This window comes from Gossypium hirsutum, chromosome D07 (assembly GCF_007990345.1).
Source record: "Gossypium hirsutum isolate 1008001.06 chromosome D07, Gossypium_hirsutum_v2.1, whole genome shotgun sequence".
In the NCBI taxonomy this organism is placed as follows: domain Eukaryota; kingdom Viridiplantae; phylum Streptophyta; class Magnoliopsida; order Malvales; family Malvaceae; genus Gossypium; species Gossypium hirsutum.
In genome coordinates, this window is record NC_053443.1 from 21,678,461 (window position 1) to 21,748,873 (window position 70,413).

Sequence of the window (70,413 nt, forward strand, 5' to 3'; positions counted from 1 at the left end):
GTGAAAAATTACTAAGGATAAATACAAACAATATTAATGTGAATAATGAAAATTTATTAAACCAATCTATCCAAAAAATTACAAGTACAAATGATGAATAAACTACACTTAATGTACTAGATGTAACACTTTGTTCTTAGAGGAGGATTAAGACAGATTTTTTATCTCCCTATATTTTCATTTTGTGTCACAAGGTGTTATCTTGTGATTTATTGCAAGCCAAGGGGCAATCGTTGATCCATAGGGTAAAAGTCAGTAAGAAGAGTATCCCATAGTTACATTTTCTTTCAAGCTAATATTGAAAAATGCAATGTTGTGAAATCAATTTTAGAGAAGTATTCTAATATTTCGAGATAGGTCATTAATCTTATGAAGTCTAATCTAAAGGTTAGTCCCAACAGTCACTCAATGTTCATGAAGAAATTCAAAAACATCATGAAAGCCAAAGTTTCTAAGGAGCTGGGAACCTATTTGGGATTTCATATGGAACATCTGGGGACTAGAAGAAAATTCTTTCAATGGATAAGATTCGTGGAAAGTTAGAAAGCTGGAAAGCAAAGCTTTTATCTCCATTTATCTCCTGGTGGTAAACTCACTTTGATCAAATAAACTCTATTCCGTCTTCCTATTTTCCTCATGCTGTGTTTTAACTTTTAAGGCGCCACAAAGTGTTTGTGATGTTCTTGATAAGTCAATGAGGGGACAGTAATGCAAGAAAAATTCACTTTATTGGATGGGAAAGGCTTTGTGGGCCCAAGATTCAAAGAAGATTGGAAGTGAGGAAAGTAAACTATTCACGCAAGCTTTGCGGGTTTTGAATAACAAGAGTCCTTTTATTAGTAATACCACTGTTGAGAAGTATTGGAAATCTTCCCACATGTTCTATGTTAAACTCAAAGCATCAGACACTTGGGTTCGGAAGAGCAGTTTGCATGGATGGCCTTATCAAAGGAATTGATTGGCAAATTAAGGATGGCAATCGCTAATTCCTTCAGAATAGACAAACTGTTCCTGACTTTGGAGTTCAAATTGATGAAGCTTTCGAGAGCATGTTTTGTCCTTGCAAAAGAGAGTGGATTATGAATTGCTCGTCTATGGGTGGTAATCATTCTATCCATCAAACAATTGGGTCCAAGGGATTTTCCACGTTGGGAGGTGAAGATAAAATAATCTGGAAATTCAATCCTTGGGGAGAATATTCAGTAAGCTCATGCTATAAACTCAATGCTATTCTTCAGGCAAGCAAGCTGATCCGGCACAAACATTATGCGAAGTTAAAATTGTGGACTCTTCATGGTTGCATAGGTTTGAGAGGGAGGAAAATCTGAAGGGGCAAGTGGGCTAGTCCTCGGGTTTCTCATAGGAAAGCTTGGAGCATGGTTCATCTTGCGTTGTTAAAGGGAACTGTAGGCTTTGGTATATGTTTCCTGATGGTGGATGACACTAACTACAGCTTCCAAGTTTAATGTTCAGCAAGGAAGAAACATCCATTACATATCCGAGCCAAATAAAATGATTTATAATTATACTTGAAAAAACTCATATTTATTTATAGGGTAATCTACAAAAATAGTCACTTTTGTTTGCTTCAAGTTACATTTTAGTCACTTATGTTTGAAATGTTACGTTTTAGTTACTTATGTTATTATTTTGTTACGAAGTGATCACTCTACCGTTAAGTTCCGTTATCTCTCTAACGGTAATCCTATGTGGTAGTCCAACTAGATTTTAAGTGCCACCTTGGATTTCTAAATGGGATGAAAATAGATTTTAAATTAAATAAATTTAATTAATTAAAATTTTTAAACCTAAGCCTTAACTGAAAAAACTGTTCATCTCCTCTTTTTTAATTTTTCTTCGTCTCTTCTTTTTTTAGGTTTTTTTTTTCGTTTGACTGGAAAAACTATTATTAAGATCAAAATAGTTGAAATCAAATTGACTACTTCATAAAGATGGATTCAATGGAGACTCCAGGTATGTCTTCTTTGCATTCCTCTGTCTCTTTTATTCAATACTGAAAAACAAAAGATTGAATTTTTTATTGTTTAATAAAAACCCTAAATTAAAATTCTTGATATTTTCTTCAACTTTTTGAAATTGTTATTGTTCCTAATCATTATATTTTCTAGTTTTTTTTCACAGTTCTTGAAAAATTGGTTGCTCAATCAAATTTTTCTAATCTGAATCAACTTGTATGTTCACAATCTCTTTGTGGGTATTCCATATTATTCTTTCTTACTGCTGATTTTGACTTGAATTACCTTGCTATACGAACAAATCCTCTTCGTGACTTAAGGAATGCAACCTATAAGTCCAGAAATAAACCCATAATTTTTTAGTTGCCAACATAAAGAGATAAAGAAGATGATCAAGATCTAATAATAAAACCCATTATAAGTTTTGGGCGTTTGAGAAAACAGGGTGTGATAAATAGGTTATGTCAGAAGGGCTTCACACAACCTAATTAGCAAAGAAGAAAAATAAGAATACAGGAGTGGTAGAAGAATGAAACCTCAGAATCATGCTGTATGAGAAATGTCTCTTGCACTCCACCAGACACTACGATACAACTATAACCAGCTTCCAGCAAGGAACAAAAGTTCTTCCTTGTGGCTGGTGAGGCACCCAACCATGTCCACATATGCCTCAAGAATGGAGTGTAGAATACCTATTCATTCACCAAAACCAAGTAAAGCGGCTGAAACAAATTTGAGTTATGGGTTATGGAATGTGAAGGAGATGAGAATTTGAGGAGGTCAATTGGGCTTACAGGGCTGGTGGTAAGGCATTTCAGTTTGGGAAGAGGCATGAAACCTTTACGTTCAGCCAACGTAACAACTCGGATCGGCAACACCGAATGTGGGGCATAACCGAGAACTGCAACATTTACATGCTAACATCTATTATTTGCCCCAACTGGCAACCACTAAATAACTTAGATAGCCCAAGCATAAACATATGCTCTCAATATATTTTTAGTGGAAAGAAGAAATGGTAAACAGTAAGGGAGTATTTTTGTTTCTTCGACCTGTCTACTGAACAAAACCTAAAATAATTGTAAATCTATCAAATAAGAATGAAGTAAAATTTCACTTAATAAACCAAAAACAATTGTAAATCTATCAAATAAGAACAAAAAATAATTATGTTGTTGTCTCCCAAAACATATACTTTAATTTTAACTCAAGTGTAGTATATGTTCAGTTTTTCATTTTAACTCAGGTGTCAAGATGTGAATAATGATTACTGTTTTCATGTTTTAGATTATGTATTTTAATGTTGTCCAAATGTGAATATTGACTGTTGTCCGAATGTCCTAAAATGTTCATAAATTCATTACTGATGTTGTTTCAAATTAAACTGAATTTAAGATAATGTTTTTTCAGGTTTGAATTGTGCAATTTGTTGATACTAATATAATGTTTTATTTTTCTTTTTTGGTTTAGGGTTTGAAGTTGAACAAAATACTTTAGGGGGAGATTTTGGAGGAGAAGCGTCTGACTTAGATGATAGTTCATATAAAGCTTATGAGTTAGGTACTTCTTATTCTGATTCTTTTGAGTCTGATGGTGATAGGGTAGATGAACCAGAGGTTGAACTAGTAGGTGAAATGATACAGAATGAGTTAGACCACTTACTGGATTCAAGTTTTTAGAGTTTAGAAGATGATTTTGATAGTAGCAGTGATGATGATTTGAATAATGACTTGGATTATGATAAATATGGGAATAAAAAGTACCCTCTATTCAATCCTCAAACTGATATGAGGAACCCTATATTGATAAAAGGTTTAGTTTTCCCTAGTAGAGACATTTTAAAAGATGCAGTTAAACAGTATGAGAGGATAAATAGGGTAGTAACCAAACTAACTAGGAATGACAAGCTTAGGGTGAAAGCAGTCTGTGCACTTAGTTGTCCATGGACGTTATGGGCATCCAAGTTAAATCCCAAGGATCCAATGGATGGGAGTTGGCAAATTAAGACCATAGTCAACCACCATAAGTGTAGCAAGGTAATGAAAAATAAGAATATTACTTCAAAGTGGATGGCTAGACATTATTTACACAAATTTCAAGTTGATCCCAATTATTCCTTAACATCCTTACAAAAAGATATTAGGGTGGATTTTGGAATAATAGTGTATCGGACTAAATGCATGAGGGCTAAGATTAGGGCTCTAGAACTAGTTCAAGGGAATCACAAAGCTCGATATGCCAATATATATGATTATTTACTTGAGTTCAGGAGAAGAAACCCTGGTACAACAACCATCTGTAAGTTAGACTGTAGGCTATTTCAGAGGCTTTATATATGCCTTGAAGCATGTAAATCAGGTTGGTTAACTGGTTGTAGGAGAATTATAGGGTTAGATGGGTGTTGGCTGAAGGGATATTATGGTGGACATTTGCTTGCTGTTGTTGGGGTTGATGCCAATGATTGTATATATCCAGTGGCTTTTGCTCTAGTTGAGAGTGAAAACAAACAATCATGGTTTTGGTTCCTCGAGTTGTTACAGAGAGATTTGGAGATCGACAACTCCTACAATATATGTTTCATGTCTGACAAACAAAAGGTACTATAAAGTCATGGTATATGCTAAATTGTTTATATAAAAATGATTGCTTAGCATGTTGTTTTAATTGTTTTGCAGGGCTTAATAGAAGCGATTTCTTTGTTATTCCCTAATGTTGAAGCAAGACATTGTGCCAGACATCTTTACAATAATTTTAAAAATATAGAAGGATTTAGAGGCCAAGTTATGCGCTTTACTTACTGGAAAGCTGCTAAAGCAACTTTTCCAAGACAATTTAAAGAAGCAATGTCTGAAATGAGGTCACTGTCAGAATCTGCTGAGGCTTGGTTGCGTGACAAGGATCCAAGAACTTGGTCAAGAGCCCACTTCTCAACCAGATGCAAGTCTGATCTATTACTGAACAACAACAGTGAATGTTTCAACAAGGTTAAAAATTATTTTTTAAATTTGACTATTTATCACTTCATGTTGTATAATTGTTGTTTGAGTTATTTAAAGACTTACTCTCATTACAGATCATTTTAGAAGCTAGAGATAAACCTATCCTAACGATGTTGGAAATAATTAGAAGAAAAGTCATTACTAGGTTGGTTTCTATGAGAGAGGCTGCTGAGAAGTATCCTGGACCTTTATGTCCAAGGATACAGAAAAAATTGTCTAAAATTGCTAGTCAGTCCAATAAGTAAGTTTTGCTAACTCTTTTTTACTTGGCTTGAATTCTGTTGCTTGGATGGAAAAGTTTTTAACTTTAAAATGTTACTTTGTTTATAGTATATGGCCGATATATGCTGGAAATGAGAAGTATGAGGTAGACTGTGGATTAGGCAACAAGCATGTGGTTGACCTCCTCAACTCCTCCTGTTCATGTAGAAAATGGGATTTGTCAGGAATCCCATGTAAGCATGTTGTTTCTTGCATGCAATTACTTGCTGTGAGCCCTGAAACTTATGTAAATACATGTTATACTGTCACGACCTAGTTGAATATTTACAGCCACTTGATTAACCCTGTAAAATGTAATAGCCTTAAAAACCTAAAACTTTATGAAATATTACTTATTTATAAAATGTGTTTGACATCTTTAAATTTTTGTGTATAGGTCCTATGCAATGGGAACATGTAAGGGACATGGAACCCATTATTCCTCCCATAATTAGAATGCCCCCGGGAAGACCCAAACAAACAAGGAGGAAGGAAATAGATGAAGTAAGAAAGAGTGGATCAAAATTAAGCAAGACAGGACAGTAAGCTAATTGCAGCAAATGTGGCAAACCAGGCCATAATACAAGGACTTGCAAAGGGATTGTTGGGGATAACCAAATGGCAAGCCAATCATCGAGCCTGTAAAATTTGAACCAAGCCACTTCAATGGATAACACATCAAGCCAACCACCCTTAACCCAACAAAGCTCAAACCTGAGAGCAAATTTTAGGGCCAAATTACCTTTCAAAAGGAAATATATTTTGTGAACAAAGAATATATCCTTTTAGAAGGGTTGTTGAATCATGTTAACAATACATTTTATCTTAATTGAGGGTTTGAAACAATTTTTTTTTTGAAATGTTAAACTATTGAACAATTACTTGAGAAATGGCTATTGGACATGTTATATATTCACCTATTGGACAATTACTTTGAAGCCTGTTGTTTTAGTTGCTGGATTGCAGGTAAGCATCTGTTTACTTGCCCTCGCAACCATGTGGAGTTTTAATTGTTGAAACATAGAACCTGAATCTGTGCGTGTATTTGGCATTTACAAGATAGTTGCAGGGGCATTATTATTAAAATAATAATCATTTGAAGAGGGGACCATACTCCATGATCAGGTCTATCCTTATTTCTTGTACGTTTTTCATGCTTCTTACTTCCAGAACCTGAACCATGCAGTGCCTTTTTTATGAACTTGCCATTTGAAACACTTTTTGTATCAAAATCACATTCCAAAGCAGCAATATCATTAGAGACACAACCTAGGATACATTTTATGGAAGAATGAATTGACCCCCAAAACTTCCCCCTCGAGGCACTGGCAAGCTACACGGTCCAGCTTTGACAGCAGCAGCAGAGTAAGCATCAATACCACTGTCTACCCACTCTGATCAATGTTTCCGCAAGAATTTGAGAAGTATTGTTGGCGGCACATTCTACAAAAAGAATGGAAGTATCGGTTTATAAAAATAAAATTTTGTTTGACACACGAGTAAAAGCTGAGAAAGCTATAAGATGGTTCATTATACCACAAATTTAATATCGAGGTCATCGTCACAACATTAGGAAGAAAAAATAGTTTTTCATTGTTTAGTATTTGTAAATCTTCTGATGTAATTCATATGCTTGTAACACATCTAGAAGCTGACCTGCAATAACATGGATGCTTTGGCACATAGAACCGCATTTCCCATTGAAGGAAATCCATTACTATAAGAAAAATTTATGTCCATCATCTTTCCAGGAGACGAGTTCACAAGAAGGGTAACGTCATCAATGCCGTCAGTTTCCAGCATCGACCATCCTTCATCAGTAAACCCATTAACAAACTCATTAAATCCCCTGGAGAATATAATATGTTACTACCATCGGTCAAGAATCTACCTACACTGACATAGATGGTGAATTACTGAAAAGAAGAATGAACATACTTGCTCAATTTGTGACTAAGTGCACGCAGAGCTGCAGGTCTTCTCCCCCAACCAGTAACATTCGGCTAAGATATTTCCTGAGAAATCTGTCTCAAATGATGCAAAGCCTGCGCTAACGCCAAGGTTATACCATAAGACATTTAGTGTCTTGGTTTAGCTCCTAGCTCTACATTCAAAGAATAGATGCAAGGAATAGTCTTACCGCCATTGTTGTCTTCTGAGCAAGCAAAGCTGAGCAAGCAAAGTATAGATTCAAAGTATAGCTTTACATGTTTCTGGTTGCATTTTATGGGATGTCTACCGACACAAAAAAAAATACATGTTCACAAACAATTTCAAAACAGTCTGACATGCAGCATGTACAGAAAATAAGCCGTTAATTGACTATAATTGTACATCAAAAAATCTGTTCACCTGATTGTAAAGCTCCTCTGCTCTAGCCGAAATATACATTCTTTGACGGACTTTCAAGAACAATACTGCACACCCTATAAGCTATAAAGCTAAATATCATTAACAACTTTCAAAATTTTGATACTATAACTAAAGCATTCAAAGAATAGCTTTTAGAAGGGACTACCTCGGCACAAATAGGCATGATAATAAGAGAATGCTTGGAGACCAATTCATGAAAACGACAGGTCAAAGGTTTGTAATGCTCTGCCAGAGCATCTGGACATTTGAATTCCTGTAACCTGTAAAAACAAAACAAGAGAAATGTAAATTAAATATCTTGAAATGCCGAAACATAAAAATAGACGTTGATAAACATACCCATGTAGATTTGTTCTTGTCTCCAATAATTTAGCTATTGTCTCCATTGCCCTTCTTTTCATATACACATATGTGGTATGGTCTGAACCAACATTTTGCATCAAGTTGTGTCTGTCTAAATCATTCCAAATATCATTTTCTTGAACCTGAAACATATACATATTTAGAACAATAGACATCAGTAATGTACAGTTTCTAGGATACGTAATTTCCTGTATTATACATGTGATATTATATGAAATTGAATATCATGAGATACCCAAACATTGATTGACACATTATGAGCAAAAAAACTTGAAAATCTCAAGTTACCCACAAATTCATATCAACCAACAAACCGAATAAAAAGCTCCCATAGCTAAAACTACAAACAAAACCCAAATTAAACAAACAGAATGAATACAAAATCATAATAAAAGATGCCCAGAAAGCAAAGTTAAACAAAAACAAATAAATACCCAGAAAAGAATGGGGGATAAAAGAATTATACCTGAGAATGAATCGATGGGGTCTAAGTTACTATCACAAAAGGGTTTAGAGGTGGAGGTAAAGAAGGTAAGGAAGTAATTACAGGAGAGAGCTACAGCGGATGCGATTGCAAGTACGGTAATGAGATGCAAGAACTCGCCTTTTGAAGGGAATAAGCTTTGGGGTGGTTCGAGTATGGAGTTCAGTGAAGAATTTTTTGAATATGAATTATGCTTGGATTTTGGACGCTTTTTGGGTGTTGAAGGCATTTTCTTTTTTTCTTTTTCTGAAGGTTAGATCAATACCAAATGATGTTAATTTTTCCTTTGAAATTTTTCACTTCTAATTTTGGTTAAATTACACCCAATATCTCTAATTTTTTGTTAAAATCTATTTTCATCCCATTTAGAAACATTTAGAAATCCAAGGTGGCACTTAAAATCTAATTGGACTGCCACATAGGATTAACGGTAGAGTGATCACTTCGTAACAAAATAATAACATAAGTGACTAAAACGTAACATTTCAAACATAAGTGACTAAAATGTAACTTGAGGCAAACAAAAGTGACTATTTTTGTAAATTACCTTATTTATATAACTTTGACACTTGTGTGGCGGGCATGACAACATTTAGAATTTATCCACAACTTTTCTACTTCCCTCCTTTCATAGTATTTTTTTTCCTAAAAACCTTTAAAGAGTAAGTCCACCGTTTTATGTTTTTCCCCTTTTTAAGTCCCTCTCTTTTTCTTCCCAAATTCGAACGTCAAAAAGCTTTTCGGGGAGTTGATTGTAAAAATGTTTGAGGGAGAAGCTGAATATATGGAATTTGTTTGTTTGGAGAATGAGAATCATCATTTTGGGGGCTGTTTTTGTTTGTTGTATGGAAAAAGATTGAATTGCAATTGAGTAAGAAGGTAAATAACGATGAGAAGCAACCCAATGGCTGAAAAAGCATGCCATCCGGAATATAGAAACAGGTGGAGGGAGGTTTAAATTTGGAAAACAAGGAGAGCTATTTTTAAACTAAAAAAAAGGGTTTGAAATGTAGGTTGAAAAAAGGGAAAAATTCAGGTGGACATTGGTTAAACGAGTTTTTCACCTGCTTTGTCTCTCTTCAATCCTCTAAATGTCTTTAAATTAGCAGTATTAGGAAGCCAAATGGCGGTAGGGGTGGATTCAAAAATTAATTGCAGGAAATCCTTTCAATTGCAGCCCATATGCCGTGCTTCACGGCAACTCCACCCCACATCTTCACTGTCTTCCTCCTCTTCTTTTGTATCTGGGCACCGATAACGCAGTCAGTGCCAGATGATTCGGGATTTCTACGATTACCCTCCGATGGGTTCATCAATGTCGATGAGAGTGAAGGAGTCTGTGCAAGATTCACCAAGCCCGCGTCATGCCCAGTCAATTGCTTCCGAACGGAGCCAGTTTGCGGTGTTAATGGCGTCACGTACTGGTGCAGCTGCGCCGATGCCTTCTGCGCCGGTACTCGTGTGGCCAAATTAGGATTTTGTGAAGTTGGGAGTGGAGGTAGCACTTCGTTTTCGGGCCAAGTACTGCTTTTGGTTCACATTGTCTGGCTGATCTTGCTGGGATTTTCTGTATTGTGTGGTCTTTTCTAGTTCTTCAAAGGAGACAGATTTTTTTTCCTTATTTCTCATTCTTAACCCTTGTAAATGAGATTCTTTGGATTCATATAAACAATTCCATTCATTTTTTAAGGCATAAATCCAATTTTGTACTTCTTGTTTTATTCATGTGACAAAAAACTCCAATGTAATTCTAAGCTTGTACTTGAAAGACAACCTTTCTATTCATAAGAAAAGAAAGAGAAAAAGAAAAACTTCAATCCAAACTTACAACAATTCCATGAAACAGAATCTTCCCATTGCCTGAACTATTACCATATCCTTTCGGTTCCCTTTCTTTAGGAATCATCCCCGTTGTTGTTATTAGTGCACACGATTGATGCCTTTTGCAGCCTCAGTTTGTCGATTTCCTTTCCAAGATTATCCAAAATGGTATCCGTAACATGGTTCGGAGAACATCCTGCATCCAACATCATTTTTAAATATCTGTATGCATCCTTTAATTGACCAGCCTTGGTATGAACTTCGATAAGTGTATTGTAAGTGATGACGTCGGGGTTTATCCCACTAGACCTCATCTGTTCGAAAAGTTTGCTCGCTTCATTTATGTAACCAGCCTTTCCCAGGGCATTGATCAGGGTGTTATACATAACTAAGTCAAGATAACCACCCTGCTTCATTAATTTCTCCAGAACTGAACTTGCAATGTCTGCTCTGCCCACCTTCCCCAGGCCTTGAATTATCAGATTGTAGGTTGCTACATCTGTTGGGCACACTTCCTCATCCATTTCATTCAGGACACCCCATGCCTCATTGATATACCCCTTCTTCACAAATGAACTCATAATCGAGTTGTATGTGTAGCTAACAGGATCTACACCCATATCAGTGAATACTTCGAACAACTTGCAGGCTAAGCTCAGTTTTCCCTTGGCCAAAAATATAGATAAGAAAGTGTTCACCATATCAACATCAAAAGAACCGATCCCCTTTTCTTTAACTCTTTGCCCCCTCCTCAGCGAAAACAACCGTGAAGAATGTTCAGATGACTTTACTTGATTAGCTAATTGATCCATATATGGTGATGATGACCACTGATCAGTTTCAATGAATGGCATCTCCTGATCCTTCTCATCACAATCTTCAGAATCAACATTATTGCCCATTGCTTGGCCAGCAAAACTCCTTATCTCAATAAAATCTCCTCTGGATGGGAATAGAGGAGTGTAATCCTTTCTATTTTTAGGTGGATTTTTCATTAAAGCCTCCATATTTGCCTTCCACTTGAGAACATTGGGTACTAGATTGCCACCACGAATGTGCTTCATCAACCTCTCCGTCCAATCCCACCTACCTTGTTTATAAAATCCTACCAAGAGTGATGTTATAGTAACTAAATCAACAAGAAAACCTCTGTCTTCCATCTCTTCCACCAATTGTAGTGCCTCTTCAAGCTGACCTTCTCTACAAAGTTGCAACACAACTATGCTGTAAGCGACACCATCCACAAATTGCCCCTTCTTCTTCAAATCACAAAACAGAGTGTAAGCAGCTTCAGCCCTGCCATTCCTAAACAACCCATCTATCATAATATTGTAAGTCCAACACGAGGCCCTTACACCATCCTGAACCATTTTCTCAAATAACTGACATGCTTCTATCAACTTCCTGGCCTTGAACAATCCATTCAGAAGAGAATTATACACAACGGTGTCTGGAGCAAACCCATTATACTGCATCTCACTAAATATTTTCATTGCATCATTAATTTTGTATGATTTCGAGCACCCTTGAGTAAGAATTCTATATGTAAACACATCAGGCTCATGGCCAGACACTTTTAACTCCTCCCACACAATTAAAGCATCTTTCACCTTGCCAACCGAGCAAAGTATGTGTATGAGACTGTTATAGGTACACAAATCAGGACCGAACGAACAGGAACTGGAACTCTTTTCCTTTTGTTTCATCTCTTTAAAGAGGCTCAAAGAAGCACCCAGATCACCCCAACACCCAAAGGTATGAATGCATATATTATAACCACATGTATCTAATTCAAAATCCTTTTTTTCTCTCAATTTATCAAAAATTTGTTTGAATTCTGCTCTCATATCAGCTTTTTTGAGAGCAACAAGCAACTCGTTGATTGCAACGGATCCAGGAAGCGAACTAACAACAGAATTCCCATTATCATTGCCATTACAAGCTTCTAAAAGCTTACAGAACATAGATAAAGCCAAACCCACTTGGCCTTTTCTAGCTAAAGCCACGAGAACCGAATCATAAACACTAGCATTCAAGCAAGCACCCGATTCTTCCATATAATCAAGAATTTCAAGGGCAGTATCAAACTTACCGGACCGAATAAAAGCATCAAGCAATAACTTAAAGGTACTAGAATCAACAAGAACACCATCTTCCTTCATCAAAAACAGCAAATTAGGGACTTCCTCGACGAACCCAGATCGACAAAGGGTCCGGAATATGTGGGAGTAAGTGACGGCCGAGTGTTTGAAGTTTGGTTTAAAAGAGCGACACCAGTTAAAGAAGTCGAGCTTCTTAGAAGGCTCGAGGGAATTTTTGCGGAGGATTTGGAGGACCAGTGGCTCGGAAAGGGGGATGGAGTTCGGATCGAGGTTTCGGGTTCCAGATTCCAATAGGGTTTTGGTGAGAGAGGCGATAAGGAGGATGTTGCCCAATTGGATTGATGGGTTTTTGAGGAGAGGAGAAGAGAACGAAGAAATGGGGGTTCTTCCATGGCGCATGGCATAGCGAGAGATTGAAATTGCGGTATCGGACTGAGTAAACAATTATAATGACAAAATAAGGAATGCCTGAAACGGGAGATTAGTTGGGTCTAATTCTTGTTTTAGGGGCTAGTTTGAATGAGTGGTGTCTTTTTACCTCTCTAATGATGTTAAAAATAGCGGTGGTGGTGAGATTAGTTACGTTGGCGGTGAGATTGGGTACTATAGCGGTGATATTAGAAACAATGGTAGAGTGTGTGGTTGGATTCAAATGCAGCTGTAGCGGTGAGGTGAGAATGAAAAATGACTATTAAGGACATCAGATTAGAATTGATATATAATAGAAGTTATTTAAATTATTTTACTTTTTTAAAATTATTAAAATATGCAAATTCATTTAATAAAATATTAAAATGTATCTTCTAATATTTTATTGAATTATATAATTAATTTAAATTATTTATTAGATAAAATGATAATTTTTTTAATTTTTTTATAGTTAAATATTTTTTTATAACAATAATAAATATTATTTTCACAAATAGTAACATTATACTTGGATCAAATTTTGAAGTATCTAAACGGATGATTTTTAATAAAAAAAATATAGTAACATAAGACATAACAAGTTTCATTATTACTAGAAATTAGGTTATGATACAAAATGTGTTTACAAATATAGATTCATTAAACTAGTTGTAATGGTTTCCCTTAACATCGTGATTTCAAAGTCACTTTCTCTGTTAGAAGAACTCGATTCACCTCTGTCAAACTGGCTTGAAGAGACTGGCATGTTCGGTATATTCTCAAATTCTCGAAAATCCTCATCATTTGACCAAGCATGTCTTCGAATGTAATTATGCAAAATCATTGTTGCAATAACTATTAAAACTTGCTTGTCGAATGAATAACTTGGAATATCTCTTAATATTGGCCATTTTTTTTTCCACACTCTAAATGTTCGTTCAATCACAGAGCGTAACGAAGAATGGGCATGATTAAAGATTTCTTTTTTTCCAGATACTTGATGATTACCTCGACGAAAATCAGGTAAATGATATCGTTCCCCCTATATGGACCTAGAAAACCTGCCATTTGTGGATATCCTGAATCCACAAGATAATATTTTCCTACAAAAAAGTAAAACATAATATCAAGTTTAAAAATAAATTTAATATTTTAATATTTTTTTATGTAAAAAAGTAATTAAAAAATTAAAGTTCAACCTGGTGGAGGGTGTGGAAACTTCAACTCTTGTTTTCTGAGTGCTTGCAAAAAAATTCTACTATCATGTGGTGTTCCTTCCCAACTAGGAAATGCAAAAATAAAGCACATGTTGAAGTCACAAACTGCCATAATATTTTGAGTTGGTTCACCTTTCCGTCCGATATAAGGTATTTGACAAGAAGGCGAAATGCATGCTTTTATATGTGTTCCATCTATGGCCCCAATACAGTCCTTTAAAATAAATACAAGTAATAAGATAAAAGTTAGAAATAATTTATATTTTAAAAATATAAAGATTGTGTAAATATTACCTTAAAGTGAGGCCAATATCTTGTATCATGTCGAATATGGTTCGGTACTTTCTCGAATTGACCGTCAGTGGGTTTAATCGTGTCTATTCCCATTCGAGCAAATATATGCAACATATCAGTAAAAATTTGACTAACAGTTTCCCCAGATCGTTGAAATCACTCTGTTGCATTTGAATTTGATTCTCTATTTCCAAGAATGTACAATGATAATGCTAACTTCTCCATTGCCGATACTTTCCCATTCTTTAAGCCATAATTTGTTTGCAAATCATGCAACAAGCTGTGAAATATATCTTTTGACATCCTAAAACTATTCATGCAACGATCATCGTGCCCATTTAATACTTCATCCACCCACATTTGACCTGTATAATTTGAATCCATACGCGGTTGCATAGTGAAATAAGTTTCATGGTGTACCAATACACTGCTTAACACACATTCTTCCTCTTCATGATAGTTGTTGTTCTCAACTTGGGTAACAATTGTGACTATTCTTCGTTGAGCTTCTTCACTTAATTCAGGGGTATCATAATTTATATCAAAACTATTATACATATTGTTAAATTCATCCATAACCTGAAAAAGTAATCAAATGAAAATAAATCCTTTAAAATCTCGTGACATTCTATACAACACAGAAACTTGATTAAAAGCATAGCATAAAAATACCAAACATAAAAAGTATCATACATTAGTTTTACATATAAAAAAAAGTAGTATAGTTATATTACAATAATAATTCTAAGGAGCTTATGGTGGAGGTGGTTGATGGTATGGTTGGAAGGGAAATGAGGATGTTGCTACCAAGGATGGAAATGATGCAATTGGATTTTGTTCAGCATACTCACGTCGAAGCCACCAAACCCTATCATCTGGATCTAAGTTCAAAAACACTTCTCGTTTCACCGGTATTTGGAACATTTTGGTGGCAAAATAATACAGGTTATCTTTTTTTGGAATTTCATCTCCTAAAGCACGCAAAGCATCCATTGCATTTGAAATAGTATATTGAGAGTGAGGAAAAATAATTTCATTCACTGACTTCCTTGGACTAGCCATACTCTCACACAATTTCTCAATCTGAGTAGTTAATGTATTTCTTGATGATTTTCTACTTGAACTTGATTTTTTTCCTTTACCGTGTACAACCCCAAGTGTTTGCTTTCTTCGATTAGGAATTTCATGAGAAGGGTTTGATGGTACCTCATCAGGAGGAATACATTCATTCTCATTACTATGTTCATCTGAATCACCAAATCCCTCATTAGGTGCATCATCTCCCATAAGAACCCCACTTGGAAGAACACCAGACGAAGGTGCCCATGCGTTCTCTCCGGTGGCTACAATGCCACCAAACATTTGCCACATTAACTCATTCAATCGTGGTTCAATTCCTTTCTTCTTAAATCCTTTAAAATCAGGATTTTCCTACATAACATGTTAAATGTTATACTAAGATTTTTATAATTGTAAATTATTAATTTCAATAAACTTTATGCATTAAAATAATGATAAAGTAAACACTAACCTGTATTTTTGCAGCCCACCATTCTTTGGTAGCATCGACCGTCTTTTTAGATGGACACCATCCAATACCTGTAGATTCCTTAAGCAACTCCCTCCATAACCTCCATTCATTTTTTAATGTATCCCACTTATTTTTCAATTGAGGTTTTCCGTAATTTTTTTGTGTTTTTGCTTGAAAAAGAGCAATGACATTTTCCCATCCTTTTGAGTTTAGATGAGTTGCCGGTCTATTACCAGCATTGACTTCATTCACACAAAGTTCACAAAATATCAATGTCAGCTCATCATCCCAAACAGCTTTTGTTGCTAAGCTACTATCTCCCTCCACAAAATTCCGCGTCTTTACAATCTATTGTCATTGATATAATTCAGTCAATGTGCTAGCATTCACCAAGAAGCATAGAGCAAATATATAGTCTATAAGTTATATTAGACGTCTCCCAATACTAATCTTTATCTAGCCACACCGAAAAAAAACTGGCGCCTTAATTGGAAGCTTCAACTTAATGGAAAAAGGAAAAGAAAATAATAAAGAAAGAAAGAAAGAAAACGAAAATCTACCAATCAAAACAACCAACAAACTAGTGAAGGCAAAGCTTCGCTTGTTTAGTTATAATTTTGTTGAGCGACGAAGCTTAGAAAATCTTTGGTTTGTGCTTATGATGCGTCGCTCTGCTTATGCATCCAAAAAAACGGGTCAACCCAATTCAACCAACCCAATTTCCTGTTCTCCCTCCGATCTCTTTCGCACCAGTACTTCCCTCTTTCTCTTCTTTCTTTAATTCTAAATTTTGTTGGACTTGGATTCGGCTTTTGATTTCTTTTTTCCTTTGTCTTTTTTTTTGTTTGTTTCAAACATTTTTCACTGTTTGTTAGATTGTTAAATTTTATTTTTTCTTTTATTTCTCTGGTTGATTTCTGTAAAGCGATTCAATTTTGCATAAGTTAAAATCGTGTTTGTAGAAGAAAGAAAGTTAACTTGTTATATAGAAGAGAGAGTGAGAGAGAGAGTATAGATATACATATAGAAAGCCCCTACTTACTTTCTCGAATTTACTGCTGCAGAGGAGAGACAAAAGAGTATAGATATAGAAAGCATATGTCAATTGTTGGATCTTGTTTTAGGATCCCAATTCCGTGCACAGGTTGACTATTTTATTGAGTATTTGAAGGTGAGTTGTGACAATTATTGAATTTGACCTCTGGGATTGCATCTGTTTATACTTTATTTTCTTCATTTCCTTTATGATGTTGTTTATAAAGGCACAACTTTATCTGTTATTTTGGGGGATGAGTTCATTTCAGTTTTAGCTTCTAGGATTATATAAATTTATATGGATATGTTAGAAAATCTTTTAAGTCTGTTATCAGATTGGGGAACATTGTTACAGATGGACTCTTCAAAAGTTTCTTCAGAAAATAGGATTAATCCTCTAATTTAAATGTTTAATCTTTTAGATCAAAAGGTGTAGAAATGAATCTAAAAACTCTATAAACTAGATTACAGAGTAAGTTGCCTGTTGTTATTGTGATGCTGTAATTCTGAACTTACCCTTCTATCCTAACCTCAAAAAGAGGAAGAGAAAATATGCCTCATACCATGCTTGTTTTCTTAATGTAGATTCAGAGCGATTATAAGGTCATAAACTTGGATCAATGGATGGGCTTTTTTTGATTCTGCAATGAGGTACGTCACAGTTTATCCTTGTTATGGAACTTTTTATTGTGCTCCCCATGTTTAGATGCTCTACCATAAAAAAATAGGGTCAGCAAATAATTCTTTAAATGCCATGTTAGGCTTAGACAGATATCACTTTAATTAAAAAAATAAGAATTTTTCCTGGAATAAACTTGTTGAATTATACTAAAATCTTTTAGATAACGTTTTTAGTTATATGAAGACATAATGTCAATTGGTAGTGTGTGGCAGAATCCCCTTGGCATACTTATAGACTAATATAAGAGAGAAGACCAAAGAGGGTTCCCTCTCATCCTGCAGGTTGTGGCTAAAATTAAATCCTTTCTCATGAGAGTTTTATTTATCACTCTTTCGTTCTTTTCATTTTCTTTCATCCATTTTTTGTAATTATTCTTCATTTATTGATAAAAGTACATATATTTTGGGCTGGAACTGATTTCTAAACTGCTTGGTTTACTTTTTCTTACAAACATGGAAATCAATACAGAGAATAACTCTCTTTGGCATAAAAATTGAGACAAAATAAATGGTAGGAAACTATTGATCTTTACAGTTCAATGTTATAAATGACGGGTTGTTGCAAATTGTAGTTCAATTATACATGCATGCTTTGAAATATTATTTTGTTAGTTCTTGGTTGGTTGTTTACTTGATTGAATCAGTTTGAACTTTTAACAGCTTCCTAGAATAGCCCTAAATTTTGAAATATGAGCAATGGTCCTTAGTGATCTCAGATTATGAAAGAAAGCCAAAAAGTAATCTAAAACTAAGTTCGTATTGAATATTTTTGACTAGCTGAAAGAAGTTTGGTCTGAAGCCATTTTATTTTGCATTCAACATGTCAGCAACTGAATCTGCATCCATTCTTCTTGCTGCAAGTAGTGGGTAAATAGCTATCCATGTGTCCAATGCATGTGAGAGGCAGGACACGTTGTAACCTGTACTGTCACCTTGCCCTATGTGTTTACCTCACAACTCAAATAGAATAAAATTCAGCCTATACAACTGCATGAGAGCACTTATGACTAAAAAGAAATGCATGGCTCGACCAATAGCTTAAGTTTAGGCTAAGCCTTTCTCTAGAATATTGGGAACCTTAGAACCTTTCTATACAAGCTTTTGTTGTTTCGTTTGTTTAGTTGTGCTTTGTTTTATTTTTGATAGTTTTAGTTTTTGAGGGTTTGAGACATGAATACAGCATTGCAGGAGATGTTTTCTTATTTGTTTTCTTATTTTATCAGGTCTCTTTCATTAGATAATAATGTTTTAATTATGTTGATTTATATAGGTTAGAAGGGAGAAAATCAGTGAAAGAATGAAGTATCTGCAAGATTTTTACCAGGGTGTAACAAAATCACAGGCAAAGTTGGTATGCTTGATGAAATCATCAATTATGTTCAATCTCTTCAATGGCAAGTAGAGGTAAAAAAATAATGGAGAAAGAACATATGGATTTGTGTATGAACACAAAAATTCTTTTTCATTTCTAGTAATTACTTAACTGCTTTAAGATTTTGTCCTCCATGTGAGGACATATTTATTTGTTGTTATTTTCTTAGCTAATAACAAGATGAGAACAAGATGAGAAAGAAAAACAGAAACTACTTTGATACAATTCAAACACATAAATAGAGTAGAAAAAGAAGGGTTTTGACTTACCAGATCAAAGTTGAGAACAAGATTGATAGGATGAGTCGAGAATATGAGCTTCTTTGAGTCTGCTGTGAGTGTCAATTGAAGGAGTTGAACAGCAGGGTTTTCTGCAGATTGGGAAAGAAATTAATTTAATTTTCAAGGCTAAAATGGTAAAATAATAAGTAAAAGTAAGGGTGTTTTTGTCTGTTACAGTGCCAACAACTCAGTAAATTCATCCACTACTGTTGATTTCTCCAGCTGAAAATCAGCTGACCAGTGTGGTTGAAAAGAAACCTCACTGTACTGACTGTTTAAACCAAACAACTGCTGCAGTGAGTTTGGCACTGTAACGCACCTCATTGGCTGTAAACTTGAAACTAAAGGAAGCCTTAGTCCTTATGCTATACTTAAATTTCAGACTTCATTCCGTTTGCCTTAATTTAATGTTATTTGGCATATAATTTTTAGTAGAGTAAACTTTTTTCTATAATAACATTTAAGTTTTTATATATAATCTATTTTTTATGTTTTATTTTAATCATCTGTAACATATTTTTATTTATAACAATAACCATAGTTGTAAAATATATTATTTATTAAATTAATTTTCTATAACAACATATTATCTAAAATTATAGGTATTTCATATAAGTAAGTCCATTGATTTTAATTTATTAAATAAAAAATAATTTTAGTTAAAATATTATTTAAATAAAATAATTAAATTCCAAATAAAAAAATAAATTTTTATTAAATGAAAATAATTTTAAATCAGTAAAATTTAAGATATCAATTCAATAAATTATTAAATTCCTTAATTAAGTATTTTACTATGAATTTGAAACATCATAAACGCTTATAAATCGATTACTTGAATTTAATAACTCATAGTGATTAATAGAACTTGTTAGATCTTTAACTTCATAATTAATCATATGAATGAATGTAAAATAAAATATCCATAAATGTGCACTTACATGTCTTTTAATTTTGTTGACTTATTTATCTTTTTCTTTCTTTTTTGAACATAATTCATACTTTCTTTATTTTATGCATATTCACGATATGGAGTTTATGGTAGGTTTACACAAATTATCTTTCTATAACAACATATATAAGTGTATAACAATCACCTCTTTTTAACAGGCATCGTCTTGACAGATAAATGAGACTGTTATAGAGAGGGTTGACTATATAATCACATGTGTACCCATCTGTTTTACGGTTCAAGCCCAATTTTGTTCAAATCGAGTAGTATTTAGATAAAGCTCTTCTAAACATGTTCATTTCTATTTCTTCCGATCATTTATTGGTTAAGCATGTAAAATTAGTAGAATATATTTGATTAAATTTTATATTCCAAAATTAGAAATATAAATAAATTATATATTACTATTTAAATTTTAGTGCTATTTATTTTTAACATAAAAAAGTTATAGTTTAAATATTTTATTGTGCTATGATTTGAACTATAATATAATGTATAATATATTAATAATATTGTAATATTTATTGGTTACATTAATAAATTTTAGCAACAATTTTAAAATATAAGAGAATATTTTAAATTTTATTTTAAAATATTTTAATTAAATAAAAATAACCCATGCTGCTATGCATCTCAGAGTAGCAAACTAATTTTAATATTGAAATTATAATGATACTAATTTAAAGGACACTCACGTGAATTTATTAAAATTCATATAAAAGTTAATTGATATTTTAATTATATAGTAAAATTAATTGTTTATTATGCATTGGGTTAAGTGTTAAATCTCATTATTATTAAATTTGTTTTGAATTATTATATGATAAAAAACACTTTCATCAAAATTATAATAAGAGTCACATTGTATTTTGTAATTGAATTAGCTTTAATAATTAACTTTGTATTTTGTAGATATAGGATAAAAGTGTCATAGATATGGAATAAAATAAGTAGATATAGGATAATTGTAACAAGACTCAGATTACATTTTATTTTTCTATTAAAAAACGACATATGATGTGTTATGTGTACACTAACATCAAATTTTAACAATAAAAATTAATAATATTTAAAAAAAAACTATTTTACTTTTTAACCTCACTAATGATAAAATGCAATAAACAGAGTGCCTCCATAATAAATATAATAAAGTTTTTCTCGTCAAATAAAAATTCGGACCTGCTCTCGTCTCTCTTCACACATCCCTGCCGCCATTTGAAACCCTAAATTAACTTACTCGTGAGGTTGAGTTGTCTGCTCTCTGCCTCTTCATCACTCTGCTATATTTGATTCTGTTTTGGATCCTACCGCTAGTTGAAACCCTAGGCGAAGCCATTAGAATGGGCGGAAAAAGAAAGACGAACGAAAACGAAGGGATGGAAGGAGAGGAGGATAGCAAACACAACATTAAAAAGATGGAGAAGGAGAAGAGTGAGATACTTCCTTCCTCCATTAAAAACAAGGAGAAGAGATCTGCTGTACACGCCAAACTCAAGCACCAAAAGAAGCTCGACAAACGCAAGAAGCTTAAAGCTCGCGACGCCGCCGCTAAACGCGCTCTCGAGCTCGGAGAAGAGGTCTTCCCCCTACTTTCCTCTTTTTTTTCAACGGAGCAACAACAAACTGTTCTCAAATCTTTTCATATTATTATTATTGCAGCCTCCACCGAAGCAAATTCCTCGCACTATTGAAAATACGAGAGAGGCTGACGAGACAGTTTGCATGCCTGATGATGAAGAGGTTAATTTTTTGGTTTTATTTTCTCGGAAAATTCTTTATTATATGTATAATGTTTAAATCTGACAAGTAAATTTGTAATCTTTTTTTTCCTCCAGCTGTTTGCTGGTAATGACGCTGATGAGTTCAGTGCGGTTCTAAAGCAAGATCGTACCCCGAAGATATTAATCACAACTTGCCGTTTCAATTCCACTGTATGCTCTTTTTTCTTACTTATTTCTCATTAATGATTGAACTATGCATCAATACAAAGCTTATTTTAGATGAATTTTCTTGCTAATTAGTCTGATGCGTGGATAACTTTGTCTTCAGAGGGGACCGGCTTTTATCACAGAATTGCTTTCGGTGATCCCAAATTCTCATTACCATAAAAGAGGAACATATGACTTGAAAAAGGTGATTCTTATGATAATTTTCTTGAACTATTCTTTTATAAGATTACATTGGAAAATCAGATTTGTAAGTAGCATTTAGAGTATCATTTTGAAGCTATGTATTCATCTTCCTGCAGATTGTGGAATATGCAAATAACAAAGAATTCACTTCTATTATAGTAGTTCACACCAACAGAAGAGAACCAGGTTTACCATAAGAATTTATCCATAACTAACTTTTCTTTGATTGTGGCCTTGTACATTATTTGATGTGGTGGCTCTAACTTTGTAATCTTCATGAGAATTATAGCTGACTAATTGGTTTAAATATCATTTAGACGCTCTTCTAATTATTGGATTGCCTGATGGCCCTACTGCACACTTCAAGCTTTCCAGTTTGGTTTTGAGGAAGGACATTAAGGTAGCACATTGATCTTTTTACGTGAATTTTCACGCCTTAAATGTTGGATTCCTTAGAATGGATTTGTTTGTATAGTCATTGAATTGCCTCCATTTTGCTCTTGTAGAATCATGGAAATCCTACCAGTCATGAGCCTGAGCTAGTATTAAATAACTTCACAACACGCCTGGGCCATCGCATTGGCAGGTTGCATACTGTTCTTTTTTATAGTTTATTACTAAATCAAATTTTTAAATTTCGCTTAGCAAAATACAAATATATTCTTCTGTAAAAACAGTGTTGTAAAGGTGTGCACCTAGGTGAGCCCGCGCCTTAGCATTATTCAACAAAAACACTGCAAACCCTTCCAAGCAAGGCCCTTTTGACTAGGCACAGACCTGGTGTGCCTGGGCACGCTTTTATGTAAGGCGATAGGCATAATATAAGCCTGCCTGATTGAATTTCCCTTTATTTTCTTTTTTCACAGTTCTCATTTGATATACCTTTACTGGTAAGGAAGGGATCATGTCAAAACTATATTCTTCTCAATATTTGTGTATTCAAAAACAGACATTGACTATAAAGCAATCATACATATTGATCAATAAATAAATTGCATGTTTGTAGATAAACTGGACCATACTTCAAAGTTTACTATATATCTTAAGCTTTATATATTATACACACACACAGACTTGCAAAAATTCTTTTATGTACATATTGTGCTTTACTTCACTCAGGCTAGCACTTTTTTTGCACCTTGCACCTTGCACCTGAGGCAATATAAGGGTTCTAGCGCAGCATGCGCCCTTGACAACACTGTAAAATATGTGCCTTCTCTTTCCAATCTTATATTCTCCCTCATTAGGCTTTTCGGTCTGAGAATTTTAATTTTGTTGTCGATCTGTACACTCTAGGCTGATTCAGTCACTTTTTCCCCAATCTCCTAATTTTCGAGGTCGGCGAGTTGTAACCTTCCACAATCAACGAGATTTTATATTCTTCCGACATCATAGGTGTGCCTCCCTAGCCTCTGAATCTATTGCATGTTGACTAAATGATGATTGTGGAGATTTCTTCCTGATACATTCTGGATTAATGCAATCAGGTATATATTTGAAACCAAGGAGATCAAACAGAGTGAGTCAAAAGGTAAAAAGGCAAAGGATACCAAGGGTGAGAGCATTAGTAAAGAAAAAGTAATAGCTCGTCTTCAGGTCAGTTTCCTTCCCTGTTTCTGTTATCACAATTGTATTTAGAGATTCTAAAATGATTTTGCTGGCTCTGGTTTATGGAAATCCTTTTACCCTTTTTCTAAGGATTATCATAAATCATTTTAACTTCTCTTCTTGAAATGTCTTTGCTGCCCATTTCGATAATCTGGCATTTACAACCGTCTATTTGGCCCGGAATATGTGTTGTGGTTAACAAGTGTGTGAACTTGCAGGAGTGTGGTCCTCGGTTTACACTAAAGTTGGTAAGTCTACAGCATGGAACATTCGATACAAAAGGCGGAGAATTTGAGTGGGTTCACAAGGTAACTTTTCTCTATGATAACGTTGGTTGGATTCTTTGTTTTTTCCTCTTACAAAACCATCTGTCTGTATAATTGGTGATATTAATTGTTTCCCACCTTTGAATGCCAGCCTGAAATGGACACTAGCCGAAGGAGGTTTTTCTTGTAATCTCGATTCTTGCATTCATTGTGTGGAATGCAACAATTTTCCATTGAAGAGGGAGGGTATCCGCAGTAAGGAAATGAAATCAATATTGAAACATTCTTCCTTTGCTTTATATATATGATCAGTTTTGGCACTCATAATCACGGTGATCTTATCCTTGTTCCCAATGCCCGTTTTATGCTTCACTAAGTTATGTTTGTTTGCGTTCCATCACAAATAACGGATAATTGATCAAATTGAATCGAATTTTATTTTTTTATTTAATTTATCATTATAGATATATAATTAGTAAAAATCATTCTAATATAGTATATTATAATAATCCTTTTAAGCAAATTGTACGCATTGATGATTTTGAATTGATTCAAGCTGGTATATTTCGATTTGGTTTGGTTGTATTTCCCATTTGTTTTGTTTTGTTTTTTTTTTTTGAGTTTACAAGGACATATTTTTACTTCGTAAGTATAACACAATTACATCTTTTAGCTAATATGAAGTAGAATTAAATTTAACAAAAAAAAAGAGGAAAAATTGGATTTCATAAATACTCACCCACGCTTCAACCTCATGATGCTCTCGTCACGGGTTTTTGGGTCAAGATTGGTTCACCTAAGCTGCCTCACTCATTAGGGTGTTCAGTGTGAACAATCCATGTCTCTGATGTCACTTGACATAGAGTTGTTACTCTCTCCCCTCCCTAAAAGATTTGTATGATAGGATATGTAGTGCAGTCGATAATTATGAAGGGGGAGACTTGAATTTGAATTTGTCAAAACTTAAAGTTTGTCTTTACTAATAATGTCAAAATTTTATTTTTTTGTTCATTTAAAAGAAATTATAAAAATAACAAAACAAGCAAAGAATTTATATATGATTAGATTTCTTTTATGCATGATGAATTGGAGATCTATATATGATAAATGGGTATCAAGGACTTGCTGCTTCAGCCTTATGCTTTTTTCTTTATTTTCTTGTGTTCCATGTGACCTTCGGGATTTGGTATAGCCTCAATCACAACATGATTTCCGTAGTCGTGGCAAGATTCATGACCCCCCATGTGGAAGGTCGAAATCTTTTTGAGTACTGTGTGATCAGCCCTTCGGAACACATGCTTTTGCGATGTGGTTGGATTAGGGATATATGGTTCTACTTTTGATTTCTGGTTGTTGAGAAAATTTAATTGCATCCCAGTTTTAAAAGGAGATGTTTAGCGACAATTGGAGAAAATCAAATACCATCTTCTTTGCTTCGCATCCTCGACAAACACAATATCGATGAGCATCAGAGTGATAGAGCATATCATTATTATTGTACGTTACTCCAAGTATAGTGTAAGCAAAATCTAATAAAAAGGTGGTGTTCTTTTATTTTTTTTATAAAAAATTAATTGTTAATTATCAGGGTAGAAAATTTTTTTAGGGGTCAAAATTAAATTATAATTTTTACATTAGTAAAAATGTAATTTTATCATTTTAATAGCCTATATCTTTATAATTTTTAAAAGATTAAATCAAATTTTTCTCATTTTTAGAGGGGCAAAGTGTAGTTTTATCTTTACTAATTTTAAAAGGTATAAATGGAAAATTTTTCATTTTAGGAGGGGTCAGAGCCTTGTCAGCCCCTTAGTTACGCCCTTGTTAATTATATTTGAATATTTTTATAAAATTAATCAAAATTTAAAATTTAATCTATTTCATGAAATTAAATTTTAATTTATTTCATATAATGATGAAATAGTGATTTTATCAAAAACATGGTTATTTAAAAATGATATAACTATTTAAATTTTCATATTTTTTATATCATTAATCTATAATATAATATATTTTATTAGTTATTTAAAATTTTGATTTTGCATTATCGTTATATAATTTTGGTGCTAATTAACAAATGAAAAAATATTAAAATATCATATTACATGTTGAGGCATTTTTCAAGGAGTGCCTAAACTGTATTTGAGTTGGCAAATTTTAACAATAAATTTCTTTGGATTGCGTTTCTTTTAGTACTTGAGATATTTGTCAGCCTATCCTTGATATCTAAACTTCACTTAGTAACATGTCTTGGGGACTTGTTTGGATTTGGATTGAGGCAATCAACTTCCCATAAATTGTGGACTAGATCAAATTGAGCTAAAGTTGGTAGTATATTTTGAAGATTTCAAGACTTATCCTATGTTGTTTTGAAGATATTATTTGTTTTAATTATCTTGTTGATTCGAAAGGAGATTGATTGTGAAAGATATAATATGTTAGGAAGTCTCATTCACTTATATATTGTAGGGACTTGTATAGGTTTTGTATTGATTTTGAGAATAATTTATTTCTATTCATTGTGGAACATTTTTGTGAGTGCATTAAGATGTAATAATGAAGTGTGTGTGACTTAGTTAAAGTCTTTAGTTTCAGGGGGAAAACTTAGAGAGGAGATGTTTAAATATTAGGTACAAAAGTGAGAAGTCTAAACTGATGAGTGTTGAATTTTGAAAATACTTGTTGTACGACGTGATAAGATAGTGAACATTCTTTATGGGCAAGACCCTTGCAGATGTAGGAAAATCAAACTATGTAAACATCTTGTGTTATTTATTTTTCTACACTTGCATTTCAAATGGTTGAAGCAATTGGAACTACGCTAAGCACTTCTTGTGGTGTCGTTTGATTCTATATTCAAATATCAATTTGGACTCAGTAATTGGTATCAGAGCCTCCCACTAAACACATCTAGTGGACTTTCTGGTATTGACATTTGTCAGAAATGAAAGGTGCATCGGTATCTCATCCCCCTATGCTTGATGATGCTAATTATGCCTACTAGAAGGTTAGGATGACTACCTTTATTAAAGTCATTGATGAAAGACCGTGAAGATTAGTTGTGAATGGTTGGGAATATCCTTTTACTAAAGAAGCAGGTATTAAGACTCCACAACTTGAGGTGCAATAGATTACAAAAGAAGAGAGGCTTGAAAGTGCTAATTCAAAAGCTCTCAATGGAATCTTTTGTGGTGTGGATAGATAAGAGTTCAAACATATTTTTAAAAGCGAGAGTGCCAAAGAAGCTTAAGATATTTTTCAAACTACTCATGAAGGTACATACATTGTCAAACGATCAAAACTTATGCTTATTACTAAATTTGAAAAAAAATATATGGGAATGCAAGGGAGAAAAACTATTGGTGAATTCTATGCCAAACATTGTGACCTATCCAATTAGGCTTTACCCTTGGAGATGAATACACAAATTCAAAGCTGGTTAGGAAAGTTCTTCAATCATTGCTTGAAAGGTTCAACATCAAGGAAACTACCATTAAGGAAGCAAAGGACATTGATGCCTTCCATATTGAGGAGTTGATTGGATCTCTTCAAACCTTTGAGATTAATTTAGATGAAGAAAAGAAGAACAGAACCACAAGAGAATAGAGTATTGTCTTACAAGTGACAAAAACAATTCTCATTGATTAAAGCACTACTATAGATGCTTTGCAAGAGCAAATAGCGTTATCGGATCAAAACTTCAACCAGGCATTCAAGTTCAAAGCTAATCGAAGTTAGAGATTTGAAAGGGAAATCCAAAGGAGTTGTAATCAATAAGGAAACTACTAGAGAAAAAAAGAAAATGATTCAGTGCCATGAATGTCATGGTTATGGATACATTCAGGTAAAGTGTAAAAACACCTTGAAGAAAAGAACTCTCTATGTGTTACTTGGAGTGATAAAGACTCCACTAACAGTTTAAATTCTAATAAGGAACGCCTAAGTAATTATGTGATTTTTACCTTCAAGTTGAATTTAGAAGAAGCACAGTATGTATCTAATTACTGCATGATTCTAATAGTTGTTGCAAGATTCATGGCTCTCTTATGTGAAGGTTGAACCTTTTGAAACATCCAATGTCCATGTTACATGAATTTTTTTAAGTAATATTTACATATAATAATTCTTATATTTATAGCTCCACATCAACTTGGTTAACTTACTTAAAATTCTAAACCACAAAGGAATTATAAATAAATATTTTTAATTTTAAATAAATAAATATTAAAAAATAATTACCCATTTAAAAGTTAACTAAATTTTAATAACTAAATTTTAATAATAAACTAACTACTCTTTTAAAAATTATTTATATATTTAAAAATTTAAATTATTTTTAAAATAATATAAAATTTCATTTGCGTGATACATTCTATTTTCTTAATATTTTATATTGACTTTTATACTCGCTCGAACATGTATTTATAATTGTATTTATACTTATAAACTTTATTAAAAAAATTACTATAAGCTAACTGAAAAAATGTTACACAATTGATAAGGGAAAAGGTTAAAATATGTTATTATTCTCTATAATTTGACAAAATTTGAGATTTAGTCCTTATACTTAAAAAGTTAAAAATTATGTCTTCTTTCTTTTCTGATTTAAAAATCTCAGTCTAAGCACTAACATTGTTAGTATTTCCTGTCAAAATTTATCAAATTGGCATGCTGATTGGGTTGTCTTCATATTATGTGGCATATGATTGGCAAAAAATAAGTATGTTAACAAATTTTGGTAGAGACCACCAACAACAATGATGGTTGGGCTAGGGTTTTAAAATTGAAAAAGTAAGAGGATTAACTTTTAAAAAAACTTTTTAAGTATAGAGACTAAATCTCAAATTCAATAAGTACAATGACTAATAACGTATTTTAACCTAGGAAAAAGCAAGTATGAAAAACTATAGAAATATATAAATCGTTTTATCTAAGTGTCGTACTAAAGTGCTGGGAGTTCCTTTTAAAGATAAATATGACATAAAAAAATGAAGCTCTCATTTAGAGGTAAATTTAAGGTTTTACTAATGCAATTGGCATGGGTTTAAATCCCTTTTAATGCATATTTTTGCATATTACAAGTTTTCTCTAGATGATGGGCACAAGGATCAATAGGATAACGAAGAAGGTGTGACAAAATGAGGATGATTCTATTGATATGGGTGATTCAATTAGTGAACCTGATGAGGGTAACCAGACGTCGTTTAAAGATATTTTCTTTAGAGAAGATAGTACGAGGGAAAAGGCTCATGAAAAAGATGATGTGAAGCTACAGGACGGTGAGGTAATTACGAAAACCATAGATGGTATTCTGCCTACTTGCTTCTCAGAAAGGGTGCATTCTCTAGTTGAGAAAAGTAGATGCCTTACAGAGATTGTCAATTTGATGGGAAGGAGGGTGCAAGTTAATGCTCTCTTGAGTAAGGTATATGCTATTTGGAAACCGAAATAAAAAATTCAACTCATGGATTTAGAGAATGGCTAATATATTGTTAGCTTTAAGGATAAAGAATATTACATTAAAGCTTTGATTGTAGTGCCTTGGATTGCCTATGGTGAATAATTGATCCATGGTCATCGATGTTTTCTACGAGCCAAAGTTTACCTCGAAGGATAATTGTTTAGATTTGTTTACCAGGTCTCTCTAGAGCGCTTTACAAAAAAAAAACATTTTAACTACTATTGGAAATACTATTCGCTGGGTGGTTGAGATTGACTAGAACATTAATAATGGGTCCATAGGTCATTTTGCGCGAATAGCAGTAGTTGCGGATTTGGAGAAACCATTAATCTTAAAGATTTGGATTGATGGAATGTTACAACAAGTGGAATACAAATGCCTTCCTAAGTTTGATACATGCCCTATCAGATATGGGAATTCTGATGCTCATGAGTCAAATAATAAGGAAGTGTCATTGACGTTAGTTGTGGATCAGAGAGTAGAGTTGAAAAACTTCGATGACTGGATGATTGTGGGTAAGAAACAAAGAAGGAAAATAATAAATTATATCAAGAAAAATGATAGGAATAACGAGAATCTTGATGGATCACACTTTACGATTTTATCGAATAATTGTGAGCTAATAGGGGGATCATACAATAGATTATTAAAAAAACTAATGTTAATTCTTTGTCTGCTGGTATCAAATTTAATGCTAAAAAAGATGGTAAACGTAAGGACACATGGACAAAGCGAAAGGAAAGAGAATAGTTGTTTTTAAGGGACCTAAGGTTGTTGTAACAACCCATTTTTAATGATACCCAAAATGGTGGTTTCGGAGCCTCATTTTTCGATGATCGAGTCATTAAATATTATTTATTAATATTTACTAGTCTATTATAAAGTTATATTAAATTTTGGTCCAATAAATTTTTTGATTGAATGGTTAATTAAGGTACGATGACTAAATCGTAAAAACCACAAAAGTTAATTGCTATTAATTTTTATTAGTTAAGATAATTAATAAATGTTTGAGGTTTTAAGTGGTAAATTAACCACTTTAAAGGTTTAGTGGACGGTTAGTGCATTCTCCCATTGATTTTATATGTTAAATTTATGATTTAATAATTATAATTATATGTTAAAATAAGAAAAACAAAGGTCATCATCTCCATTTTTTCCCTCCATTGAAAAATCAAACAAAACACCATTTTTGGAAGTCTTGAGGTTCGACCAACTTTAGTTCTTTGCACGATAAGCTAAACCAAATTCGTTTCATGTTTTTGAGATCATTGTAGTTTAATCTAATTAGCCCGGGTACTAAATCGTAAAATTGTTAGAGTTTTGAAATCTTCCATTAATGTTTTTTGATGTTTTTGTTTTCATATAGCTTGGTTATAAGCTTAGATTTGATTATGGACTAATTTATAAATTGAAATTGCTTCGTTTTGAGTTTAGGAACTAAAATGAAAATATTTTGATTTGGCATGAAATTTCTATAATTATTTATTGTAAAGGGCTGTATAAGGATATATTTGAAATCAGATTGTGGAATTAGACTTAATTATGAAAGATATGATGGTTTCGATTTTAAGGACTAAATTGAATAAAATGTGAAATTTTAGGGAAACTATGAAAAGTGATAATAGGATATCATATGCATTAAAAAAATTGTTATAAGGTAATTGACACTGATATTTTGAAATGAATTACTGTATAGATCAAGAATTGAATCAACCAGTATATAATCGAGAAAAAAGGAAAATTACATATTAGTCCCTGACACTTATATTGTTGTTTGTACTTGGTAATTTCATATGATGTAGTTATGTTTATAAATGTATTGAATATGCTTAAATCATATGATGTAGTTATGTTTATAAATGTAGTTATGTAGTTATGTATTGAATATATTGTAACAACCCATTTTTAATGATACCCAAAATGGTGGTTTCGGAGCCTCATTTTTCGATGATCGAGTCATTAAATATTATTTATTAATATTTACTAGTCTATTATAAAGTTATATTAAATTTTGGTCCAATAAATTTTTTGATTGAATGGTTAATTAAGGTACGATGACTAAATCGTAAAAACCACAAAAGTTAATTGCTATTAATTTTTATTAGTTAAGATAATTAATAAATGTTTGAGGTTTTAAGTGGTAAATTAACCACTTTAAAGGTTTAGTGGACGGTTAGTGCATTCTCCCATTGATTTTATATGTTAAATTTATGATTTAATAATTATAATTATATGTTAAAATAAGAAAAACAAAGGTCATCATCTCCATTTTTTCCCTCCATTGAAAAATCAAACACAACACCATTTTTGGAAGTCTTGAGGTTCGACCAACTTTAGTTTTTTGCACGGTAAGCTAAACCAAATTCGTTTCATGTTTTTGAGATCATTGTAGTTTAATCTAATTAGCCTGGGTACTAAATCGTAAAATTGTTAGAGTTTTGAAATCTTCCATTAATGTTTTTTGATGTTTTTGTTTTCATATAGCTTGGTTATAAGCTTAGATTTGATTATGGACTAATTTATAAATTGAAATTGCTTCGTTTTGAGTTTAGGAACTAAAATGAAAATATTTTGATTTGGCATGAAATTTCTATAATTATTTATTGTAAAGGTCTGTATAAGGATATATTTGAAATCAGATTGTGGAATTAGGCTTAATTATGAAAGATATGATGGTTTCGATTTTAAGGACTAAATTGAATAAAATGTGAAATTTTAGGGAAACTATGAAAAGTGATAATAGGATATCATATGCATTAAAAAAATTGTTATAAGGTAATTGACACTGATATTTTGAAATGAATTACTGTATAGATCAAGAATTGAATCAACCAGTATATAATCGAGAAAAAAGGAAAATTACATATTAGTCCCTGACACTTATATTGTTGTTTGTACTTGGTAAGTTCATATGATGTAGTTATGTTTATAAATGTATTGAATATGCTTAAATCATGAGTTGTTATTATATAAATTGTATTTTGAAATGTATTCAAAATGGTACAAAAGGGTGAGAATGACTGAAATGTAAAGAATTGTTCTAATATGTGTTTTAAGCTTAGAAGAACATAGGATAGGATACAATTGACTTGAAAATAGGGTTAGCTACGCACTAGTATGAAATATGCACTACGGTGCCTACTGGTGTGGTTTAGTTACCCTCTTATCTGTATTTGTTATTATATTTCATCGAGTTAATGATTTAAGAAGGAAGTGTATTGTCTAATTCGGTATAGTGATTGGAAACGAATGTGTTCATATGTTTTGATTGGGCAAATGATGTATTTCGTTTGCTAATTTAGATGAAACAATACTGAATTGATTTGTACTAGTGAATGGATGGATTATACAATTGTATATGAAATACTCACCTTCGGTTATGATATGTTGTGACAGGAAACATAGTTAAATTTGTTGTTTTGAATTGTGTAATTATGAAATAAGGTAAGTTTACTGTTTTAACACCTATGAGCTTACTGAGTACATATATATGCTTACCCTGTTGTTTTTTCCTGTCTTGTTTTCTCTTTATGAAAAGTGAAAGCCGAATCAACTCAGAGCTAATAAGAAGTTACGGAAAGCAAAAGTTCCTGAAAAAATAAAAATTCATTGTTGGCATCTTTTTCATGACTCTCTTCCAACCATGAAGGACTTGGGTAAGAGGAGATTAACTAATTAGGTGGAATGCAAGCGAAAAGGGTCACAACCTAAAATGACCTTCCATGCATGTAGGGATTGTGAGCATGTTTGCGCTATTTGGGCCTGGGCTTTAATTAGGGGTTGACCGATGGGATTTTGTTGCAAGAATGGTTATCCTCATGGCTTAGTTCTTTTGATGAGAAATATTTTAAAGTGGGCTTAATTTGTCATTGCCATGCTTAGTTCAATCGAAATAAAAATTTACATAAGGGTGTTGTAGCATTTGTGGAGGAATAATGTAGGTTCATTTTGGCTTATCAAGTAGCATACTCTAGTGCTTAGATTTCCATGGTGCTGAAACAAAGCTTTGGTATGGTTTGTTGGTCTCTATAGGTTAATCTTTAAGTGAAGCTAAACTTTGATGAAGTTCTTTTACAAGAAGCGAAGCGAGGTGCTGTTGACTTTGTGGTGAGAAATCCCCACGAAAAGATTATGGGTTCTTGTGTCATGGGGCTAGATCTTTCATCTCACGATCCGTGCGGCCTTAGGTGATTCGTCTGTCAAAACTCGCCTAAGTCAGCCTTTACTCAAGTGAGGATTCCCTAAGAACTCCTCCAAGGCACCAAGTTGAAGAGCGGAAGCGATTTATGCAAAAAGAAGCTATAAAGAACAATAGAAAGATCACACATAAAATGTTTGAGTAAATGCTTTCAATATTCTCTTATTCACAAAGAATAATGAAACAATGAATGGATTGAGTACAAATGAGGGGGAGACTCTCTATTTATAGTTGAGTTCCCCCAAAATCGATGGTCAAGATACATTTACATCGACAGACGAGATTAACCATATCCCTTGATTTTAGGGATTTACAAGATATGCCATATCAAATCTCATCTAATCTTTACAAGATATGATTTCCTCAATCTTTTAAGATTAATTACCAAATTAGCCTAAGTTGTCATATCTTTATTATCAGGCCAACCAGGCTTGAATCTGACAGGCTTCTCCAATAGCTTCTTGAATCGGGCCAGTTCTTGCGGGCCAAATGATCCCCATCTAAACAATAGACCTCCATTGGTTGCATTTGGTGCGATGGTCACGGGCTTTGAACAACGGCTGTGACACTTGCATGGTCTTTCTCTCTTGTGTGTTTGATTTGGAAATGTTAAGGCTTTTGCATGTTTTAATGCCGTTAAATTTGCTGGAGACCTTAGTTTAAGAAAAGTGATACTAAAAGAAGATGCAATGAATTTGATCAGGAGTTTCGAGAATGGGGGAATTGATGTTTTCAAAATGGGTGTAGTGCTTAAGAATTGCAAAATGGAGGAGAAGCGTTTGATTGCTTGTCTTTATTGTCTTGTATCTTGATATGGTAATCAAGTGGCTCACCAACTTGCTAAATTTGCCCTTGGTATCAATGAGTTATTGTTTTGGGTAAATGAAGTGCCATGGAAAGTCATGCCTATTGTAAATATTAATTGTCCTTCTTATTGGTATTAATAGAAATTTACAATATTCTTTTAGAAAATAATTTATCTTAAAATAGGTACTTGACACTTGGAATTACCTAGCTTAATCATTTTCCTTTTAATATTGCTTAACTAAAATGGTAACTAATGAGTAAAAGGATATCTTCTTTTTCCCAAACAACAATCAATAAAAAGAAAAAGGTAAAATGGTAATTGATGAGTAAAAAGAACAACAATTAATAAAAAAAATAAAAAAAGTTGATATATAGAGTTTTGATATGTTGGTAATTCATATTATGTAAATTTTAAATATCTGTATATTCTTGAAGGAATTTACAAATACATTATAGTATTATTTGGAACTAATATTCCAAAGATAGATTTAGTGCTTCGGAATTGCAAAATGGAGATAAAAGCTTTTGATTTCTTGCCTGTTCTATCATGTATCTAGAGATGGTAATCAAATGGCCACCCAACTTGCTAAATCCACCCTTGGTATTAACCAGCCACTATTTTGGATAGATGATGCCTATTGTAAATATTGATTGTAATTAATGTTAATATTAATAGAAATTTGCAATTTTCATTTAAAAATAATAATTTATCTTTAGATAAATGCTTAACACTTTATTTTCTTTTAACATTGTTTAATTAAAATGGTAATTAATGAGTAAAAGGATATTCTTTTTTTCCCAAATAACAATTAATAAAAAAAGAAGAAGATAAAATGGTAATTCATGAGTAAAAATATATTTCTTTTTACCAAAAAAATCACAATTAATAAAATAAATAAAATAAAGCTACAATATAATGTTATGATATGTTAATAATTCATATTATATAAAATTATAAATATTGGTATAATTTATTATTTTGAAAGAATTTACAAATACGGGTATTTTGGAGATAAGTGTAGCACTTAAGAATAGCAAAATGGAGGAGAACCATTTGATTTCTTGCCTCTATTGTGAGATGTTAATCAAGTGGCCAACCAACTTGTTAAATCCACCATTGATATTAACGAGCCACTATTTTAGCTAGTTGAAGTCATGTCTATTGTAAATATTGATTCTACTTATTGATATTGACAGAAATTTGTCGGGTTCATTCAAAAATATTGATATTGTTGATTATTTTATTCTATTTTATGGGTTATTGTATAGTGTACTTTTTTATTTCCACAAGCATAGTTAAAGAATTGTCATGTGTTATGAAGAGTCTTAAAAATTTTTTTAGGCCGTTTGCTTTTATCTTTTGTTTTACTTAGCAGCGGTGTCAACCTTCGGGTTGGTTATCGCCCGTCTTTTTCCTCACCAATTAACCTTTTTTTTTCTTTCTTCTTCTCATTCATTATACATGTCTTTTCTCTTTTCGATTTGCAAATCTATTTTGTGGATATATTTGTTGTCTTCACAAGTTATGATGGACAGATGATAGTGCATATCGTTCACTAAAACTCCACCGACCACTAGTAGTTTTTCTTGAAAAGTGAGTGGCTCTTCGTCAACTTCTTAATCTGTTTCTGTTTTGAGAGTATTTTAGAATAATAAATGATTTCACGTGTCGATTTGGACCCGTGTTATCTTAAGTTTTATATTTTTTGTTTGTTTTTCTATTTTTTAATAAGCCTTCAGTTTTAGAAGTTGTGTTTTCTATTGTAGCACGTTTTTTAGTATTGCTTATGCTTGTAATAGTAGTTTTACAAGTGGTTCTAGGGATGATATTGTTGTTACCCACTCTAGTTTAGTGAATGCTAGATTCTTTTGTCGATTTTTATTTGCCATTTTGAACCATCTAGGGTTGATTTCTTTATCATATTAAGTACTTGCAATCACTCCAGATATGTCGTGCTTGAGTTGTGACAAAGCCAATTGTCAACATGCCATAATAATCTATTGATGCTGAGGCTAAAGCCTTTGTTGTATTGATAGTGTTTGTCCTTCACTGTCTATGATGAGTGTTTGCTATTTTGTTTCTAAATTATATGGTTTCATTCATGGAATGAATTAATAAATTTAATTTTAACAAAATTCATCTTCAACTAGATAGTAAACACTTCGAATTACCTAACTTGAGTATTTTCTTTTAATATTACTTAATTCAAATAGTAATTAATGGGTATAAATGATTTTTTTTCTTCTCAAATAACAATTAACAATTAATAAAAAATAAAAAATAAAAAATAAAATAAAATAAAATAAAGTTGATAAATAAAGGGTTGATATATTTCTTAATTTGAAAGAATTTACAAGTATACTACAATAAGAAAGAATGTGTTTGGGCAACTATAATTAGAACCAACTCACTACAAAATACAATCGGACTAATGTCACGGGCCGCAGTTCAAAGCCCGTGACCATTGCACCAAATGCATCCAATGAAGGTCTATTGCTCAGATGGGGAACATTTGGCCCACGAGAACTGACCCGATTGAAAGAGCTATTGGAGAAGCTTGTCAAATTGAAGCCTGGTTGGCCCGATAATGAAGAGATGGCAACTTAGGCTAATATGGTAACTAATCTTAGAAGATAGAGGGAATCATATCTTGTAAAAGATTAGATTAGATTTGATATGGCATTTCTTGTAAATCCCTAAAATAAAAGGGATATGGTTAATCTCGTCCGTCGATGTAAATGTATCTTGACCATCGATTTTGGGGGAGCTTAACTATAAATAGAGAGCCTCCCCCTCAGTTGTACTCACTCCATTCATTGTTTCATTATTCTTTGTGAATAAGAGAATTGGGAGCATTTACTCAAACACTTTGCGAGCGCTCTTTCTGTTATTCTTTTGTTTAGCTTCTTTTGGCATAAATCGCTTCCGCTCTTCAATTTGGTGCCTTAGAGGAGTTCTTAAGGAATCCTCACTTGAGTTAAGGCTGACTTAGGCGAGTTTGGACGAACGGATCACCTAAGGCCACACGGATCGCAAAAGAAAACTCTAGCCTCGTGACAAGTGGTATCCGAGCTGTTGGTTCGAACCAAGTGATAGCTGAGTTTTTGGTTCGAAGGCACCGTTGGGATGTCAAAAGAAGAATTCAAACAAAGGTGGGCGAGGAAGTCTTTGAGGGAGACATTATCAGTAGTAGAGGAACGTGTGGGTAAACTCGAGAGATCCATGGAGGATGTGAAGGAGGCACTCGATGGGGTCGACGATCGCATAGCAAACTGGAAGGAGCAATCCAGAGACTATGTAAAGATGTCTCTTGATTCCACCATGGATAAGGTAAACGAGTTGTTTAATTTACATAGGGATAAGCTGACAGAAAGGAATGATGCTCTCGAGGCCATGACGATGGCTTTGAAGGAGGAAACAATGGCCACAACTAGGACTTTGAGCACAAGAATAGAGGAGCTCATGGGAGAGCCGGCCTTGTGTCGAGCAGCTGTGGGGAAATGAGTGACAAATACAGCACTCAATAATGAGGATATCCCGAAGTCGAAAGAGTTTGTGGGGAAAAGGTCTGTATGCGATGTGGACAATTTCTTGTGGAGGATGAAAAACTACTTCTATGCCAAAGGCATCTTCCAAGATGTGGTTAAGGTAAACATTGCTTCAATGTTTCTTACTGACATTGCGCTTTTATGGTGGCGAGGCAGGACCACAGATAAAAGGCAAGGTGAGATTGGGACGTTGCAAGAGTTCCAATGCGAATTGAAGGGACAGTTTTACCTAGAATTTTTCGAGGAAGAAGCTCGAGCAAAGTTTCAAGGGATAACGCAATGGAGCACAGTGGGGGAGTATGTTCGAGAGTTTAAGGAACTCATGCTCCAAGTTTTAGAGGTGACCGAAAGAGAAGCATTGCTTTCTTTTCAGAATGGATTGAAGCCGTGGGTCAGACAAGAGGTGGAACAAAGAAGTGTCCAAAAGCTGTCGGAAGTCATGACGGTAGTTGAGTCTGTGGTCAAGCTTGGTCTAGGGAAAGACAAGCTTGGGTCTTCCAAGTCCGAGGAAAAGGGCGTATGTGAAATGGATCACAAGGAGGATATTGTTGATGACAATGGCAACGGCGACAATGGTGGTAATGGGAAACCACGAGTTGGGAAGAAGAAACCCAAGAGGAAAAGGGACAAGCTAAAATGCTTTCTCTGCGACGGTCCACACATGTTGAAGAAATGTCCAAAGAAATTCGCGATTAAGGAGAAGCCGGTGGATAAGGCCTTGGTACTTGGTTCGAACACAAGGGGTGTCAAAGCCAAGGAGGCCGAAAGTGAGAAGAAGCCAGTAGAGTACTTCTTGTGTCATGGTCCGCATAGGTTGCGGAAGTGTCTGAGTAAGTCTGTCATCAAAGGGAACGATGAAGCAGACAAGGAGCCCAAGAAGCTTGGTTCGAGCAAGGAAAAAGCCGAAGCCAAGAGGGCAAAGAGGAGCAAGAAGAAACGAGTAAAGTGCTTCTTGTGCAGTGGTCCGTATGAGTTGCGGAACTGTCCAAAGCAAGCCGGAGTCAAAAGAAAGGCAACGTCTGAGCTTAGTGAGTCATCAGAGGGGCTTCCACCTAAGGAAGATGTGAGTTTATCATCGGACTTAGAGGAAAAAGTTGCGATGAAAACAATGAAGCTGGGACCAATGAGGCTTAAGTTGAATGAAGCATCGGAGTTGGCCGAGTCATCGACAATGATTCCACCTATGGGAGAGGAGGGTGGTGCATCAGACTTCAAGGAAAAAGAAGTGATGCATGAGGGGCAGTTGACCAGAATAAATGCAAAGATACATTCCAAACACTTTGATAGTGTGTTGCATTCTAACTTGTTGACTTGGCGAGAACGTAGTGGCCCTTTCGAAGTTCTTGAGCAAAGAGGCCGAGAGACTGTGGGCAAAGAGAAGCCAAGTGTGGTGAATCAAGAGGATTCGGTTTGAGTCAAGTTAGAATGTGGGCAAGAGAGTGACATAACTTCTTGTCAACGAGATGTACAAACGAGTAGGACGGTTCGAGTGAAGAAGCGACGTAAGCTGAAGCAAAAGTCCCGAAGGAAGGGAAAAGCTAAGGCGTCGAGACGAGACTGAGGCAAATCAAGTCAGTGCCATTTAGAAGTCGTAACGAGGACGTTGCGAGAATGGGTGGGGAAGAATGTCACGGGCCGTAGTTCAAAGCTCGTGACCATTACATCAAATGCATCCAATGGAGGTCTATTGCTCAGATGGGGATCATTTGGCCCACGAAAACTAGCTTGAGTGATAGAGCTATTGGAGAAGCCTGTTAGATTGAAGCCTGATTGGCCGATAATGAAGAGATGGCAACTTAGGCTAATATGGTAACTAATCTTAGAAGATAGAGGGAATTATATCTTGTAAAAGATTAGATTAGATTTGATATGACATATCTTGTAAATCCCTAAAATAAAGGGGTATGGTTAATCTCGTCCGTCGATGTAAATGTATCTTGCCCGTCGGTTTTGGGGGAGCTCAACTATAAATAAAGAGCTTCCCCCTCAGTTTTACTCACTCCATTCATTGTTTCATTATTCTTTGTGAATAAGAGAATTGAGAGCATTTACTCAAACACTTTGCAAGCGCTCTTTTTGTTGTTATTTTGTTTAGCTTCTTTTGGCATAAATCGCTTCCGCTCTTCAATTTGGTGCCTTGGAGGAGTTCTTAAGGAATCCTCACTTGAGTTAAGGCTGAATTAGGCGAGTTTGGACGAATGGATCGCCTAAGGCCGCACAGATCGCAAGAGAAAACTCTAGACCTGTGACACTAAAACCGAAATAAATCTAGCCAGAATCCATATGTAATTGGCCCAATTTGCCCAGCCTACACAAAGTAAATACAAACAGTCCTTTTACAATAAAATGGGCCCAAAACCCAAACGCAATTACAACAAAATAGGCCCAAACCTAGGCCCGATTTTTGTTAAACTACAGAGGCCCAAATTACAGTGGCCCAAAACAGATTCAGGAAACCCTAGGGTTTCTAGGGTGAACGTTGCGCTACAGCCAAGCCCCCGCATCTCCAAGCTCGTACCTGCACGACAAGAAACAAAACAGTATATGGAAAGAAAAATCAAAAGATTGTGAATCAAATCAATGTAAACAGATTTGCTTTCTATATTATTGTCTTATTTCGGCTATAAAAAGGCCATTGTTACACTAAAAAAGGAGGAGATCAATAAAAAAATAGTTATTTTTGCAACCAAAAACAGAGAACTCAATACTGAGAGCAATACAATCGATCCAAATAGATCTACAGTTTTTATTTTTTACTCTTATTTTTATTATATTTTTTATTTACATACGAATAAAGTAAAAAAGCAAAAAGAAAAAGAGAGAAACGACCTTTTAGTGACGCCCAGATCACGGGAGACGGCCGAGGAAGTTGTCTCTGAGGACGGACAATCGGAACCCGAAGGGTCTTCTCGAGATTTGGGGCTTTTTAGCGGTATTTTGAAAGATCTAAACCCAGATTTGGGCTTTGAGGGGTCGAAAGGACCAAAAAGAGGATTTCTTTTTTTTTCGGCCACCGAAGACGGTGGTGCCGTCACTGGAGATCGGTGGCCGGCGCGGTGGCGGATGACTGACCGGTGCTCGGACCCTAGCTGGACGAACTGGGGGGAGAGCCTTTTTTTTTGGAAGGTTTTCTGGTTTTTTTAAAAAAAGGAATGAAAAAAAAATGAAAATTTTTGAATTATTTTTGGCTTAAATAGCCTACTGAAAACGGCATCGTTTAGGCCTGGATCGACCCGAAATCGAACCGACCCGGCCTAGGATTCGTGCATTTTTATGCGGAGGGGTAAATTGCGTTTTTATCTCCTCCGCCTTTTAGTGTTTATTCAATTGGGTTTTCTTTTATTTTTAAAATTTATCCTTTTAATTTATTTTTGATTTCAATTTAATCCTATTTGAACGACGCCGTTTTAGAGGAGAAGGGATAATTTCCTTTCCAGCCCCTTTACGTTATTGGCATGTTCAAAATAGTCCTTTAATCTTCAGTTATTTGCTAATTTTCCCCCAGGTTTCTATCTCCAATTCAATTTAGCCCTTTTCATATTTTTTAATTAATTTCAATAATGTAATTATTATTTCTATTTTTATAATTTATACATCTAATTATTTTTTTATAATATATATATGTATATATCTATTTTTTTATATATGTATATGTATATATATTTATATTTTTTTTCTAACGAATATTTTTCTATATTTATATATATATATGTAAGTATATATCTATGTTTTTTTATTTTCGAAAATAATTAAATACGTACTTATATTTTAACATATATTTTATAATTTATATATACATATATATTTATATATTTTTCTTTATTTTCATAAATGTATTATATATTTTGTTACATAAATTTTATAATCCCAAATTTTATATGTAAATCCGTGCGTATGTCTATTATTCTTCATAATTTCAATGTATATATTATGTACCTTCTATTCTTTATATTTTTTTTTATTTCCTTCATTTGTTTATTGATTTATGTTTTCATTTATATTTTAAAAGAATGTCTTTTTTTTTTATTTTGCTTATTTATTTGATACTTTGCATGTCATTGATTATTTTTTTTATGTACATTAGTTTCGTTTATTTATTTGTTTATATTATTTCTATACCATTGTTGTATTTATTATTGTTATTTGTTAAAACGGCATTTATGCATACATCTAATGAAACATCGATTTTTTACTCGAATTCATTAAAAATGAAAAACTTCGAAAACAAAGGCAATACTCGTATTTAGAATCTTCGAAAAGATTGAGCCCTAACGTATTGGGTTCCAATTTTCTTCGTTGAATCTAATTATCGAGAATGCTCTTTAAACAAACAAAATAAAAAGCCTGTCGTCGGGAATTCAATATGTTGTGTCCTAATGCATTAGATGTGACGTATTGATTTCTCGAGATGAAGATTTTTTCTAAAAATTAATGAAAGAAATATTCGAAGTTTAGGATTTTGAGAAATTGTGCCCTAATGTATTGGGCTGCGGTTTCTTCATAAATTTTAAACAATTGAATGTTCTTTTAAATTTTATTACACAAGTCTTTTGGACAAACTCATTTTTAAAGGAATAAAATATCGTGCCCTAACGCATTGGATGCGACATTTTTTCTCCGAAATGAAAGAGTCTTAATTAATAACTTGATTTGATTAAGGATCGTATTTTTAACTTTCGGCATTTAGACATTAATTAATCAACTTGGTACCAATTTTTGGGCGTTACGGGGTGCTAATCCTTCTTCGTACGTAACTGACTCGTAGACCAAAGTCGTTTTTAGGTGATCCAATCACATCTCAATAAAATATTGGTGGCGACTCTCAATTTTTTTTTAAATCGATAATTAATTTTTGTTTTGTTTCTTAAAAAAAAAAAGGTTTCGACACCATACACAGAAGAACTTAAACCCATAATAAATTTCAGAAAAAACCTATATAAAATTCAAATATGAAAGTTTTTTGATCCTACAACTTTAACCTTACTATTAAACCAAGTCGTTATTAACTATTTTTTCTTTAAACTAAATTATATATACTTAAAACTATACTTTTTACAAAGTAAAATATATTATTATAAGAGTTCCTTCTAAATATATTGGCTATTAATTTTTTACCCGTGATATATATTTGTATAAGGTATTCCTGTCATATGTAGAAATTGTTTTGAATCATGTGCTAAAAAAGGCCTTCAAGGAGTAGGTGCATGTGCAATTTTCTTTTCTTTGTTAAAAAAAAGAAGCAAACGCGTTGTTAAAACTATATTTAAAAAATTAAATTCAAGTGGATAAAAATAGGATGTTTGACGAGTTCAATGTATTTTTCAAATGCATGATGATAAAATATCATGATACTTACTTTCTTGTTAAATACAACCCCATTACCAAGAATAAAATAAAATCCCATATGAGCCGAAGTGGAATGTTCTTAAATTACAGTTAAGATAGCCCAAAAAGTGATACAGCCTAAGCGATATCTAGCTTGGGCATATCCAGCTGTTTACCAGGAAAACCAAAAATAAAGGTTAAACAATGGGACCCTTGTAGTAAAACACAAAAACAGAAACAACAAATCATAACAAAAACCACCATCCTCCTCCCCCTGAATTCCATCAATCATTTCTCCTACTTTTTCTTGTATAAAATCAAATCATCTCCACCATATTAATTCGATACTGCACCTGCATCTAACTCTGTCCACAAGCCCAGGCCAAGGCCTAAATCAAAGTTGAATTAAATCACCCTTTTTTAAAAACCTTTCATTTTGTACAACCCCTTCTATCATTTATCTTCTTCTACTTGCTTGCGGCAAACAACAATCAGAGTAGCTATAACTTGAAATGGTATGTTGGAATTTGGAATCGTTGTGTTGTTTGTTACATTGGGTTTTGTTTTTCTTTCAATGCTTTATCTTGTTAATGATTGTTTTTTTATTTTTATTTTTTGAAAGGTAATGCTGGTTAGTTTTTTTAAAGACCCAGAATTTGCTAATGTGGATTCAAGTGAAAACGAGTCTATACCTTTTAGAGGGACGATTTTGAGGACAAAAAGTGGTAAATTTTCATCAGTTTCGGAGCCTTGCGTTTCTTGTACCACCTTCAACATCTTGGCACCTATCTACAAGCGATTGGACCAGCAGGTGATTTCTTCTTCTCCTTTCCCTTGTATTTTACTTTCTCTTTCATTGTCATCTTTTTGTTTGTAAATTTTGCTAATTTCGATGTTTCATTTGGGGTGGTGATGGAACAGAATCAGAACGTACGTGAAAGTGATTTCAGAGCATTTTGGTTAGCTAGAAATGAGAGGATTGTAGATTGGTTGCTTTATGAAAGCTCTTCCATTATCTGTCTCCAGGTGGGTTTCATGTGCCCCTTTCTTTTGCTTTCTCTTTCTCATCAGATTGACTTTCGGTGTATGAATTTTTCAATAAGAAATGACTCTTTCCTTCTATTAAGAGCCTTAATTTCAAGTATAATAACATAAGCCTTTCATAATGTGCTTTTTGGTTCAATGATAGGAATTTTGGGTTGGAAATGAAGAATTGGTACAAATGTACGAACAAAGGCTTGGTGCTAGTGGCTATGACACATTCAAGCTTGCAAGAACCAACAACCGAGGAGATGGTACATGTTTTTTCAACTGATTTCTTCTGATGTTGTAGGCAAAATTTTGAGATTTTGCTTACAAATTCCTATATGTTTTCCTGACTATTAGTAAATTAAGCTTAAATAAACTCGAAGTCATTAAAGAATCTGAGAGTTGGACACAAAATTGTTGTAATATTAGTTTGATGCAACTTGCTATTCTTCATTTTGGTGGTTCATGTCTGACTTCTTCGCTGTCAGTCTTTGGGCCTTCCATTTGGCTCGTTTCCTATAGAGTATAGTAAACAGAAATATAGCCATTTTTCTCACCTTTCGAGGGCCGAACTTGGTTCCTTTATAGTTCACATATTTTTCTTTTTTCTCTCTCTTTTCAGCTACTAACGCCGGGGGAAGACGATGGGGATATCTTTTAGGCTGTTAGCAGTCCTAATAATGTGTACAGACTATCCTGAAAGATTTAATTCAGTTACTGTGGTGCTTGATGTTTTGTTTTCATTTTGTAACTTTTCGAAGTATTCATTACTAGTCTCAAACTTGAGAATTTATGTTAGTTTTTCTACGACAGGCTTGCTGACTGCCATTCACAAGGAGTACTTCAGGGTTTTAAATTATAGAGAGTTGCTCTTCAATGACTTCGGAGACCGTGTTGCTCAGTTGTTACATGTTCAATCGGTCATCCCTTTCTTGCAAAATAATGATGATAGTATGCAACAAGAAATTCTTATTGTGAACACCCACCTTTTATTTCCTCACGATTCCAGTTTATCCATCGTAAGACTGCACCAGGTAGATGTTATCTTCCTCTAGGATATGTCTTTATATGACTCCCCATTTTCTGTTTCGATTACTTACCTCTTTTTATGGCATTCTTCGCTCAGGTTTATAAAATACTACAATATCTTGAAACATATCAGAGAGAAAACAAACTCAGCCAGGTGCCTGTCATGCTCTGCGGGTAAGCATAATGTTTGGTTTTATTGTTTCATGATTTCCTCATATGAGCGTGCTCTAATATGTTTTGTATAATGTTTTCGGTGTTGTAGTGACTGGAATGGAAGCAAGCGTGGGCATGTTTACAAATTCCTCAGGTCCCAGGGATTTGTTTCATCGTACGATATTGCTCATGAATATACAGACAGTGATCACAAGGTTAGTACATTTGATTTCACATTTTAGCATCTTTGTATCAATATACCGTTATATTGTTAGAGTATGCAGTGGGTACTGATTAAGAGTGTTGGATCTATCATCGTACATCATGCAGTGGGTTAGCCATCGAAATCATAGAGGAAACATCTGTGGTGTTGATTTCATATGGCTCCGTAACCCTAACAAGTCAATAAAACCATTGAAGATAAGTTGGGCTGAAGCAGCTTTCGGTATAATAAAGGTTAGTTCAGCAATTTCCATATTACACTTTTATTCAAACTTTTTCTTTCTAGATTAAATTATAACCTAATGCGTTATAACTACTTGTCTAATCTAATATCCATGCTTCCCTTGTTGATGAAACTGTCAAGTGATTGATTTGGGAATTCGAATCCACTGCTGATCTCTCTAATTCATACCTTCATTTATGTTTCTTATGAATTGTAGCATGATGAGGACATTTGTTTTCTTTACCTTTTTATGTTGCAAATGAATATCACGAATTAACATGCTTTGGACATTAAAAACTTAATATTCCATTTTCTTGGTTCCAGTATCAACTTCAAAAGGCTCAATTGAATGAAAAAGATGCCTTTGACTTTCTAAGGGCCGACAACAATGGAAACTACATAACATATTCGGATTTCTGTGACGCACTGAAACAGGTATTTTTCATTCACTTCCTTGATCTGATTATTATGATGGGAGTGATAAAGATGAAGTTCTCATCGTTTCCTAATCATCTACAGCTAAAGTTAACCAGTCTTTCTCATGGACTAAGTTTCCAGGAGATGAAAGATCTTTGGGTCCAAGCAGATGTTGATGGAAATGGTGTTCTAGACTACGATGAATTTAAAGTATGCATCTCTAATTTATGCCTTTTGCCAGTTACAGATTTCCTTGATCAAATGGTGATAAGTTTTGATAACATAATTTGATGTATTTTAGATAATGTAGTATTTAAGCGAATTTTCTCTTGTAAAAAGATTTGAACAGTCACTGTTAAAATGGTTAATAACTGGTTGACATTTTTACTGCAGAGAATTTGGTACTGTACATGTTCAGAACATATAGATGAAGATAGCAACTCAGAGGACTCGAACGAAGGCATCACAAAAGAAGCTTTCGGTTTCGCAGTAAAGAATGCGATTCTCTTCCCCCGCGAAGTGGAGAAGGGGATATGGCCCGAGAACTACCACCTTTCCGATCATGCCCGACTCACTGCACTGTTCTCACCGGTTAGGTTACGGTGTTCACAGAAAAGCCTATAGCACCAGAGAGAAGATAGACTTTGGTAACACATTGTAAAGTAGTTTTGGGAATATGTTTTTGTATAGTTGAGGAAAAGTTGCTTTATCACATCCAATTTATTCATTTATCGCGAACAAGCACCAAATATAAGTAAATGGAAATGGCATTTAGGTTAGGGGAAAGAAAAATTTTCCAACAATTTGGTCTTACTTTTAAACAAGTTTTAAGTTCATTAAAATTACAATTACTTAAATATATCAAAATTTATGTAATATAGGTTATTACCATACTAATTGATATACAAATGTAAAATATTTTAAATAAATAATGTCCCGTATAAATATAAGTTAGGCATGTATGTTTGTGTTTTATCACTTGGAGCAATCTGCTTCCATGTTGCATTGGCCACAGGGTGGTAGCGGATTACATGCATAGCAGTCACCTAGCCGGCACCACATAGAGCATTCCTGATAGCCTCTCTCCCTCAAAACAAGCCATAAGAAATATTTCACACGCTGATGATATTTATTCATCCAAGTAGTGAACCAAGCCTTGTCTTTAAGTTTCCAACAGTTTCTAGCCAAATAATTAGACTTCACGTAGGACCACTGGTATGTCCCGTGACGCGGTAGAAAATATATACCGATGATCAAAACCCATTAATCTATGTGCGAGAAGTGAAATCGGGTCAAAAAGAAGTACACCTAAATTAATTTGAACAGAAAATGCTAGTGCCAGAAAGTGATTTGAACATCAATCGAACCAAAATTATCACAACCTTCAAGTTCTGGTCTCTACCGAATCCACCTCAGAGAAATGATCGAAAAACCCTCTTTAAACTTCTTAAAGAGTTTTAAGAAAAGCTTGACTAGACAAGTCAAATTCGAGTAAGTAATAGAGAATGGATCAAGACTTGCCTGTATTCAAATATTCTTATATTGAATAGCCAAATCTTCGGGAGTAATTTAAGGGGTTAGAATAAAAACATGATATTGTTCCCACAAAAGATATATGTTTATTTTCACCCTTAAATATATCTTTGACCGAAATTAATTAAAATTATTTTTAATTATATGAGACTTGTTGAGTGTTTTTGTGAGTATCTCCCCCAAGGAGGTTAATTTCCCTATTTATATGATACGGTTTCTAGATGCGACGTCCTAGGTAGGCCCCATACATGTCAACATATACTCTATTCTAAGGTTAACACGTGTTCCCTAAGTGTGGATTCGCTTGCATGATAATGCGAATTCACCACGTGCGAACTCATGTAAGCGAACTATGTAGGCTATCACTATTGAAGTCAAGTTGGTCCCAGTTGAGTAAGTGGGTAGCAAGCCGGTAATGACGAATACCATAACAATTTTTCCTCTACCTAGTTTGAAGTAAATCTTCTGATAAATTGACTAAGTGAAGTGAGGAATTTTTAAAAATGAAAATTATTGTATACGCCTTTCGTTTAAAATTATAATATACGTTTTCACATGTTAAAAGGAGGTATAATTGTAGGAAGTTTATTGGGGCCTTCATTCTTTGATGTGAAGGAAACGATAATGAAGAGGTGGAAGAAGAAAAAGACACCACTAATCCCAATGATACCAGTGCGAACTCTTGATTTCTTTGTATTTGTTGTACTTGTTGGATTACATTGTGAACTACTAGCCATGACTTTCCCGTTGTTTCTTGGCTAAGGTTCAGCTTAGTGATTCGAAGGTTGGAACGAGCTTCCATCTTTGGTTGTCTTGTTAGTGCTAGAGGGTTTGGGCTTGACTCCTTATGGCCAATTCTTCTACGAGAGAAACACATTTTATCTATTCTTTCATACACCAATTGTTGTCTATGTCCTTCTACGTAAATTATTTCTTATGTTTTATATCACGATTTGACACTTATATTATATATATATTTTACTCTAGTACTTCAATTATATATATATATATATTTATATATTTTGGTATTTTAACTATTCATACACGTTATAGATTTTATTTTGGAAGTTAATAGTGTAAACAAAAAAAATGGCACATTCAACCAATGAGAATGCATCACTTTTCTCTGCCTTTTTTATATATCATTGATGATGTTACATTAACTTACTTCTGACGGTCAATTTTTTTTTATTTAAAACCTTTTTTAGAAATTAAATATATATTTTGAATTTTTTTGAAAAATTATTTTTAATTTTGAATTTTTTCTATAACTTATAAATTATAAGAAATATGTTTTTAATTCTTTTATTTTTTTGTACTTTTAAAACTGACTATTTTAATATTTAATATATATACAAAGATTTTAAATTTTATTAGATATGTTTTAAATATTTTAGTTCCTTTTTTTAATTATTTACAATTTATGTAATATTTTTATAATTTTTTAAAATAGTTTATATAAAATTTTTGAATTCTTTTTAATTCAATACTTTTATATATTTTTTGAATTATATATATTAGACATTATATTTATCTTTTGAATTTTGGATAATTTTTAAAGGATGCCACATCATCAATTGTTATATGTAAAGGAATGCAATATGACGTGTTCTCATTGGCTATATGTGCCATTTGTTTTTTTAGGGTAAATCACACATATAGTCACCTAATTATATGTTTTTCATTTTAGGCAATTAAAATAAAAAATTTACAATTTAAATATTTTATATAATTTCATCATTTTAGTCATTAATGTTAAAATCTCGAACAAAAATCTTACATAAATCTTACATGTCATTTTTCTTTTGAAATTGGGTTTTCTTTTATTCTTTTTTTCCTTTTTTCTTCTCCTCCTCCTTCTAACCCTAGCTACAGCCTTTCCACCATCGGTGCTTTGACGGGCACAAAACCACCACTAAGCGACAGGTCTCTCCAAACCTTCTATCCATCCTTTGATTTAGATTTTCCCAAAAAATGACCAAAACTTACAAAACCTCAAGCAAAGGTTCAATGCTAAAAACTCTGATCTGTCGGCGTCCACGGTTGGATAGCCGCAAGCTCGAGATATGTTGTTCTCCTCAACCTTTTCTCTACCTTCATTGTTTGGATTGTTGAATAGAGCTCCGATGCTCAAAGAAATGAGAGGCCCTAAAATCTATTTACTTTTTTATTTAATAAAAAAAAGTATAAACTAATTTAGTAAATTTTTTTATTAAATAAACTATTCTCATCAAATTACCAAAATAATACATAAAATGAGAATTAGTTTATACTTTTTTAAATAGCTTTACTTTAGGTAAAATCTATTTACTTTAATAATAAAATAAAGGGCTTTTATGAGTAAGAATCATAGATTAAGAGCTTATTTAACTACAAAAATAGGTTGAGCGCTTGTTTATTAAATAAAAAAGTGAGTTGAAGGGGAATACAAATAAAATAATAAATAAGGAGGGCTTAGAAGGCAATTAGCCAAGTTTCAGCTTTGGCGCTGACACACCCACCAATTCACTTTCAAAATTCAAAATGGTAAATTTTCATGTCAGGTCCTTAAAACTACAGACAGTTACATTTTAGTCCTATGCCGCCATTCTCATTGGCACCACCTTCAGCCCCCTTTTTTTTTGGTATATTTTGGTAAATAATTTTTTGGGTATATTTTGGTATATTTTTATTTCTTTTGGATTATTTTAGTAAAAAACCCATACAATTGCATTCTTTTAGTTATGGATTATATTTTATATTAAATAATTGTTTGAACATTAACAACATTATCAAAACCTCTCTACTATTTGGACAAAAATTGAAAAAAAATTAAAACTTAGAACTTCATTTTTGTTTAATCAACATTAAAAATGTTATAAGTTTAAGGGCCAGTTCTTCGTTGCTTAAAAAAAGCACTTCTGACTCAAAATATTTTTGAAAGAAAAGTTGTGAAGAATAAGTTGCTTTTGGCTGAAATTTTTAGTTGAAAAGCACTTCTGAAGAAGAGAAGCTAAAAGTTTTAGCTTTTCCTCACCCAAAAACACTTTTGGTGCTTAATTACTTTTCACCCCTCCAATAACATAGTATTTTCTTTTTTTTTTCTTGGTGCTTAATTACAAATATGTTAAAATCATTAATTAAAAATAAAAAAAATATTTTTTAAAATACTAATTACAAATATTTAATGGTTATATTTAAATATTTAAAATATAGTTTATATATTCTAATTAAATTTTATAAATAATTATTATTTATTGCTCAAAAATATTTAAAATTTATATTTCATATGTTAAAATATTAACAACAAGTTATAATAATTTTTTTATATTCTTCCTAAAATATAATAATATTAACTAATTTAAATATTATTTAAATGCATATTTGTTACTTGATAATAACATGTCTAAAATGAATATTTTATTTCTCAAAAGCACTTTTTGACAGCAATACTAAACACTCAAATTTTAAACCAAACTTTTCAAAAACACTTCTCAAAAGCACTTTTCTATAGCAGTTTTCAAAAGCACTTCTCAAAAACAATGAAGAACTGGCCCTTAGTAGTCTAGAATCGGCTGAGATCAGAAAAATGTTTAGAACCGGACTTTGGCCTAATAATATTTATGTTAATGTGTGCAATGATATAATGTTTAAGTCAAACGACTTAATTAAATTGAATTACTATAATAAATTATGAAAAATATTATATGAATTGAGATGTGATATGAATACAAATGTTCAAAAATTAATTAAAATATAACATGTTGTAAATAAAATTATCAAAACCTATATAAAATAAATTATTAATTTTGAGCATGATATATTGATATAAAATTTTGACAAGTATAATGATCAAATTTTGGATGATTGTGGTAAAATTAAATTATACAATATGAGTCAAATTATTAAAATCATTAAAGTATGAGAAAATAGGAATACATTGTTCTATAAAAATATACAAGAAATAAAATATTATGACAAAATTTATAATATTTTAAATATAGTTATGATAGGAAAAATAATAAATCCACAAAGACATTAATTTTTCCTTCTTTCCTTTCTTCATTCAAACACAAGAATAAAAATTATATCTCCTAAATAACCTTTGAAACCTATTTAATTCTGGTTATTAGTGGTCTTGAAAAGAAAATTTTTTAATATAAATTTTGCTTTTTTATTTATAATTCTTTTAAAATTCTTAAATTAGAAAAAAAATGTTGGAATTCATGTTATTTTAAATTTTAGAATAATAATAATACTAATTAAACTAAAATTAACAAGTAAAACAAATTAGAGTGGAAAATGAGAGAAATTGGATAAGATAATTAATGATGGATTACTAATTAGTAATTTAAATGATGACCTCTTCCCACTAGACCTGTCCATGGGTCGGGCGGCCCGCCCAAAATATGAGAGGGTTCGGGTAAAAATATAGGCCAGAAATATGGGATTGGATAAAAAAACGAGGCCCGTTTAAAAAATGGGCCAGGCTCGGGCTCAATTTTTTTGGCCCGGGCCCGGCCCGGCCCGGCCCGAATATAATAAATAAATATATTTTATTTTTATTTTTTAATTTTAAAATACTTTAAAAATATTTTTATTTTTATTTTTTTATTTTGTGTTTATTAAAAATCGGGCCGGGCCGGGTCGAGCTCGGGCTTATTTTTTTCTCGAACCGGGCCTTGTAAAATTTTAGGCCCATATTTCAGGCCGGGCCAAGCCCGGGCCTAAGAGTCGGCCCAGCCCATGAACAGGTCTACTTCCCACTCGATAATTTTGTTTTATACTAATAATAAAAAAGGGTTTTAGAGCGTATTTAAAAAAAAAATTAAAGTTTTAGTGCGATGAAGTGACTTCAATTAATGCAAGACAGAAGAATCTAGATTTGGCTAAAAAGAAATACTACGGAAGGTTCTAGAATCCACAAGCCCAAACATTAACATCAATTAATTATATTACAATCCCATGACGTGGAAAACAATAAAACTGACATGGCCAATAAACACGCCATCTTTTCAACTAAATCGTCTACAAGTTAATACGGAAGGTGATGATAGGTTTTACGTTACAAACATAATTTTAAGATTTAGGTACCAATTATCTAATCATAACCGTATCATTTTTTCGTTAACAGTTATATATATATAACAAATCATTATAATATAATTAGAGCTAACAAACAAATTTCTATTCATGTTCGTTTATTTTTAAGTTTGTTTGTGTTCAGTTTGTGTTCGTTAAGAATTTTAATTTTTTTGTTTATGTTTATTTATTTAAAATTATGTGTGTTCATGTTTGTTTGTTTAATGTTCACGAACATGTTCATTTAACTTAATCAAACATATAATTGAACATGTTCACAAGCAATGTTAATAAATAACAAACAAACAAACAAATAAACAATAAATACATACACACATATATTGTTTAGATATAAAATAGTCGAATATAAATATTAATAATTATATTATAAATTAAAAAATACAAACCAATATAATTTTATTAATATATACTAATAGAATTTTTATAAGAAAATACCATTAATAAATAAACGAGTCAATAAATGACTTGTTTGTGAACATAAACTAACCAAACACACCTTTGTTCGTGTTCATTCGTTTATTAAACAAACATAAAATTTTTGTTCATACTCGTTTGTTTAACTTAATAAACAAACGTTATACAAACGGTTCATGGGACGTTCTATATATTTAGATCCCTAAATAAAACTAAAAAAATGATATAAAATCTAATTAAACTTTTTTTTTATAAACCTAAGGAGGAGGCGTTGTCAAGAATTTCAACTAAAAAATGATGTAAATTAAAATTTAATTTCAACAAAAATATTTTATTATCACTCCAAAACTTAAGTTGACTAGATGGCATCACTTTTAAGAAAAACAATATAAAATCATCTGTATTTAAAATTTATATATATAATGTGATAATGTATAAATATATAAGAGGTTTGAATTTGATGTGATGAACATAATATATAATTAAAATTTTAAGATAATGGTAATTTTTAAAAGAAAAAAAAATATATTTTTCAATTTTAGAGTAGTAGATTTGCTTTTTTATAAGAATAGAATATATAAAATTTTAAATAGACACAAAATGAGTTAATTTTAAGACTGAATTTGTATCATATCAAAATTAATTCTAAATATAGATAACAAATCACAAGTAGGGATGGCGGGTTATATTTTGTGTTGGACAGTTTTCCACTTGGTGACTTAACTACTCTAAGAACTACTGAAACGCGTAACTCACTGGGTCCACTTAGATTCCCGACTAAGCTGAGCCGAAGACCTTAAGAATTTGCGAGTCAATGCTTTGTATATGTATATATTGAACACTTACTTCATCTCCACTTGCAGACACACATATATCCTATTTTTCTGCTTCTTGAAAGCAAATAGAAATTTTGAGCTTTTACTTTTTTCTGGTTTAGTATAGTAGTCATCATTATAAGTTGGGTAGCAAAATCATGGACAACGTCCTGGAAATTGGGTTCAGATTCCTCCCACCAGATGAAGAGATCATCAGTTTCTTTCTGAAGAAAAAGATGATGGGTGATCATAAAACCACCCGCTACATCAGAGAGGTCGACCTCCTGAAGCATGAGCCCTGGCAATTACCTGGTAATCTACTAATTTTATCTCCCATTTCACTCATCATATGTTTTTATCTTGAAATTTGGGTTGGTGATTTTCTTTTTCCCCTTGAGAGGACAGCCATGTCTGTAGTACAGTCCACCTATCCAGAATGGTTGTTCTTCTATAAACTCAACAAGATTTCCCAGAGAAAAAACGATCGTTCTACCAACGATGGGTATTGGAAATCAACGGGTGCGGATCGTCCCATCACTTGTGGAGATAGTCTGATTGGTACCAAGAAGACTTTGGTTTTCTATAAAGGCCGTACCCCTAATGGGCTCAGAACCGATTGGGTCATGCATGAGTTCCGCGCCACTGCCGACTCCCTGCCCCCTAATGCGGTAATCTTCGTGCACACATGACACGATCCATCCTCAAATCCCCCATCAAATTTTTTTTTCAGCTTTTGCTCTGTTTACATGTGTATGGTGAGTGATACATATGATTGCAAGTTACCAGATTTTATGGCTCAGATTACTTTAAATTCCCTTTGAATAGTTTTGTCTTGGGAATTAGATGGAGAGTTTAGTTCTGAAGATTGTTGCTTGCTTCCTGTTACTTACTAAATTAGGATCTACCGTTGTTTTTTGTCATATTAATCCACAATTGATTTAGTCCTGCAACTTTTATTTGTTAAATTCGGTAAACAATTGATAGCAGAGAAAAATGAATACTTGATTTCGAATGTTGATCAGCAATGTACACGTTTTGCAGCTTCTAGTTCCCAAGATAATGCAGTTGGGGCTACGTCTATGGAGGTGAGAAGGAACATGACTTACAAGCAACCTTTTTACTGAGTAATAAATAACCTTTGTTTCATGTGTGTTGAACTCACATATATTGATAATGCAGTCCAACAGTACGCATTTTGATATTGCTTTGCGGATGTATATGGAAGAGGAAGGAATGTTTGATTCTGATCTCTTACCATCCGGTGGCTTGCACTGTTTCCCATCATCCAGTGCCATTTTCAATAATGACCAGAGCAGGATTGAAGAACGTTTCTCCTTGGAGGATTTTGATTACCTACAGTCTGATGACTTGTTTGATGATGAAAATGAGTGGCAACGTCAATTCGTAAACATTGATGACGAAATGGAATTCTATGGTGCTCTGTTTCATAATCCAGATGAACGTACCAATGCAGAAGCTGAGTACAGGGACAATGCATGGGTAAAGAAACATTATAGAGTAGTTACCGTTGGAGATTTCTCCAACGGTGAGTAAAAACTGAGTCAGCACTATAGGAGAACAACAACTGCTTGAATAATGTCTGATACTGTCACGCAGTATCACAGTTTCAAGTTTCTGATTATGAGGTTCTCCTATAGCGTCTTAGGATCTCCAGGGAATTGAAAGTCTATAGTTGTGTTCACATCTTGAAGAGGTCATACAATGTTGCTTTCCTGTGGTCCAGGCAGTGTAATTATTTTAGTTGTCCTTGCGTCTTTTTAGAGTTTCATGTTTTTCACTCTTAAAATTTGACATATATCTTCCCCGTGTCTTTTTTAACAGCATGATCAAATTGTTCATATGTCTGATGGGACTTGCCATGGCCATTCGGAAGGACTCAATCAGAGGCGAATGGAAACTGGGGTTCATCATGATGAGGTCCTGATAATGGATTCTGGGGTTGAATCAGCGACAGTTACAGCCTATGAGATCAATTGTCTTGAACTGGTCCAGGAGGAAAGGTCTGTTAACTCAAGAGCATGCAAATCTGAATATAAGCCAATATCCCACAAGTCAGCGGTGCTGAGGCATCCTAGAAGAGTCCAATTGCAGGATAAATCTTTAGGGAAAGCAGTGTCCAGAGACAAGGTAAGTTAGTTAAACACTGTAGAAGGAAACTCAACTGCTTCAAATGTGGATTGAAACAACAACAATTCTTTCTTTACGACACTACTAACAGTTATTTGCTCCACATGCTTTCCTTTGCAGACAAGAGAGAGTGGCATACGTGGTCCTGCTGTTCAACCTATCCAAGACAAGAAATCCATCCTGCAGGCTAACGAAGGCCCTAAAATGGATAGGGACTGGAATACAAAATTGATTGTGAACTGGAGATCTGAAGGATCATCTGGAAGCAGTAGAAAAAATTCTTTCAATTTCGTGGAGATGTCCCAGCTAAGCTGCAAAGCAGATCCAGCATTAGTATATTTTAGAAATTTAGTTTTGGGCTTGATTTTGTTCGTAGTTTTAGTTAGAGAAGTTATGTTTCTTAGATAGTTCAGACGTGTGTGTTTCCAGCATTCCATTATAGTAAGACATGCATGGTATTGCTATTCTTGTGTCCCATCTGTGATGGAAATTGGAATAATGGCCGTATAAAGAGTTTTCTTTACAGTTAAGCTGATTATATCTGTAGTTAAGTTGAAAAAAGGTAAATATTTTCAGAGCCATGTTTTTTTTTTAATTATAATAAAAAATATTTAGTTGTCTGTGGAACTGCAGTGATCTAGCCTTCTTTACTTTCTTGTATAGACCTCCAGGCTCCCCCTAATCGTAAACCTCATCTATGATCGTAATGGGGTTGGAGTTTCCATATCTTTAATGCATCCTTGTATTGCCTACAATTGCCACTAATATAAGGATGCAGAGGAGTTCCTTAATGTTCTTCCTCACCTATGGATTGCAGGGAGTTGCAGACTCAGTTTTTAGTTCTAGACCTGTGGTATTTTGTTCATAGAGGTTTGGGTTTCATGATCTCGCTTTACCCTTGGTTCTACAACCTATGAAACCTGTAAAATCCCAGGATAACAAGTGATGAGACCTTCCTCTCCAAACACATGGAAGTAATTGCATGCCATGATGCCAATGGAAGAATGTCTAAAACTGATATTATCATGGCTTAAAGGGGAACATAGAAGGACCAACAAAAGCAAAGACAGGGAAAGCGCTGAATGACGATAGTGAAACAGAGAAATCAGATCAGAATAGAAAGATATGGGGGTTGCAAGGTCCACCATTGCACTTGCCTAGGAACTTCGCAAACATTGAATTTGATGAAAAATTATTATTACTAGGAAAGGAAAAAAAAATGTAAGTGTTGCGCGGAAGCGTGTGAAAGAGTAAAATTATTGTACTGAAAAATCACACTAAGTTCAATTCCCAGGAAAGAGAGGTGGATCACGAGGATCGCTTACATACCAGATCTTTCCTAGCCAGAATATCCCTCTATCGTAATTTAATAGCACAATAAATCACTACAATGACACTTGCAAAATATGCAGAACAAAAATAAAGAACACTAGAATTTTAACGAGGTTCAGCAAATTTTGCCTACGTCCTCAGGCACTACCAAATATATTTCACTCCAAAAAATACAAGTGAAAGTTTACAAATAGGGAGAGAGAACAATTGCCTTAAGTAGAGAATGGCAAGTGTGGGATGAAGAAAGTAAGAAATGGTTAGGCCTATTTATAGTTGAGGTTCAAGGATCAACTTGCAATGTCCCTATACAATTAGGGACCAAAATTGCAATTATCCCATGCCAACTTTTAACCCAACTTGCCAACCAATTTTACTTTCTACTTTCGGTGCCCACCCTTTTTGACTTTTCAAACAATGGGTGGGTTCCAATAATCTCCACCTTGAAGATTTGATTAGGATAATCTTATCTTCACACAATTCTTTCTGCCTTTGACAACAATACTTGATAGTGCCTTCTTCAACTGTTAAACTTGCAGGATATTAATCAAGTTCAAACAATGTTCGAACTTGGTTGCTGTTACCACCTTGGTCATCATATCTGCGGGATTATTTGCAGTCTTGATCTTCTGAAGACAACTTTTCCCCTCTTCAATAATTTCCCGCACAAAATGGAATCGTACGTCGATATGTTTTGTACGTGCATGATAGACTTGATTCTTTGCTAAATGAATAGCACTTTGACTATCACAATACACGTTAATATGCTCCTGAACCAACCCCAAGGTTTTAGCCATACCTTGTAACCAAATAGCCTCCTTTACAGCCTCTGTTACAGCCATGTACTCGGCTTCTGTGGTTGACAATGCAACTGTAGACTGTAGTGTAGACTTCCAACTTATTGGTCCTCCAGCAAGTGTAAACACATAACCGGTGGTTGATCTTCGCTTGTCCAAATCACCGGCATAGTCAGAATCAACGTACCCAATAACACATTTACCAAGTGTATTATCCTGCTTGAACAGTAATCCAACATCCACGGTCTTCTGAATATACCGTAGAATCCATTTCACAGCTTGCCAATGTCCTTTTCCAGGATTATGCATATACCTGCTCACTATACTAACTGCCTGTGAAATGTCAGGTCTTGTACACACCATTGCATACATCAAGCTACCCACTGCATTAGAATACGGAACTTGCAACATGTATTCTCGTTCCGTATTCGTCGAAGGAGATAGTTGTGCAGAAAGCTTGAAATGAGAAGCCAACGGGGTACTTACAGGTTTGGTCTGCTCGTTCATGCCAAACTGCTGTAGTACTTTCTTCAAATACTGCTTCTGAGACAAGCTAACTCTGCCATGAGCTCTATCTCTACATATTTCCATGCCGAGAATCTTTTTAGCTTCTCCTAGATCTTTCATCTCAAACTCGAGATTGAGTTGAGTCTTCAATCTTTCAATCTCAACTTTGCTCTTAGATGCTATTAGCATATCATCAACATATAAGAGCAAGTATATGAAAGTTCCTTCTTGTAGCTTCTGAAATACACGCAATGATCAAATTTACTTCTTGTGTACCTTTGCCCTTTCATGAACTGATCAAATCGCTTGTACCACTGCCTCGGAGATTGCTTCAATCCATAAAGCGACTTTGTCAGTTTGCAAACCCAATTTTCTTTTCCAGCAACCTTGAATCCATCTGGCTGAGTCATATAGATTTCCTCTTCCAAATCACCGTGTAAAAACGCGGTCTTCACATCAAGCTGAACTAGTTCAAGATCATATTGCGCAACCAAGGCTAGCAAAATCCGAATAGACGAATGCTTCACAACTGGAGAAAACACTTCATTGTAGTCTATTCCTTCTTTCTGAGCGTAACCCTTTGCTACCAATCTAGCCTTGTATCGAATTTCATTTTTACCAGGAAATCCTTCCTTCTTTGCATATACCCATTTGCATCCAATTGCCTTCTTTCCCTTGGGCAGTCTCACCAACTCCCAAGTCCTATTTTTATGAAGAGACTGTATTTCTTCATTCATAGCTTGCTTCCACTTTACACCATCAGAGTTACTTATTGCTTCTGTGTAAGTGGAAGGAACATCATCATCTGCAATTGGAAGTGCATAGGCCACCATATCATCAAAGCGAGCAGGCTTACGAATCTCTCTTCTTGGCCTCCTATATGCAATTGAATCTTGTTGCTGTAGAAGTTCTTGGGTCGAAACTTCTTCATCATTTGTTCTTTCAATATTAGCTGGATCATCATTAACCTTTTCAAACTCCACCTGCTGCAAAGTACTACTGGTTTTGTCATCCTTTTGTGAATCCTCGTTCTTCATCATGGTTGATTCATCAAAAGTTACATCTCTACTGAAAACAATCTTCCTTGTATCAGGACACCAGAGACGGTATCCTTTTACACCACCAGTTATACCCATGAATAATGCTTTCTTTGCTCTTGGGTCTAACTTAGATTCTTTTACATGATAATATGCAGTGGAACCAAAAACATGTAAAGAATCATAATCAGTAGCAGGTTTACCAGTCCACATCTCCATAGGAGTTTTTCCATTTATTGCAGCTGATGGCAATCGGTTAATTAGATGGCACGCATATGTAACTGCCTCAGCCCAAAATTCCTTGCCCAATCCAGCATTGGACAACATACATCGAACTTTCTCCAGTATAGTCCGATTCATGCGTTCTGCCACCCCATTCTGCTGTGGTGTATCTCGAACAGTGAAGTGTCGCACAATGCCCTCATCTTGACATACTTGTAGAAATGGATCATTTTTATACTCAGTACCATTATCTGATCGAAGTCGTTTGACCTTTCGACCTGTCTGAGTCTCCACCATCTTCTTCCACTTCAGAAATGCATCCAAAACCTGGCTCTGATACCAATTGTTGCACGGAAGCGTGTGAAAGAGTAAAATTATTGTACTGAAAAATCACACTAAGTTCAATTCCCAGGAAAGAGAGGTGGATCACGAGGATCGCTTACATACCAGATCTTTCCTAGCCAGAATATCCCTCTATCGTAATTTAATAGCACAATAAATCACTACAATGACACTTGCAAAATATGCAGAACAAAAATAAAGAACACTAGAATTTTAACGAGGTTCAGCAAATTTTGCCTACGTCCTCGGGCACTACCAAATATATTTCACTCCAAAAAATACAAGTGAAAGTTTACAAATAGGGAGAGAGAACAATTGCCTTAAGTAGAGAATGTCAAGTGTGGGACGAAGAAAGTAAGAAATGGTTAGGCCTATTTATAGTTGAGGTTCAAGAATCAACTTGCAATGTCCCTATACAATTAGGGACCAAAATTGCAATTATCCCATGCCAACTTTTAACCCAACTTGCCAACCAATTTTACTTTCTACTTTCGGTGCCCACCCTTTTTGACTTTTCAAACAATGGGTGGGTTCCAATAGTAAGCCTATGGAATCACTCCAAGTTGGCCAGTCGTGAAATTGGAAAAGAAAATTTAAAAACAGGGTTTTTTTTTTTCTTTTTTTAGGTGGGGTGGGGGGCATTCAGTTGGAACCTTATGCCCAAAGGCACAGTTAGGGTAGTTTCGGAGGAGCTTTCTCACAGTCTTACTGCAGTGTTACATAAAATCCAGTCCTTAGCTCACTTCCTTGTCTTTGCCGCAAAGTTTTACCATTAAATTATCATTGTGACAGTACCTTCCCTTTATTTGTCTTCTTGTTTCATCATTTGTTTGATTATGTCTATCTTGTTTCTTCCAACACTTGGAATGAAATGAGGAAAACAAAAGGTACCGAATAATTCAGCCAATTACCACTTGTGGAACAAAAAAGCACTCGGCATAAAGGGGTACATATTCCATCCAACAGATTTCCTACTCCATTACAATCGACGGAACAAAAACCTCCACCAAGATTCTCTGGTCCAAGCTATCCCTAAAGTGCAAGGTATCAGCGGATTAAAGCCTTGGGAATTACCATGTTCAAGTATTTTTTTTTATATTACATCATGTTTATCTAGTTTCAGACACCCTCCATTTACGAATGTTCTTTCCATTTGTTTTGTGGGACATTTGAGTATACACGGATGATCATTACCCGTATCAAGAGGACAAACAAAGAAGGAAATAAAAGGACTTTGGTAGTAACAATTACAAAAGCAAGACCTATCCGATCATGCATGAATATGAGCGCACTGCTACAATTCCTGGACAGGTATGTTCCTTTTATCTATGCTGCTTAATTACCCTTATCCGAATTTCTCATTTTCTTTAATGCTGGTTACTTGGATTGTGTCGTTCCTTCATTTGTGTAGAGAACTTATATTCTGCGTAAATTAAAGAGAAAGTATGGAAAGGTTGAGGTTTCATGCATCGAAAGTGGTCAATCAAATCAATATTTGCTTCCTAACTCGGGAAATTATATTGCAAATAATGGAATTCAAGCTCAGGCCGCTAGATGCCATACGGTAATTTCGCTTTTTGTACTAATCATTTTTGCTCCATTTTCCCAAAAACTATGATAATGAACATATGCACGTAAAACTATCAATATTTGTCTACAAACGGTGCAGTATGAGTTAGATCCTAATCAGATATTGGCAGAGCTTAAAGTTATTAATGGCCATGAGGGGTTCGAATATCAATCTACGGAGTCGTGGAATTCACATCTTGTTGGTGATTTTCCAAAGAACCAGCGCTCCCATTTGCCTTTCAATTCTGGAAACCACATTGCTGGAAAGGCAACTCCAAACGTAAGCTTTTATGGGGGGTCTTTTTTTTAATAAAAAAAATAGTGATCATTCTTATGGGTTAATAATGTTGACTAAATGGTTACTGTTGTATGATTTCTGTATCAGTTACTGATGAGGTACCTCAAGATCAATCAGGCACCAATGAAAAAGGCATATAATTTCGGAACTTGGTTGCTGCTGATGAAAGAAACAATCAAAGTAAACTGGTTGCTGAGAATGATGGATCGAGAATGCCTTCTAATTCCAAAATTGGTTCTGCAGAGGATTCAGTCCGAATAGTAAGATATGTGTGTGTGTGCAGATTAAAAGCATTTATGTAGAATTAAGGTTCGGTTGTCTATGATTTAGGACTCATCAAATTTGGGTGGAGATTATTCAACGGATGAAGTGTTTGCAGAATTAGAAGAGCTTTCCGAAGTAAATTGCTTTGCAAGAATTTTCATTTATAACTAGTGTTGTGTGTAGATATGATGAAAACACGATGATAAACTTATCAAATACTTGTTATGGTGATTCAGGTCCAAGGAAACAGGTTTGGGCAATTGTTTGATGATTGGATTTCATTTGAGGAAGAAATACCCAGTTTTTGTAGCAATACCAACGAAGAACAAAATCTAACAGCCATTAATGGTAGCTTTAGCTTCTCATTTACCATGAATACATCCAGAAAAAGGTCACGCACTGAGGACATGTAGTCTCTCGCTCAATACCTCATTTGTAATATGGGAAGTCTTTAGAAGCAGTAAAACAAAAGTATTTCAAGGCAACTCTTTGCCAGCACGACCAACCTTTGTAGAAGCCCCTTGGGCACTCTCCTTCGGAGTCGGTTTTGATTGCTTTGAATCTCTTGTTTTTTGTTTTGGTTGTTTTTATGCATTTCTTTTACTGCTTTTTGGTATGCTTCTCTAAATGTAAAGCTCTCTCTGTAATTGCAAAACTGTTGTTGCACCTAATATTATTCAATATGTCGTAACATTATGAGTAACAATATCAGTTCGTAAGTATGATTGATCTTTATGTTGGTGTAATTTTTGTTACAAAGAGAGGAAGAGAAGAAGACAGAAGAAAAAAAAAACAAATTTAGAAAATAATGGAGAAGGTTATCGCTTCAACTTCACACACACAAATCATTTTATTAAAAAAAAGTTTAAAAAAATACAAATTAACCTAAATGATATAGGCGGCCTAACACAGAGTAAAAAAAAAACATTAAGTAAAAGAAAACTTACAGCAGAAAAATTAAACTTAAAACAGCTAGTAGTTACTACTGGAAGCCTAAAACAAGTGACATACAAAACATATATCAAACTCAAAATAGATCAACACTCCACCTTGAGGTTGATCTTGGACATACCAAGCTCACGCTTGAGAAAAGAAATTTTATTCCTTGAAAAAGACTTTGACATCAAATCAACAACTTGCATCTCAGAGAAACAAAATTCCATTTTGATCAGCAAATTTTTCTGACCTCACGAATAACATGAAACTTCACATTGATGTGCTTTATTCTACCATGCTGAACTGGATTTTCAGCAGTGGCAATACCCGACTTATTGTCACACAAAAGGACAATGGCACTTTCTTGCTCAAAACTAAGATCACAAAGCAAATTTCTCAACCAAATTGCTTGGTTTGCAGCAGCAGCAGCAATATATTCTACTTCTACAGTTGACTAAGCCACAACTTGTTGCTTCATAGAACTCCAACATATTGCACTTGAGCTAAGGTTAAAAACATACTCGGATGTACTCTTTATGTCATCCAAACTCCCTGCCCAATCATTGTCAGAATACCCAATCAACTTTACACTTCCTACCTTTAAATAACCCTTCACATACCTGAAAACCCTCTTGGCAACTCCCAATTGAACATTAGTAGGTGAACTCATAAACCTTAATAACAATGTTGCAGGGAACATTAAATCGGGTCGTGTTGCAGTCAAGTAAAGTAAGCTTCCAACCATGCTTCTGTAAATAAAAGGATCACAGAGTTTCTCACTATCATTCTTTGACAACTTCAAGTTTAGAGACATTGGTGAGTCAACTCCTTTGAAAAATTCCAACTTAAATTTCCTTAGAACGTCTAAGGCATACTTTTGTTGTGAGATGAAGATATCATCATTCCTTTGATTAATTTCCATCCCAAGAAAGTAGCTCATCAAACCAAGATCAAACATATCATATTCTTTTTGCATACTCAATTTGAATTCTGAGAGAGCTTTATCATTGCTTCCAATCACAAAAAAACCATTAACATAAAGAGAAACAACAAGCAAGTCAGCATTCATACCTTTCTTAAGATATAAAGTAGCTTAATTAGTGCTCATCTGAAAACCCAACTTCTGCAAATAAGAATCAATTCTGCAATACCAAGCCTTTGGTGCCTATTTTAGGCCATAAAGAGCCTTATTAAACTTGTAACTTGATGTTCCTTTCCAACAACTAAAAAACCTTCAGGTTAACAAACATAGATATTTTCTTCAAGCTTTCCATTCAAAAAAGCTGATTTACATCCAAATGAAACACATTCCAGCCCAATTGACCTGTAATAACAATAAGTAATCTGATGGTATCATGTCTAGCAACTAGTGCAAAAGTGTCACCATAGTCAACTCCACCTATTCGTGCATACCCCTTTACGACCAACCTAGCCTTATGCTTGAACACAGTGCCATCAGGATTAAACTTAGTTTTATTGGTGTGTCGTTGAAAGCACAAAAAATAATCTGTCCCTATAAAATAACGAAAAGAATAGTGTAAGGGAAGTAGGGTCAAATTCTTAGGGACTGGATTTGCACAACTTCTTGTTCCTCGAGATCCCGGGCACAATTGTGCCCAAGAAAAACGACGTACCTGAAAAAAAAAGACAGAATTAAAAATATGGACGAATTGAGATTGTATAAATTGAAACTGAAATTGTAAAAATTAAACAGAATTAAGAGAAGGGATTCTTCGATTTGAGGGGTTCCAGCCTCCAGTTAACTCGATCCTCCTTGGGTTCAATCCTAGGTTTTTAGATGATCTTTCTCATGATAAAATAAGCCAGTTATAGTGGAAGATGAAGCCTACGACCACTAACTTCACTTAGATTTTAGACTTATGATTTAGAGGAACCTAACTCTAGCCAACCGTCACTTTTGTGGGATTGTCTTACACTAGATCATCATTTCTCAGTGGCGAATGCCACGCCATTTTCTCTTTTGGGCTTGAAAACCACTGACGCAGTAAGCTAACGAACCGATTGTGCAACCTTCCCAAAACATACAAAGCGGCTGCCTTTGCACAAGATGAAAAGATCACTTTTGGAAGGATATGGACAGAAGTGTCAGTCCCGTAATGAGGAGAAACGATAAATACTATTGAGAAGGCTAAGTGCGAATTCTAAACCTCATTAACCTTTTTTAAGAAATCTCGACAACCTTTGGCTAGATGAGTTTAGTGGCTCATACTTTTCGGGAAAAAAGAAATAAGTTTAATAAAATGAGATTTTATTGAATAATAAAAGGAACAAAAGCTAAGAGCTTTAGGGAGACAGAGTTTTTATAAAAAAGATGAGTCCCTATTTATGTCACTTGATCCCCTATTTATAGTATATAGAAAACCTAGTTTGTTCCTATTTAAACTCTAAAAGATAAATAAAGATAACAGTTGAAATTAAATCTAAATTTTAATCCTAACAATAATCCTAATAAAATTTAAATTTAAATAGAGTCTTATGTTTATAAATCTCTTCTTTGAATTTTTGCCCCCAAGTTTTTCACACTTTGTATTTTTGGCACTACTTCTTTTCTATTTCGTATGCTGACCCATTTTATCTTTAAATTCATGTTTTTTGCCCCCAAATTTCCTTTTGCCTTCAATTTAGCCCTACAAGATAAAAAACCATAAAAGACACAATTTAGTAGAATCATACTCAAAATATATATGCAATTAATACAAAAAGTATGTCATTTTAGAGTATTATCATATTCCCCCTACTTAGTCATGCTTGTCCTCAAGTATGGTTCTTATCCACTGTGAAATTTAGATTTTGTCATAAAAGAAGTATAACTCCAAAGTTTTATAAAAATTAGGCATAATGCATATGAAAAATAAAGAGAACCTTTAACTTGCTTTAAGTAAAACTTGAAAAAGTATCCCAACTTAAACACACAAAAATTAAATTGTCTTGGATTATTTCATGAAAATTAGGTAATTTACTAAACTTACCAAGAAACCCTATTTGTTTCCACCCTTAGTCCCCAAATGCAATTCTTTATTATTATTATTTACTTGTTTTTCCTTCTTCTTATTTTTCTCTTTTTTTTTCTTTTCTTAAGAATATATTGAACCTTTTGACGCGAAGAGAGATGACAATCAAGTACCCCACCCCGATTACTCAGGCCAACACATTCTTAAAAATTTTTGTTTAATTTCGATTAGCGGAGTTTTACCTAACACGTCACACAACCTTTTGATGCGAAGTAGGATGACAACCCAAACACCCTACCCTGGTTAATCAGTCAGTCACGTTTTAAGCTGCACTTATAACCAAAGAAGCATCAAAATTTATTATTATCATGAAAGAAAATTTTAATTTTGGAGGACTAGGAAAAAATAATCAAGTGCCAAAAATAAGTTACGGCATCTACCTAACAGTCATGAAAATAAATTTAGCATACAATTGTATTAAGTGTTCTTTTTGCATTAAACTTAATCGATTTTACTATAAGCAAGATAGGGTTAACTTTATTAATCACAATCATTTTAGCCTAATTGAAATAAAACAGTGGAGATGAAATGAAACTAGCAAAATCCTGACTAACTCAGTAGACAAGAATCATGCTCGCAGGTCAAACAGTGGGCAATTCCTGGTTAAAATCTTGGGCAAAAGATGCAGAATATTCTAAAAAAATGTGGGCAAAAACGAGCATAAGGTAGTAGCAACAGTAACACAACAGTAAAAACAATAGATACAATGACAGAAATAATGAGAAATGCCTCCCCTACTTAAAACACATTGTCCTCGATGTGAAAGAAAAAAATATGTGAGAAAAAAGTTTTTAGAAAAACTCCCTATGTAGTCACTGTCGTTTACGCATAGTTGCAATGAGGGGAAGGTTTGGCGTCGCATGGAGGAGAGGAATGAGGGAAAGGCTGTGGTGTGGCTCCTATTCCTAGCCATGGTGATTTGAAAATCATCGGCGGGGGTGAGGGAGAGGGCTAACGGCTGCTTGAGGGAGTTTTGGGTGAATATGGGTGAAAAATTAGGGTTTGAAAGTGTAGGAGGAAGGGTGTTTGGCTGTAGGGTGGGTGTTTGGGCGTAGGTTTGGTTAAGTTTAAAGTAAGGATGCGCTATTCCTATCTGAATTAGGGTAGAATATGAGGTTTTGCTAAAACATACCATTCCTTCAAGATGTCGTTCCAATTTTAATTTTTCTTCTAGATGATTTTTCTGGATATAAGAAGAGAGAATAAAATTTATTAACATAAAAAATAAAATAAAATAAAATAAAATAGAAAATAAAATATATATAAATAAAATAAAATAAAAATAAAATTAGGTTGCATCCCAACAAGCGTTTGTTTAACGTTGTTAGCTTGACGCTCCAACTAGTATTGGGGCTGTTCTAGTTGAATTCTTTTGTTCGTATGGGCTTGAAAATTTTCCTTTTTTTTACGACATCCACCATGTTTAGGTTCAATCGTCCTTGCGTCTCTTGCTTTGGTTTCGTTTTTTCCTCCAAGAAAACGTTATGTGTGCCTGTCAAGGGGTTAATCCCTTTTAAGTCGACAATGGTCTCATCATTCTCCAAAAATGCGTATTTGAGATGCTTAGGAAGTGGTTTGAATTCCAGATCTGGTGCCTGCACAACAGAAGGTAGAAGTTTAGTATCTATAGGAGACAACAATTCATTAACAGATTCGCAAATAGATCCTGAATCGAAATTATCATCAAAAAATGTTTCAAGTTTATCTTCATAAGGTGACTCAAAAGTTTCTTCTACTAATGAGTCAATTACGTCGACACGATTTATGTTTAAGATTTCACTCGGGTGACTAATAGCGTCATAAACGTTAAACTTCACGACCTCCCCGTCAAACTCTATCGTGAGGGTTCCACTACGGACGTCAATCTTAGTATTTGTAGTACTAAGGAAAGGTCACCCCAACAAGATGTCTGAAGACCAATGAGCGTTATTCTCTTCTATTTTTATCACATAAAAGTCTGCAGGACAGATAAGTCCGTTGACTTTCACTAATAAGTCCTCAAGGACTCCTTCGGGATGCACAATAAACTTGTCTGCTAATTGAATGATAACACTTGTTTTCATAAAAAACCCACGTTAAGTGATTCATAAATAGAAAAAGGCATTACATTTATAGATGCCCCTAAATCACACATAGCTTTTTTAATTCCTAAGTGGCTTATTTTGTATGGTATTGCAAACATGCCCCTGTCTTTACATTTTGCTGGCATCTTCCGTTGTAACACCGCAGATACATTTTCACCAACACTTACTCTTTCATTTCTAGTCAATTTTCGCTTGTTGGAATAAAGCTCCTTAAGGAACTTGGCATATCGCGAAATTTGTTTAATGACATCCAACAATGGTATATTGATCTCGATGTTTTTGAATGTTTCAATGATCTCTTTTTCCTCCACACCTCTCTGATGTTGGTTCAATTGTCCTTGAAACAGAGGTTGAATTATGGGCAGTAGAGGTTTTGTTCAGACCTGTTCATCGTTCTTTTGCTTTTTTTGGGTAGAATCTTGATCAAGATTCATGCCAGGATTTGGTTCCAGTGCTTTTCCACTTTGCAACATCACTACATTTGCGTGTTTTCTTGGGTTAGGTTCCGTTTGTGATGGTAGCTTTCCTTGTGAGTTCATTTTCTCAACTGATGTGGTCAATTCTCTTATAGAGGCCTCAACTTTTTGTTAAAAATCAAGCATATTAGCTACTAATTTATTGACGATGGTTTCTAGAGAGGTACCTAAATCTCGCGAATGTTGTGGAATTATGTTTTGGAATGGCTGGTTGTACCTTGGGTTAGCTTCGTAACTCAAGTTAGGATGATCTTTCCACCCTGGGTTATAGGTATTAGCATAAGGGTCATATCGCCTTTGGGGTGGTCTAGGAAAATTCCCCACAACATTCAAATAGGCTATAGTATCATCACACAAACTAGGACATGCGTCTGTTGTATGTTTGGGTGTTGCAAAAATTCTGATGGTCAGGTTGGTCCTATTTTTACTACAAAAAGAGAATTTATGATATTAGTAAGTTGATCAACTTTATCTTCTAAAGTCGAAATGCTTAACTGGTGAACCCTTCTAGTGGGCTCAGGATTGGCTCGGAATTGTTGAGTATTTGTAGCCATCGTGGATATCAAGTCCCTTGCCTGTTAGGGAGTCATGTTGACGAATGCTCCTCCACTGACGACATTTACCATATTCATCTCCATGGGCTTTAAGCCCTCATAGAAGTATTGGAGTAGAGACTGTTTTGTTATCCCATGTTGTGGGTAACTTGCACACAATTTCTTGAATCACTCCCAATAGTCGTAAAGAGTCTCCACATCTTTTTACCTTATCCCAACAATCTCCTTTCTTAATTTAGCCACACGCGATGCTGGAAAAAACCAGTTGAAAAACAAACAGGAAAGATCAGTCCAAGTTGTAATAGTTCCAAGAGGTAGGTAAAACAACCATTCCTAGCAGAATCTGCTAGGGAGAAAGGGAAAGCCCGCAATTTGATTTGATCCTCAGTTACATCCTGAGAT

At 33.9% G+C, this 70,413-nt stretch overlaps 7 protein-coding genes, 1 long non-coding RNA gene and 1 pseudogene across 38 annotated transcripts; 7 read left to right on the forward strand and 2 right to left on the reverse strand.

Moving 5' to 3' along the window:
* The first annotated feature begins 1,952 nt into the window (after nt 1-1,952).
* LOC107956100 (uncharacterized) lies at nt 1,953-5,782 on the forward strand. Its single transcript, XM_041096834.1, has 7 exons — nt 1,953-1,974; nt 3,447-3,601; nt 3,656-4,573; nt 4,652-4,960; nt 5,050-5,216; nt 5,306-5,430; nt 5,634-5,782. Exons 1-7 carry the CDS (start codon nt 1,953-1,955, stop codon nt 5,780-5,782), a joined length of 1,845 nt encoding a protein of 614 aa, XP_040952768.1.
* A 498-nt stretch (nt 5,783-6,280) lies between these two features.
* LOC107954407 (pentatricopeptide repeat-containing protein At4g01570) lies at nt 6,281-12,857 on the reverse strand. 25 transcript variants are annotated; one of them, XR_005915778.1, is made up of 8 exons: nt 8,439-8,955; nt 7,949-8,094; nt 7,755-7,869; nt 7,589-7,662; nt 7,377-7,471; nt 7,175-7,281; nt 6,893-7,047; nt 6,281-6,679 (listed from the first exon to the last, which is right to left on the reverse strand). XR_005915778.1 is itself a non-coding variant. In XM_041096697.1 (8 exons), the coding sequence occupies exon 1, from the start codon at nt 12,776-12,778 to the stop codon at nt 10,352-10,354; it is 2,427 nt and encodes an 808-aa protein (XP_040952631.1). In that variant the 5' UTR covers nt 12,779-12,857; the 3' UTR covers nt 6,281-6,679; nt 6,893-7,085; nt 7,175-7,281; nt 7,377-7,471; nt 7,589-7,662; nt 7,755-7,869; nt 7,949-8,094; nt 9,004-10,351. The 25 variants fall into 25 exon arrangements, 17 of the variants coding, with proteins under 17 accessions (XP_040952631.1, XP_040952627.1, XP_040952620.1 ...); XR_001699546.2 differs by having other exon boundaries at nt 6,893-7,085; XR_001699542.2 differs by having other exon boundaries at nt 6,893-7,085; nt 7,589-7,669.
* LOC107954409 (uncharacterized) lies at nt 9,639-10,279 on the forward strand. Its single transcript, XM_016889953.2, has one exon. It carries the CDS (start codon nt 9,639-9,641, stop codon nt 10,044-10,046), a length of 408 nt encoding a protein of 135 aa, XP_016745442.1. The 3' UTR covers nt 10,047-10,279.
* Nucleotides 12,858-14,928: 2,071 nt separating the features above from the next.
* LOC121219088 (uncharacterized) lies at nt 14,929-16,197 on the reverse strand. Its single transcript, XM_041096704.1, has 2 exons — nt 15,830-16,197; nt 14,929-15,729 (listed from the first exon to the last, which is right to left on the reverse strand). The coding sequence occupies exon 2, from the start codon at nt 15,667-15,669 to the stop codon at nt 15,052-15,054; it is 618 nt and encodes a 205-aa protein (XP_040952638.1). The 5' UTR covers nt 15,670-15,729; nt 15,830-16,197; the 3' UTR covers nt 14,929-15,051.
* Nucleotides 16,198-16,311: 114 nt separating this feature from the next.
* Nucleotides 16,312-20,465, forward strand: LOC107954411 (uncharacterized). 2 transcript variants are annotated; one of them, XR_005915781.1, is made up of 5 exons: nt 16,396-16,581; nt 16,894-17,000; nt 17,450-17,515; nt 18,816-18,949; nt 20,309-20,465. It is a non-coding gene; the product is annotated as an uncharacterized lncRNA (long non-coding RNA). The 2 variants fall into 2 exon arrangements; XR_005915780.1 differs by lacking the exon at nt 20,309-20,465 and having other exon boundaries at nt 16,312-16,581; nt 18,816-19,142.
* An 824-nt stretch (nt 20,466-21,289) lies between these two features.
* On the forward strand, nt 21,290-24,602 carry LOC107954412 (ribosome production factor 1). The gene is made up of 11 exons (XM_016889954.2): nt 21,290-21,727; nt 21,810-21,890; nt 21,986-22,081; nt 22,200-22,283; nt 22,399-22,468; nt 22,600-22,682; nt 22,789-22,868; nt 23,579-23,677; nt 23,770-23,878; nt 24,109-24,198; nt 24,308-24,602. Exons 1-11 carry the CDS (start codon nt 21,491-21,493, stop codon nt 24,344-24,346), a joined length of 1,068 nt encoding a protein of 355 aa, XP_016745443.2. The 5' UTR covers nt 21,290-21,490; the 3' UTR covers nt 24,347-24,602.
* Nucleotides 24,603-43,596: 18,994 nt separating this feature from the next.
* LOC107954413 (uncharacterized calcium-binding protein At1g02270) lies at nt 43,597-47,372 on the forward strand. Of its 4 annotated transcripts, none has more exons than XM_016889959.2 (11): nt 43,597-44,014; nt 44,122-44,310; nt 44,421-44,525; nt 44,689-44,794; nt 45,342-45,562; nt 45,655-45,731; nt 45,820-45,925; nt 46,041-46,166; nt 46,480-46,590; nt 46,707-46,782; nt 46,966-47,188. In XM_016889959.2, exons 1-10 carry the CDS (start codon nt 44,012-44,014, stop codon nt 46,746-46,748), a joined length of 1,086 nt encoding a protein of 361 aa, XP_016745448.1. In that variant the 5' UTR covers nt 43,597-44,011; the 3' UTR covers nt 46,749-46,782; nt 46,966-47,188. The 4 variants fall into 4 exon arrangements, with proteins under 4 accessions (XP_016745448.1, XP_016745445.1, XP_016745444.1 ...); XM_016889956.2 differs by having other exon boundaries at nt 43,598-44,014; nt 46,714-46,782; nt 46,966-47,372; XM_016889955.2 differs by having other exon boundaries at nt 43,600-44,014; nt 46,675-46,782; nt 46,966-47,372.
* Nucleotides 47,373-54,448: 7,076 nt separating this feature from the next.
* On the forward strand, nt 54,449-57,613 carry LOC107954414 (protein NTM1-like 9; annotated as a pseudogene).
* A 3,930-nt stretch (nt 57,614-61,543) lies between these two features.
* On the forward strand, nt 61,544-63,620 carry LOC107954415 (uncharacterized). Of its 3 annotated transcripts, none has more exons than XR_005915782.1 (6): nt 61,544-62,109; nt 62,210-62,362; nt 62,468-62,647; nt 62,753-62,925; nt 62,996-63,064; nt 63,166-63,620. XR_005915782.1 is itself a non-coding variant. In XM_016889961.2 (5 exons), coding segments are annotated over exons 1-5 (546 nt in total). In that variant the 5' UTR covers nt 61,544-62,070; the 3' UTR covers nt 63,167-63,620. The 3 variants fall into 3 exon arrangements, 1 of the variants encoding a protein (XP_016745450.2); XR_005915783.1 differs by having other exon boundaries at nt 61,545-61,842; nt 61,922-62,109; nt 62,753-63,064; XM_016889961.2 differs by lacking the exon at nt 62,996-63,064.
* Nucleotides 63,621-70,413: the final 6,793 nt, after the last annotated feature.

Bases quoted from the DNA above. Each gene is read 5' to 3' on its own strand.
- LOC107956100 (XM_041096834.1), top strand. From the start codon at position 1,953: ATGGATTCAATGGAGACTCCAG. The intron at 1,975-3,446 runs GTATGTCTTCTT...TTTTTGGTTTAG, and splicing joins GGATTCAATGGAGACTCCAG to GGTTTGAAGTTGAACAAAAT. The intron at 4,961-5,049 runs GTTAAAAATTAT...CTCTCATTACAG, and splicing joins ACAGTGAATGTTTCAACAAG to ATCATTTTAGAAGCTAGAGA.
- LOC107954409 (XM_016889953.2), top strand. From the start codon at position 9,639: ATGCCGTGCTTCACGGCAACTCCACCCCACATCTTCACTGTCTTCCTC.
- LOC107954407 (XM_041096702.1), bottom strand. From the start codon at position 12,778: ATGCGCCATGGAAGAACCCCCATTTCTTCGTTCTCTTCTCCTCTCCTC.
- LOC121219088 (XM_041096704.1), bottom strand. From the start codon at position 15,669: ATGTGGCAAATGTTTGGTGGCATTGTAGCCACCGGAGAGAACGCATGG.
- LOC107954412 (XM_016889954.2), top strand. From the start codon at position 21,491: ATGGGCGGAAAAAGAAAGACGAACGAAAACGAAGGGATGGAAGGAGAG. The intron at 23,879-24,108 runs GTCAGTTTCCTT...GTGAACTTGCAG, and splicing joins AAGTAATAGCTCGTCTTCAG to GAGTGTGGTCCTCGGTTTAC. The intron at 24,199-24,307 runs GTAACTTTTCTC...TTTGAATGCCAG, and splicing joins AATTTGAGTGGGTTCACAAG to CCTGAAATGGACACTAGCCG.
- LOC107954413 (XM_016889955.2), top strand. The intron at 44,311-44,420 runs GTGATTTCTTCT...GTGATGGAACAG, and splicing joins ACAAGCGATTGGACCAGCAG to AATCAGAACGTACGTGAAAG. The intron at 44,795-45,341 runs GTACATGTTTTT...TTTCTACGACAG, and splicing joins AACCAACAACCGAGGAGATG to GCTTGCTGACTGCCATTCAC.
- LOC107954415 (XM_016889961.2), top strand. From the start codon at position 62,071: ATGCATGAATATGAGCGCACTGCTACAATTCCTGGACAG. The intron at 62,110-62,209 runs GTATGTTCCTTT...TCATTTGTGTAG, and splicing joins CTGCTACAATTCCTGGACAG to AGAACTTATATTCTGCGTAA. The intron at 62,648-62,752 runs GTAAGCTTTTAT...TTTCTGTATCAG, and splicing joins CTGGAAAGGCAACTCCAAAC to TTACTGATGAGGTACCTCAA.